At 38.7% G+C, this 70,350-nt stretch overlaps 5 protein-coding genes across 5 annotated transcripts in view; 3 read left to right on the top strand and 2 right to left on the bottom strand.

Moving 5' to 3' along the window:
• The first annotated feature begins 129 nt into the window (after positions 1-129).
• Positions 130-15,240, top strand: LOC111230956 (acid-sensing ion channel 1C-like). The gene is made up of 10 exons (XM_022757859.1): positions 130-771; positions 3,764-3,914; positions 4,541-4,668; positions 9,103-9,253; positions 9,360-9,416; positions 9,881-10,034; positions 10,263-10,354; positions 10,705-10,784; positions 11,078-11,149; positions 15,136-15,240. Exons 1-10 carry the CDS (start codon positions 130-132, stop codon positions 15,238-15,240), a joined length of 1,632 nt encoding a protein of 543 aa, XP_022613580.1.
• Positions 15,241-19,261: 4,021 nt separating this feature from the next.
• On the bottom strand, positions 19,262-26,807 carry cdk5 (cyclin dependent kinase 5). Its single transcript, XM_022757941.1, has 12 exons — positions 26,623-26,807; positions 26,207-26,295; positions 26,039-26,106; positions 25,848-25,908; positions 25,715-25,771; positions 25,440-25,535; positions 25,066-25,140; positions 23,177-23,273; positions 22,505-22,574; positions 22,241-22,301; positions 22,058-22,138; positions 19,262-21,900 (listed from the first exon to the last, which is right to left on the bottom strand). Exons 1-12 carry the CDS (start codon positions 26,657-26,659, stop codon positions 21,814-21,816), a joined length of 879 nt encoding a protein of 292 aa, XP_022613662.1. The 5' UTR covers positions 26,660-26,807; the 3' UTR covers positions 19,262-21,813.
• Positions 26,808-27,863: 1,056 nt separating this feature from the next.
• On the bottom strand, positions 27,864-34,357 carry LOC111231024 (ATP-binding cassette sub-family B member 8, mitochondrial-like). The gene is made up of 16 exons (XM_022757967.1): positions 34,165-34,357; positions 32,636-32,966; positions 32,358-32,513; positions 31,504-31,598; positions 31,254-31,359; positions 30,988-31,149; positions 30,358-30,443; positions 30,145-30,242; positions 29,928-30,033; positions 29,778-29,811; positions 29,498-29,634; positions 29,304-29,398; positions 29,077-29,210; positions 28,794-28,941; positions 28,461-28,711; positions 27,864-28,242 (listed from the first exon to the last, which is right to left on the bottom strand). Exons 1-16 carry the CDS (start codon positions 34,266-34,268, stop codon positions 28,159-28,161), a joined length of 2,127 nt encoding a protein of 708 aa, XP_022613688.1. The 5' UTR covers positions 34,269-34,357; the 3' UTR covers positions 27,864-28,158.
• A 680-nt stretch (positions 34,358-35,037) lies between these two features.
• LOC111230994 (autophagy-related protein 9A-like) lies at positions 35,038-45,553 on the top strand. Its single transcript, XM_022757922.1, has 14 exons — positions 35,038-35,721; positions 35,882-35,925; positions 36,268-36,332; positions 37,090-37,260; positions 39,064-39,205; positions 39,383-40,131; positions 40,590-40,743; positions 40,993-41,172; positions 41,320-41,565; positions 41,901-42,139; positions 42,271-42,364; positions 42,666-42,750; positions 43,080-43,255; positions 43,428-45,553. Exons 1-13 carry the CDS (start codon positions 35,613-35,615, stop codon positions 43,235-43,237), a joined length of 2,436 nt encoding a protein of 811 aa, XP_022613643.1. The 5' UTR covers positions 35,038-35,612; the 3' UTR covers positions 43,238-43,255; positions 43,428-45,553.
• Positions 45,554-52,751: 7,198 nt separating this feature from the next.
• obscn (obscurin, cytoskeletal calmodulin and titin-interacting RhoGEF) overlaps positions 52,752-70,350 on the top strand; it is a 63,939-nt gene continuing 46,340 nt past the window's right edge. The window contains exons 1-28 of the mRNA XM_022758258.1: positions 52,752-53,471; positions 53,556-53,832; positions 55,888-56,157; positions 56,369-56,629; positions 57,480-57,785; positions 57,898-58,164; positions 58,368-58,474; positions 58,914-59,082; positions 59,657-59,932; positions 60,023-60,310; positions 60,586-60,861; positions 60,965-61,240; positions 61,366-61,647; positions 62,517-62,798; positions 63,143-63,424; positions 63,661-63,936; positions 64,020-64,292; positions 64,390-64,656; positions 64,777-65,046; positions 65,133-65,399; positions 65,569-65,835; positions 66,008-66,120; positions 66,222-66,375; positions 66,484-66,645; positions 66,782-66,886; positions 68,096-68,362; positions 69,879-70,148; positions 70,254-70,350. The exon at positions 70,254-70,350 is cut by the window's right edge and continues 170 nt beyond it. Coding sequence (XP_022613979.1) covers positions 52,752-53,471; positions 53,556-53,832; positions 55,888-56,157; positions 56,369-56,629; positions 57,480-57,785; positions 57,898-58,164; positions 58,368-58,474; positions 58,914-59,082; positions 59,657-59,932; positions 60,023-60,310; positions 60,586-60,861; positions 60,965-61,240; positions 61,366-61,647; positions 62,517-62,798; positions 63,143-63,424; positions 63,661-63,936; positions 64,020-64,292; positions 64,390-64,656; positions 64,777-65,046; positions 65,133-65,399; positions 65,569-65,835; positions 66,008-66,120; positions 66,222-66,375; positions 66,484-66,645; positions 66,782-66,886; positions 68,096-68,362; positions 69,879-70,148; positions 70,254-70,350 — 7,127 coding nt within the window. The remainder of the gene's footprint in view (positions 53,472-53,555; positions 53,833-55,887; positions 56,158-56,368; positions 56,630-57,479; positions 57,786-57,897; positions 58,165-58,367; positions 58,475-58,913; positions 59,083-59,656; positions 59,933-60,022; positions 60,311-60,585; positions 60,862-60,964; positions 61,241-61,365; positions 61,648-62,516; positions 62,799-63,142; positions 63,425-63,660; positions 63,937-64,019; positions 64,293-64,389; positions 64,657-64,776; positions 65,047-65,132; positions 65,400-65,568; positions 65,836-66,007; positions 66,121-66,221; positions 66,376-66,483; positions 66,646-66,781; positions 66,887-68,095; positions 68,363-69,878; positions 70,149-70,253) is intronic.

Genomic DNA, 70,350 nt, shown 5'->3' with positions numbered 1-70,350 from the left:
TGGAATTTCTGGTAAATAAACCTGAAGATGGTTGTGGAGAAAGCCACTGTATGTGAATTGGGGAAGTCTAGGGTGGGCTACTAAGAAACTGCATTTGGTAACGAAGCGCCTGCCTTGACTCAAGCAATTATGGTTCAAGCACCTACGTCCGAATCAATTGCCCTGGGGCCACACAAACAAAATGATGCCCAGGAGACAACTCTCAAAAACACTGAGTCCAGCTCACTGAAACCAACATGGAAAGAGATCACGGTGGATTTCATAATGAGAACCAAGATCCACGGATTGAAGTTCGTCTTCTCTCTGGACAAGTCGAAACCACAGCGAGTCATCTGGATCATGGCCTTCTTTGTTTGTGTCGGTCTCCTCATCACCTGGTCCTGGAATCGAATCCTCTACCTGATGTCCTACCCTGCTATCACGAAGATCTACATGGTGTGGGCTCACAACATGTCCTTCCCAGCTGTTACTATCTGCAATAAAAATGTTTTCCGTGTATCCACTCTGACCAAGGATGACCTGTATCACAGCGGCTACTGGATGGACCTCATGTATCCTAATCACACAGTGATGGAGAGGAGCCTGTCCATCCTTAAGGACAGCCACAAACAGGGTCTCCTGAGCCTGCTGGATTTCAACAACTTCACCCCGCCCCCTGATTACCGCGTCAACACCACTGAAATGATGGGACGGCTCGGTCACCAGCTGGAGGACATGCTGCTGGAGTGCAGGTTTCGTGGGGAAACATGCACCTACAAAAACTTCAGCACTGTATGTACAGAAATAAAGATGGTGTTTGTCAGGTGTGGATATGAATGTTGTTTACAAGGTGTATTAATAATTCATGCAAGCATTTGACAATGCTCCTTCCAGCAGGCATTCTCTCAGGGTGTTTTAAGGTGTTGATGTTTTCAAAGCTGCAAACAAGACTGTCCTGTTTTTGCCTCTCAAACATGACAGCTATTGCCTTATTAAACTTGATGTTTTCAAAAAGTAACTCAAGGAAACAAACACAACGCTACCTTCACGGTGTGTTGGAAAATCAATGTCATGTCATCATCAATGACTTCACTGTCTACGTTACAGTTTCTGAGGTTTCTCATTCACCCCTGTTCACACCCTGGCGAGTTGTTGTGTTGTCAGGTGTTTGAATACCTTTTTCCTTTGTAACCGGTGACACCAGTATTAAGGAAGAAAAATTAGAGCATTAATAATTCAGACATCGTAAATCAGTCCAAATTAAATTTTAAGCTTTCTAATTAAACATCTGGAGGGCATGTAGAGTATATGGTCTTGCTTCAAAAATCCAGTCGAGTTTCCCGTTTGAAACACCAGACGGAAGTCTATTATACCCTCTGAGTAACTGCTGGATGCTGCATGAAGGAAGTGGATGACATTTGCAAACCATAGTCCTACTATTCCTGATGGCAATATTTATAATAAATACTTTTAACATAAACTGGCAGCTTTTAACACCATCAGCTAATTTCACAAGGCTAAATGGGGAAAACTTGTGCAGAGAGAAGCATGCAAATTTATTTCTACGGCATTGAAAATAATAAATCTGGGAACACGCTTGTAGATTTAAAACACAAACCCATGGCTGGCATTTCACCACTTGTCTTTGCAGATTCAAATCTGAACATCCAGTTCAGATTCATCTAGATTCCAGTCATAAAAATCAAACATGTAACTGTGACAGCTTCAACTGGACTGAGACCTTTGAAATGTAAAATCCTGCATATAACAGGATGTCAGCTGTCTACAGGGGCTGCTTTGCACAAACCAGTGCAGAGCCTCCACGCTCTTAAAAATCCGCTATCATGGCCACATTCGCCATGAATGGGTGATAATTGGGATTTAATCTGTGTTGTGTGCTTGCATCGTAAGCAGCGCACGGCGTGGCTGTGCTGTGTCTGAATAAAGCTCCTGTTTTTTATCCAACCCTAAATCTGAATGTTTAAAAATAGTCACTAGTTAGATGCTTTCTACTCACTTTGCAGACCTCATTATGTAGCCAGCTGGAGGAAGGGACCAAAGCTCTGTCTTATCTGTTTTAGCCGCATGTAAGTCTGAGTCTGGACATGGAACACTGACTCTGATCTCTTGAGATCAGCTTTGCCATCGCCACGCCGATTGAGTTTTTACCAGCAGCCCTCTTACTACGACTTCACCACACTGGATACTGATGAAAACTTACCATAAGATGGATTCCTTTTCTTTTGCAGGGTGAAATGTTGTTTTGAAATGTAGTGAAAACAGAAGTGGAGAGCCAATTTGTTGGACAAGCCAGCAAACACATCATCTCAGCAGCCACCTATTTTTGTCTGGGTGCTACAGTACATATATATACCCTGTTACTATTTGCCAAATACAGATATTTGGATGACCTGGATCATTAATGCAGCAAGTATGGCTCAATGGATCAAATTAATCTTTAACTTAAATGGTATGGAAGCAAAAAAACGCCATAAATTATATATAAATAAATTATGAATTCTGTGAGCAACTGAATACATAGTTCTAATAATTAATGTTTAAATTTAAATTAATATCTTTTCATCTATCTGAATTTTTATGAATTGTAGTGTCTGCATTTCACCAATTGAAATTAATTTTATTTTATTTGGACACTTGTTTGTGAATCTAAAATCAAAAATTTTAAATTGCCCAACGCGAAGTTACCCAGTGGATATATTTCATCAAATATTTCAATGCTTTGAATTAAGTGCTATTCATTTACAACATTAAATATTCAGTAGTGACTGCATTTCACAGTTATGTATTCAGTTGCCTGTAAGATTCTTTCTTTGCCTCCACAGTGTGAAAGCCGTATGTAGGTGTTGCCACAATTATAAATGGTATAAAAGTAATGTGCTTAATACTGCAGGTTTTTATATTGTGCTGAAATACATGAGGAATAGATATTCTAGTCGCTACAAGTGTTACATAACCAATCAATTCTACAGTCTGATAGTGTGTCTCACATTGATAGACTTATCTTGAATTTTCTCAGCCTCTCAAGCTGTATTCAGAATTTTAAGCTTTATTTTTCTTTATCCAAACTGTAGCCTGAGTTCAGTTTGAAATGTCAACACCGCTAATCATAATGCTGATATATTGTTTGGCAGAGGATGGAAAATTTTCCAATCACAGGGAAAATGCATAAAACTGAAAAAAATATGCCAGTCTGTGTTAACTGTGAGTGTTGAAGCAAAAGCTGAAAATAAATAACTCAAGCCAGTTTGATGAATTAAATCGGAGAGATATTTGGTGTGAGCAAACCCACCGTAGTGATTGCACATCAATCGTTAAGTGCCGCTGAGCTTTACTGGCACAGGTTTGGTCTCTTAAGAAGTTTGTAAGTCAAGACACACAAATGTCTTTAACAAACCCGATTTAGAGTTTGTTTGTGTGTCCAGAGAGTCCCACCTCAGATGATTCCTATTTAATGACGGCAAAATAGTACATTTACTCTAAATTACTCAGGGGAAATTTGGAGTGAAATTGGGTAAAGATTGATAGCTGCTGCTGCTGCTGCTGCTGCTGCTGCTGAAGAACCCTCATTAATTCCTCAAATCAGCAAGGTGCATGTTGAAGTCGGTTCAGCTCTCTCTGATAATCACAAAACCTCTGCAATGATTACCTGTCCTGCACAATTACAAGCTCACATGTAATACATCTTGTACTGGTACTCAGTTTACTACAGGTTTGACTTAACATTCATGCTCCTTCTGTGCTTTTTTTTTTTTTTTTTCCACAGATTTACACACGCTACGGAAAATGCTACACTTTCAACTCGGGATTAGACGGCAATCCTTTGTTGACCACGTTAAAAGGCGGCACAGGGAACGGCTTGGAGATCATGTTGGACATTCAGCAGGATGAATACCTGCCTGTTTGGGGAGAGACAGGTCAGTGCAGCTTTAACCACCATTCTGACATTTTCAGTAACACTTTATCTTGTATAACAGTTATGTGAAGGTTTCTCCATTTGCTTCGTCACACGGGAAAACCCAGCTACACTTCTAGTCTTTTGTCATCTCTATAACAGGCTGATGTGTCACTTCATATAGAAAACAAAACCCAAGATTTCTCAGGTCTTATCATTCACTTCCTGCTAAATCTTTGCATTCTTTTGCACTTCACAGAAGTGATGTACTACTGTGTTTAATAGCATATGATGTTGATATGTTTCTGCAGGTCTAAAACCTGACATTAGGCCTCATAAATTGCATTCACTGACATATTGTTTCCACTTTATGGTGAACAACCACACCACTGTACCATACATTCATAAACTAAACAGCATGTAATAAATCTGTTAAATATTGATGCAGCACACCAACATATCAGTATTTCTTTCATATTAGGCATGTGGTTTAGAAAATCTCTGTGTGTCCACATACAATTCAGCATCACTGCCAGTGGAAGGATAAAGAGCCACAAAGTGGGTTTCCATTGGGAGACCGTACCTTTTTTTTTTTTTTTTTTTTTTTTTTTTTTTTTTGTTACATTTTCTGGCGTGCTGTATCCACAGATGAGACCTCCTATGAAGCAGGCATCAAGGTTCAGATCCACAGCCAGGATGAGCCGCCCTTCATTGACCAACTGGGATTTGGTGTGGCCCCTGGTTTTCAAACTTTTGTGTCATGTCAGCAGCAACTGGTACCTAATGTTCAGCCTCCTCCCCTCCAACCTCAACCTTTTTTTTTTTCGCTCTGCTTTATTTTGTGTTCGTCCCCAAATCCTCGCCATCCATTACCTCTGTGTCACAGAGCCCGGAGCAAAATCAGATCTGTGATTAACCTTGTGTGGGAAATGTGCAGTTTAAGTGTTAAATAAACAGCCAGTGAATCTGGGTAAAATAAATGAAACTGAGGAGTCGTAGCAGCCAAGGAACATTGATAGAGCAGGGCCAAGTAATGATTGGATGCGAGCGTACAAGCATACTGTGCTTATCAGAGCCAAAAGAACCTCAGACTACACAGCATGCAAAATATCTGGCAGCTCAGAGTGTTTGTTTTATTTTTCATCTTGAGTCTTATTGAGGGAAAAGTGAATATATGAAAATATGAATACAGCTATTTGAATGCTGTGTCTCTGGTGGCACATTTAAAGAGAAGGCAGAGAGAAGCCGTGAGGAAGACGCAGACATTTCACACAGACATGTTCATCAGACTTTAATGATCAAAATATTAACTGTGATTAATAAGAAGTCGACCTCATTTGAAGGTTTTGAAGAGAGAATTAACAATCTCTTATAATTAATAGCCTTTAAAGAAAGTGTTAAAGTAATATTAAACATTATGAATGATTTCTCTCACTGACATTTTTGCTAAAATTATCTACTGGCAGCAGCATTCAGCCTGCTTTTAACTCTTACTATAAAAAACTGACCGCTGAAGACTCTCAAGACTTTCTGTATCTTGAGGGGAATATCTTGTTTTTCATGTTAAATTGAACTATCAAAAGAAGCCTGGTGCACCTGTCATCATGTTCGTTTTTTTTCCAATTTCATTAACACTTAAACTCTGAATCCATAGATAACAAAGATGACCCACAGCTATTTTGAAGACATATTTTAAAAATGTATTATGAACCAGGGACATAATAAAATGAGGGTTTTAGCACCCAATATCAAGGGAAGCAGAAAGAGCCTTTGGCAAATTAGCTCTTTGTCTGCAACTATCCCCTCACTGCTGCCAGTGAAGGATGAAAAGTAATAACGACAGTTGTGCCCAAATTGATCAGAAAGCCTATGTGCAAGGTCATAATACTGAGCTCTCATGGATTTCCTATCCAAATCTAATGAAACTGTACGGCAGTTATGTGATGTTGCCAAGGCAACAAATTCAAATTGTCTCTCTTTTTTGTCTTCGCCTGAATAGCACACAAACCAAACACCAGTCTTTGATTTCCAAAGGGAAACAGTAGCAGATTAGGAAAATATCCTCTGACAAACAGCAAAACCCTCATTGTAAGCCAAGAAAATGGCGGCTGTGCAACAAAGGATTTTAGGTTTTTACAGTGATTACCTTTGAGATCAAGTGTATTTTTGTATTGTGCTACGTGATTATTAATATTTATATCAACCCAATCAATCATCCTTCACAATCAACCCTTGTGAAGTATTGAAGTCATAGATACAGGACTAAATCTAATTCATTATTTTAACAATTAATCAGACCTAATTTAAATGATTTTGCTCCTAGAGTTAATGGTCTTGGTCAGTTCATGAGCATGAGATAATGAAATGATCAAATAAAATATTCACCCTTCTTTAAGCAGAATAACATGGGATGATTGAGGCAGAGTTCTGGTCTCCTGAAACAGACACTTGGACACCACAAAGATGACAAATTTTATTTTTGGGAAGCAGTTTTGAATATATGTCTCTCTCTCTCCCTCTCTCTCTCTCTCCCTCTCTCTCAAAATGTTGTAAAATGCTCGAAGTGTATCATCACTCAGCCATCTCCAAGAAGTGAATCTGGACTGTTAATCACTATCACAAAGTTTCTGCCAGAAAGCAAAAGTGCATGGATTGTCATTTATAATCATGACAGGAGCGCCCACACCAGTGACAGCTAAAAGACATGTTTACGACCTAAAAGATGTGCTGAATTAATTAGGCTGTCATTAAAGTCTGGGCAGCATTAATTTCACTCAGTCTCCTACGAGTACAGTGACACTGCTCTCAGTGTAATAATAGACAGCTGGATGAAGTACTTATGATTTCTTTTGACTATTATTTTTTGTAAAGCTTCTGTCAGAGGAATTAAATTTTTAATAGGAAGCTGTGACTTGTGAGCCATGAGACATGAAGACTACAACCACAAATTTTGGACTAGAATTATGAATTGTATTGTAACTGAACTGTGTATTCACTCAAGCTTGAGTACAGTTAAGAAGAGAATAGCTGAACGAACCAGTGCACCAATACTGCAGAGTCTTTACACACCACCGAGAACTGTAGCTGTTTTGTTGTCAGGCTGTCTGTGCAGAGGGGTTGACCAATTTCTGTCCCTTACCTTGCTGTTGCTCCTCTTTTATTTTGATAATGATGTGGGCTGTGTTCCCTCACCCCTCGCCCTAGATGAGACGTCCTATGAGGCCGGCATAAAGGTACAGCTTCACTCTCAGTCAGAGCCTCCTTTCCTCCATGAGCTGGGCTTCGGGGTCGCCCCCGGCTTCCAAACGTTCGTTTCCACCCAAGAGCAGAGGGTAGCGTATGACTGTCTGGGCTTGCTGCATGCCTAAACCCCCCACCCCCCCAAAAAAGATACTGTTTTGTTAAATAGCTATACACCCATCATCGAGTTCCACACTTCCATCTGCTGGCCCCCTTCCCCTGAGGAATGGATTCATCTGCTCTCCTTCATGTGGCTGGAAAAAAAAACATCTGCAGTCCTTCCTTGTCGTCATTGTCTTCTCTGTTTAACAGATATCAGTAAAGAGCAGCTAACGTGTTTCATTCCAGCTTTAAACTATTCATCCAAGTCTGTTGCTTGACTTTACCCTTTCACTGCCATGTACACTTCTGTTTTTTCTTTTTTCTTTTTTCTTTTATGTGTTGTCGGGGCGATCCACTGGGCCGCTCCTTAATGTCATCTGGAGGGACCAGGCTGCGAGATTCATTATATTGTATTACCCATGAGGACTCTGGCATCAGTTTGAAGTCCAGCATTTATTGTGCTAGGGTTTTATCTGCAGTGTAACTCCAGTTATGAGAGTCCGTGGGCTACAAATGGAGTTCAATAAAGGCTTAATCATGTTTGCCAGTTTAAGTCCACTTCCTCAATGAATTGTACTCTATCACTGTGACTCTCGACTGACTAAATGACTGTTAGATTGTCAGAGTTAGCCCGGTTAGAGCTGGTGGAGATGATTGGGCATAACAGTGATCCTTAATGTGACAACAGCAGCATCATTTCTCTGTGAAGTTTGTCAGGAGGAAGCCTTCGGCATTGATTGCTGGCTAGCTTCCACCGCAATTAGTAGCTATGTGCTCAAATGCCCAAGCAAGCATCGCTGCACTTCATAAATAATTGGTTCAATTTTGTCATGAAAATGAGTAGTAGGCATTCATTACCATAAACTGCTGTAAACAAGACTTTTAAAGGGGACTGGAAGTCTGGCTGGTTTCTAACTGTGTCACTGTGTTCAGTTCCTTTAAAATGTCAAAGGGAGCTCTAAACAGATCGTGCGCACACATCGCTGCAGTTATAAGATGAGCACCATGGGTCTAATTTTAAGTGTGAACCAAAACCTTAAAAGTCATTAAGTACTGCTAATTAGTGGATTCATTAAGAATTCCCTGAGTTACTCATAAAAGTAGTGACCTGCTCTTCACCTTTTAATGAGAGTTTTACCTCTAATGAGACTGCAGACTGAATATACACTACATCTTCTTTACAGTTCATTGTTAAATTCACAGGCCTGTGCTGTCAGAGTGGTTTGTAAGAAACTTACATGGGCGAAGACTAGAAAATCTAAATAGAAAATCAACAATGAAACCACATTAGTAAGCTTTTAGAGAAGAGTTTATCTATTTGGACTTATTGTCTTTAAATATACTAATTACTGTGCATTAGGATGTTATGTTCTGTATAATGTCTGTTAATTCATGTAATTGTTCATTTGAAAACTGCAAACTGTTTATTGTTCTGACTTTCATTCTCAGGGTTGTAAAATTTGTCCATTGATTGTGGTGTCCTGTCTGAAACTACATATTTTACAGATTTCTCTTAAGCCTGTCTCTATTCCCATGGTACTCTGCTTCCTACCGGGGACTAGACCTGCATTAGTAATGTTCTGCATGACGTCTGCTTGCCGCTATACATGAGCAATAATGTTGTTCTGACTGGACATTTTGTGCAAATATTGTCTCAGTGCACATTTTCATTTAAATGCTTCAGTATTGTTTTTTTTTTTTGTTTGTTTTTTTTTTTTTTTTTTTTACGTTTAAGACATTTGTGTTGGGTTTTGTCAGCTTGTTGTCCTCTTTTTGTACTTATGCTGTACTGGGCTTTCATTATGTTATTCGTTGTAATCCCCTGTGCTTATATACTGAGAGAAAACATGTGCTGTTTGCTCTTTCAGCTTCAGTACCTCCCTCCGCCTTGGGGAGATTGCAAATCTACTCCCATAGACTCTGAATACTTCTCCACGTACAGCATCACCGCCTGCCGCATTGACTGTGAAACCCGGTACCTGCTGGAGAATTGCAACTGCAGGATGGTTCACATGCCGGGTATGAATTCAGACTGACTCAATCGATGAAAAATGTTGCAAATACTTGTGTCTTCATGTAGCATTTTTCTATTTGATGTGGAAGTATTTTATGTTATTTTAAACAGGGACCTCAACAGTTTGCACACCTGAGCAGTACAAAGACTGTGCTGACCCAGCTTTAGGTGAGCCCACACGCTGTACTATATAAGTTTGAAATACCACTGTAATATCTTTGCATTAATGTCTGAATTCAACCAAGTGTTCAGTCGTAGTGCCATGAGACTATTGCAGCCTTTAGATAATACCTTTGTAACTTTAGCATGGAATTACTTTAATCTCAGACAGTACTGAAGCAAAATAATAAAGTAAAATTATTGTTTAAAAATTCCATTAGGAAGATTTGTGATGTGTCTATGCTTCGCTGATATCAAATAAATCCCACAGCGCTTTTTCTCCCCCTCCTTCCTCTGTGTTATAGCTTCAGTCATTATTTGCTTTCATGGAAAGTGAACGATGGCAGCAAATGCAGTTTCTTATGTCGTGTGAAGAGATATTTTTAGAAGAAAGTTGAGAGCCTCTGTGTGCAGGTTTTGTTTGATTCTTCGCAGTGATCACAATATTTTTGAATGACTTTGATCATCCACAGACTTTTTGGTAGAGAAAGACAACGATTACTGTGTCTGTCAGACCCCCTGCAACATGACTCGCTATGGCAAGGAGCTGTCCATGGTTAAGATCCCCAGTAAGGCATCTGCTAAATATCTGGCTAAGAAATTCAACAAAACTGAGCAATATATTGGGTAAGTATTATGCGGTAGCAATGAGTTATTCAGACGATGGTCTCTTTTCCTTTTTCTGTTGATGTATGGGTGTACTGTGGAATAGCATGACCTGAGTCTCCATCGTTCACCTTCAATGTAACAATAATGAAAGATAGTTACACAGGAAATGTGAGATATCATTTAGTATAGAGTAATGTCACTGGAAATAAAATCTTTTTGGTGTGCTCTTGTCTGTCCTCTCCCCAGTGAAAATATTTTGGTCTTGGACATCTTCTTTGAAGCTCTGAATTATGAGAAGATTGAGCAGAAGAAGGCCTATGAAATTGCAGGGCTTCTCGGTAAGATTCCCGCAGACTCGGGTTCATTGTTACAGAAAAACGCAGCTGACCTCGGTATCAGCACTCTCAGCAGGTCCCTGTTGCATATTTCACATCGTGTGTGTTCACGCCCGGTGCTTTGAGGTTTCCTCTTTGAACTTGTGAAACAGGCTGAACACATTTTCATAATCTGATGCTCTTACAAGGGTAACAGGTCTGAGGAGAAGTTCGTGTTTGATGGACACTTTTGACAATTCTGCTGAGATTATTCAGAGAGATACTAAATTAAAAGTGACAGCATGGGGAAAAGTTTCACAGACTATTGTTCAGTTACTTTACCTGCCCATATCTATTAATCTCTCTTCTTCTAGGTGACATTGGAGGTCAGATGGGGCTGTTCATTGGAGCCAGTGTCTTAACAATATTGGAAATATTTGACTACCTATATGAGGTAAAGCAATGGCTTTTAAGTAGTTGAAATTTATACCACCAAGCATCTCTTTATTTATGTCTATATATAAGGGCAATTCATTACAGGAATAGTTTGACACTTTTTGGGAATTATACATATTCTCTTTTCTGCTTAGAGTTAGACGAGTGGATTTGCACCGCTCATGTTTGTACAGTTAATATGTAGCTGGAGCCAGCAGCTATTATCTTAGCTTAGTTGTACTGCTAATGTTTAATTTTAATGTTGATGTATTTCATATGTTTGTAATGTGTATCTGATGTTTTTGCATTCAGGTGTTTAAGGATAAGGTTTTGGGTTACTTCATACGCAAGAAACGACCACAGCGTTGCCAGAGCGACAATCTGGTAATTTTAGTCTCTCAGAATGGATTTGACTGAATGAAATGAATGTGATGTGTATTAGATGAGCTCAGGAACAACAACGGCAACAACAAAATGTCTGCTCACACTTGAAATGCTTTTAATGAACAGCACCAGAGAGAAATCAAAGCCACGCAACATTATGTCATCATTAGTTTTAATTTCTCTTGCAGAAACAATGTATCGTTTCGGAAAACACAATCATTAGTCATACATAAACATTGTTATTATTGCACAGTATGAATGCATAATCAGTATGATATTGCACAAATACAGTACTCTTTATTTACATTGTGAATATTATAGAGAAGCAGCACAAATTATTGCCTTTGATGACAAAAAGCTGCAGTGGTTTTACTGATGGAATACAGATGAGTATTTTAAGACCAAACTCACTTTCTAAGCTTCTTTTCTTTTTCTGAGTTTTTTTTTTTTTTTTTTTGTGGTTTGTTTTGCCACTTGAGTGCCCTTAAACTTCAGTGCATGGACAAGTCGAAGTGAAGTGTCTGACCTGCTTTCAGTTAACTTTTATTCATGACTCACAAACTGCTCTTATGATCAGAGGTAAAGGCCTTAATCATAGTTAATCCCACACACCAATCCACTTCTCAGGAATTTACACAATTTACAGTAGCTTCTCTATGTCACCCTCGATCATGTAATTACAGTTCACTTAGAGCAGGAAAAGCTGTTATTGTACTTGGGTTTTCTCGCTTTATGTCTGGCAGCGTGATTATTGCAAACTCAGAATAGATTAATGCGATAGTAGATGAATGAGCAGAAAGCAGAACAAGATTAAGAGGTCTGGGGATTTTATTAACATTTGATGATCAACTCATTTTCAAAGCTCCTCGAGGCAATAAAACCCATTTTAACATCAAAATGAAAACTAGAGTAATGCGAGGCATTTCTGTCTAACCCTAAATCACAGCATTTAGTTGAGCCCAGTGGTTTAAGACACTGCATCTAGAGGCACCTTTATTTCCCTTGCAGACCATTACATAAGGTTTATACAGGGCAATTAAGAGATTATTCATAACCACAACTCACCCTCTTAATATCAGCAATCATCAAATATTCTGCACATACTGCTGAATCAAACCTTGACAGTGGGTTTTACATCTCCAATTGTACACTTATTTGTATTAATGTAATTCTTGTGCTGTTAAAGATAGGAGCAAGTTGTTTTAAGTAAATTTTTTAATTATTGTAATAAAAATGTGACTGATTCACAGATCCATTACAGGAATTTAGTTGGGTTTGCACTCCAAGACTTAACAGGATAATTTGATGTTATTGATCGTTTTATTCTTAATGCCAGGCTTAAATGTCCTGGTTTGTCATCAGATCTTGGGTTCAGGTTTATTGCTCTGACAAAACACAGTGAGTTCCACCACTGATAACACGTTTCTTATGTCTACTTTTATTTTCTGAGTTATGGATATGGGCAACTTAAATCTGATCTGTGTTTCACCAGCACTGGTAGAACTAATAAACTGCTACTTTTATAAATAAATAAGTATTGACCATAGCTCAGGCTAAATGTGTAGTTTTTAGTTGTAGAAATGTTTTGGCTTAAGCCATTCATCTTAAGGTAATAAATGAGGTAAACTTGAAATATATGAACTATTGTCTATATCCTTTCAATGCAGATAGAACTTCATTTCAAAATCTAATCTGTAATAACCACTGGTCATGTCTCAAGTCCAAATAAAAGCTAAAAGCCCCCAATCCATCTCTGTCGAGGCAAAAACAGAAACAAAAGCTAAAACCTTTCCTCTTTTCTGGTGCTGATTTAATCCAAAGCATTTCAGCAGATTGTAGTTAAATGCAGACATTTCCTTTTGTCCCTGATTATACTGTTTGCACCCAGCCTTCTTGGCAAATCTCCGAAATGCAAGCTCTGTTTCTCTGTTATGTGTCACACAAGTCCAAGGCTTTTTCATCACATGTAAAAAATACAGCATGCAGAATGGGTTGTTCCACAATTTTATCTTCAAATTGGTGAAAAAGTTATGGGTTTGTGTCTGCATGAGGATTGTGTTTATGCATGCTTGGTTGCCTCAGGTTCAGAAGTTGGTTTGATAGCTGATGTGTGAAAAAAGATTGAAAAAAAGTTGTTTATTCTCCTCTGTAGAACTGGATTTATGTAAACTTAAGCCAACATAGTTAACAAGGAGGTTGTTTTAGTTTGGTTTCTGGACAATCAGTAATTCTACATTAAAATGTGGCAGTAGTCGAAGCGTTTATTTAGTGGGTTGATATTTACAGTATGTCATGCTTTTCCTAGAGTCTGACATAGTGTGATATTTACTGTATTCTGCTCCATTCATGTCATATGTTCACCTGCTTACTATAAGCCACCCTCTTTACTTCCTTTATCTCATATTCAATAACCGTTTTTCAACGAGTCCATTGTCACATCTCCACTCAAACAGCCTGACAATGAAGTAATGCATTTAGTTGTTTATTAGACTCTATTTTAAGTTTGAACTTCTTTCTCTTCAATGGTCATCAACACGTCTGGATGAGAGTAACTGCCCTGTCCTTTCCCTGCTTATTCAGAAAAAAACCCCTCAAACTTTATTTTGACCCGTCAGTACTTTATTGATGTCACTGAGGGGAAAACACTCTCTTGCAGTATCCCCTCACAAGTTTGACTTATAGCATTTGCATTGTGTTTTATTTTCATTTCAGTCACCCTCACCCATCTTTCTTTTCATCATGTCTATTCCAGGAGTTTCCAGAGAACCCAACCAGCCCTGGTGTCACGCCTAATCATGCCCCCAGGTAGCACACCCCATTGATAATAGATGCTCCCTCCCATGCTGTCCCTCTCTTTCATACATACTTGAGACCATCTCATACATCATTTCCTCAGTGGCTACAAATGATTTGGTTGGCTGTAGTAGGCATACAAGTGAAAAAGGGGGTGATTATCCAACTGCAGAGAGCATTTTGATATCTGCTGCCGTGTCAGGACAGGTTAGTTTTGGTGTGTGTTTGTATTTATTGGCTCAACAGAAGGCACGAGTTGGTTGGATTCTCCAAGTACAGAAAGATTTGCCTTTCTGCACTATGCAAAACTTGCTCCTTCCACTGAATAATGATGCTTTCTTTCCCAAGGGATAAAGCGCACTTCTCCTGTGAAAACAGATTACATATTTATTGAATCATTGTACAAAAAGCTGAACCATACAGGATCTATTTGTTTCCCTGCAGCACAGAGGTCCATTTCAAGGCAATGCATTTCAGGCTCATGCCAGATAACATCACTAGATGCATTACTTTGTGATGTTATCACAGGTCTGCATGCAGTGAGTTTGCACAAAATATAAATGGTCCTTTGTCTGCCGGAATAGCCATTTTTGTCAGTGGGACTACCAGTGTTGTTACCCACATATCAGCGGTTATCTACTCCGCGAGCACACATACAGGGAAATGCAGACATTTGTGGATGTTTCAACTTCCGTAACTTAAAGAATTTATTCTGCTAGTGTAAAATCAGGACTAAAAATATGCTGTTTTCTTTCTCCTCTCCCTCCTTTCACTCATCTTTCCCCACGTTCCCCCAATTTTCTTTAAACTCTCTTCTCACTACCTGTGAAACATATGCGATGTGGCTGATCTTGGAACCTCCAAATCTGTTGTATTCATTACCCTCATCATTGTCCACATATGTTTCTGTCATTCATCGTCCTCCATTATACATCCTATCCTTGTGTCTCATGCCTTAATAATGATTAACTTCATTTTTATTATTCGTTTTTGCTCCATTTCTCCTCACCACGTATGGTTTGTTTTTTTTTTAATTTTTATTCTCCGCGTCCTACCATGATCGTCCCGGTTGCTCTCATTTTACCTGTGGCTCATTTCTTTCCTCCGTTATCATCATCATCACTCCCTTCATCACCCCTCCCTTAACCCGGTTGAACTCGTCTTCCCTCCTTCCCTCCCCTCTGTTTTTCCAGAGCACCTGTGACACCCTCCGGAGTCACTCGGACAGTCTCGGATTCACGCCGAACATGTTACCTCGTCACCCGACTCTAGGCAACTTTGAGGAGTTTGCTTGTTGACAACATAAAGTAGGGGTTGGGGGTGGGGTGGCACATCCGGGGGACTTGACAGCAAACTGTGAAATAATTTATGTACTTAACAGAAAAATAGAAAAAGGGTTGAGTGTGTAACTCAAACAACGTATAGTAGAGTTTATCAATGCCTGAATAGAAATAGAATACTATCATCAGAAAAAAAAGAGACCACTTCCAAAACAGAACTCAGGTTTAACTGCCATGTCAAGGCATCAGTGTTAATTTATTCATGTTTCATTTTGTGGATTTGTTTTTCTTATCCAATCGCTTTAGAGTAAACAATCATTGAAAATAAATGTGTCCAAAAAAGGGATTCTGACCTGTGTTGAGATGAGTTACGTAATACTGTTGTGCCAGTTTAGCTGTACATCAATCAAATCAAAAGAAAAAAAAGGAAAAAAAAAATAGATTACATGTGCATTGGTGTGTAGCATTGCAGTTTCTTATCAGTGTTACATCTCCAGCATCTAACCAATGCTGTATTGAGTGACCTTATAACCTGTCACAAACTAGAACAGGAGAGCCTTTTTAGAAATCAGCTCAACTTTGAAGAGCTGATCGTTGGTTAAAAGAGCTGCTCATACCTGAATCAAAACACTGAAGGAGTGTTTAACGTTGCCTTTTGCTACTATGAGGCTTTGAATTGCCTCATTAATTAGACAACTGTGCTTATTCCATTTAAAAACAGAAGAGGAACTTGATTATTTGTATATATATATATGTATATATATATATATATATGCAAGTGTTTAGTTGTGTTCCACATAGACCCTGGGACGACAGAAGCTACTGAATTGGATGTTTTTGTTAACTTAACTCACTTTTTACATACATTAAGGATAAAAAAAAGAGGCCAGAAAAAGGCTGTTGATTGTATCTTTATATCTTTATATAGCTGACATTTTAGTTTTCATTAATGTTTCCCATTTTTTTGGGATAGTGTTGCTACGCTGACAGTCACAAAATAATGCTAGCATTCAGCTTGCTGTAAAGGTTGGCCCTTGTTACCATGGAAATTCATCAGAACAAAAAACAATCAGGCTTTCTTCCACCTTTTTTAATAATTCTGCCCCCCACCTCCCCCCTCCCCTTATCGTGTCTTAAAGGTGTTCATCAGCACAATCCCGCTCCCCCCTTGTGATAGTAATCTATTCTCTATTGAACATGAGTAGAGTTCATAAGGCTTGTTGGTGACATTCCTAAACTTGACAGAAATTTGTAAATAAACACAATCAAATGCCATGAAGAAATTCTATACTGCTCATGTTAGACATTTGTTATATATATATATACACACATAAAGTTTATGGTGATTAGAACATGACTGACAGCTGGATAGACTTTATTAGATATAAGAGAATTGCCTCAAAACATCAAAACCACCAAGCACCTCAGCCCCAATCAGTTCAGTTGATTTAAACAGAAATGCATTGTACAATTTTACCATTGTATCCTATCATTATTATTATTATTATTATTATTATAATTATTATTATTCCAGAACATGTAATGAGTCACAAATAACAGTTTGTGATGTATAAATGATTAAGTATAATAAACTCTATATTTACCCATCTTACTCATGTACACAACTTTTCTTCTTATCTTCGTGTCAGTCTACTTCCTCTCTTGTTAATGTTCACTCTGTCTTTATTTAAATCCTTGACACCACAGTTATGGACTTGTAGGTACACTTACACATCCGTCACTATAAATACTTTATTGAAAATTTCTTTTATTTTTTTTTTAAATGTGAAACTTTTCAAGTATAATGCCGATCCAGTGAGTGGTGTTCATAACACTGTAGCTTTATTACTCTGTTGTCTGTGTATTAGATGACTGTTGATGTGAAGCACAAACCCTTGGAGATCAGCCATCACTCGAAAGCCAATGACTGGACGTCTATGGTTGTTGACTACCTTTTGTGGCTCAAGTTTTAACTTCTCACACTGTTACACATGGTGTGTTCACTGCTCCAGCATTATCAGGAATAAGAGGGTACTCCAAGAGGAGCCAGAGACCACCTTGTTCAGAGACTTTATCCAAATGGAAATTTTAACTTTCAGGAAACAGAGGAAAAAAAAAAAAAAAGACAAGGTGAATCAGTGGGGCTATGTCCTGAGCAATAAATGCACTGAATCAGATACCACTGTTATCAAATTGACATTAAAGCAAATTCTTTTATTTGGGATTCCCATTTTGAATTCATGACGTATTCAATAGCTGGAATGGATGTAGACTAAACAGCTGCCAACTGCAACACAGATGTATGATATGATAATTGTATAATAACCATCATCAGCCAAATAAAGAGACACAAATGCCAGTTCATGTTACACGATGATGCTATTCTGAAGATGCTGCATTGCCATGATGATTTTTAAGTGTGTATGTGTGTGTCATGTTGTCGGGTTGAAAAGCATAAAAACAACCCAGCACCTACCGCAAACTGTGGGGGACACGTAGGATTTGTGAAAATGTCCTGGGTCTTTACCTCTCTCCCTGCCCCCTGCCTTACTATCAGTCAAGGAACAGCAGAGTGTATCTGAACTGGTAGAAACTATTACCTAATTGTCTGTGCTCATTAAGTAGTCCTGAATTGACATTTACTGCATAGTTATGGCCAAGTAGAAGATAATATTCTATACTGTTGCTATACTGTACAACAAACACAGAGATTTGAACTATTTTATTCTTACAGTTAATAATTTATGGCACCACCCATTTTCTTCCTTGCATGACCATTGTGTATTCCTATTATCTCTGGCCTCTTAATGTAATATTAGCCATGCTATTCACTTTGTATTGTTCAAAGTGTATTTTTGGAGCCAGATGAATCAAAAATAGTGCTCTCCATATCCTGTGGTACGTCTTGGATCTAACAAAATCCTCTTCAAACCAGGGTTGGGATTGTGCAATACTAAAGAAAACAAAGATATTATGCAGATGTGGAAAACTGCAATATCACACCATTTTTATGGACTCAAAAAACAATGTGGCTCGCAGTGAATCAAAAAATGTGCCTTTAAGACTGGTTCTTACAGGTAACATCAAGATTTTCTTGCGCACACAACTGAGGAACTGGACTTGCTTCATCTGGCTCTACATGCTCTGTGTGCATTTTATTGTAGATATGTGATTTTAACTCTTGAACTGTACATTAAATAGTTAATACACACTTAAATGCGCGTAACGTACTCAGTCTTAAATTGGCATAAGCGTTTCAAACCACCTCACTGACAAACTTAACTGCGTGCCAGCTGAAAGGCAGTGAAAACATATCGTCTCAGTCGCCTGCCGAGTTTGAGCAATAGGATCCTAGACGGACACAAAATAATCTTCTACGGTTAAAACAGTTTCGGTGTTTGTTTTTTCTCTCGAGCTCTGCTCATTGGTTAGATGTAGACGGGGCTCAGCTGGGAAAAGGTGGATGTAATTAAGCAATATTTAAATCTAAATGTGATGACAGTTGTGTGGTTGTTTGTCAGCTACAACTGATCAAACCTTGATGAAGCAGATTAGCTGATATACAAACCGTACCCAGTGAACCTAATCCTTAACTTTGATTGTTGCTTATTTTGTCTTGAATTTTATTATGTTACTGAGAAACATTTAAGATTCCAAACCAAGTTTTCAGGGGCTTAAAACAAAAATGACACATCTTATTCAAAGCTGATGTACACTGAAGAAGACAGAATTTAAAGTCAACCTTTTTTTTGTCACTGTTGAAAACATAAGCGCCGCTTAACAGCAGATCTGACAAAGACTTGTTCCTAAAATGTTGTGAAAATCATTTGCAAAGAAAAGCAACCATTGACTAAACAATCTCACAAGGTTAATTTAGTAGCTGTTCCGGAGCTTTTTGATCTTATCTCACCATCTTTGTCAGCGGATGTAATTTGCCCACTTAATCATGGATTTGATTGAAAGCTCCAGAGCAGCTACTAAACGAACCTTTTGTGAGATTACTTTGTCCTGTTTTCCAAGGTCAAGAATGAACTTCCAATCTCAAAAGCAAACATGTATTTATGTCGACTTTACTCCGTCTTATTGGCTGAAATATACACAAAAAGAATAACTGACAATATTCATCCCAAGTTCTACCAACAAAAGCAAAGATACTAGCAAAGTGCAAAATCCACTCTTCATTTAAAATTTAAATTTAGGCTGTATAAAGTAAATCTACAGCAGTTTGAAATGTCCTGTCATCACGAGATGATGAAATACTGAGAGCAAATTCATTTTTTTTTTTTTCATTATAACTTAATCCACACACAACCTTCAACATTTTAAATCCTAAAAAGAGCCTGCTAACAACTACAGATCTGAGTACTGTTTAAATCATTCAGGAGTTTCTGTACCAAATGAAGTTGGTGCTACATTTAAACAGATGCAAAAAAAAAGAAAAAAAGAGCAGACATTCCATCATTAATAAATACATGCATCCATTATCTCGTCTTACATCAGCAAAATGAAAATAAGTCCTTTCCCTATTAAGACAGCTACTTCAAACAACTCATTATGTAGGCTTTTATGGGATAAGTAGCACTGCAATAATCTGAAGTAAAACAACACTGCAAGCTGTTAACCATGTTAATATAATAAGTAACCAAAAATGGAAACAGCTAATGGTGCAAAACAATCATATGAAAATGCAGTTCATCTGCATTTTTTTCATCTCTAACATATCTATTACAAAAGCATTTCAGAAGGACATAATGATGATAAAGATGATGTCAAAAAATATCAATGTGTCACAAATGGTCCACTAGTCATTAACATACATATATATATATTGGCCCATTTATTGATAACCGGCTATAATCCTGGCTGTCAGTGTTCAATATATTTAATTATATTGATAACTAAACGATTTTAAATAAAACTGTCAGTTAACAAAGTGCACAAAAGACAAATACAAAAAAGGGAAATAAAAAGCCTGAGAAAAAAGAAAATTATAAATTAGCTTCCCATGCTATTATACAATCTTGTAATAGTTAGTGGGACAAAGTACAGTTCGTATGTGAAACATCAGAAATAGAAGTGTGTAGTTTGTTCTGGTCTAAAAAACAAAACAAAACAAAAAAAAAAGTTTAAATAACAGTAACACATTTGTAATTTCCTTGGATGTTTCCAGGAGAGAGGTACATAATTTGGTCCTAATTATACGTAATAATTATAGGGAAAATATGTTCAGTAAGTACATTTCCAGTCAATCAGTGATTAACATCTTGTAAAGAGCAAAAATGAGAATTCTGTTTGCAGATAAAAACACAATTTAGAAAAAAAGTTTCCGGTAATAAATTAATAATGGATGAATATTTGGTTTAATTCGAGCAGCTATTTCAAGGAAATTCCCACAGTATTTTCCCAGTTATCAGTACCAAAAGACATAGTTCTAACCAGGAAACCTCAAAGGAAATAGCATGGAAATGACACAAAACTGTAAAATACAGCGTTAAACAAGTAACACACAAGCCTAAAAAAGGGGGTAACATTGACTTAAGCCTTTACAATAAAAAGAAAAAAAAACTCACTTGTGATTCTAAAACTGGCAGATCTATTTAATGTAACTTATTTTTAAATAGTGACTTTTCAGCATTAGCTGCCCCAGGAATCTGTGGTCTCCACTAGAGCCATTATATCAATGGATATTAACTTATCACAGATGTATCAGTACCAGCATACATCACTGCCAATAAGTAACTACAAACTTCAGTCCTGAAATGCAAAGATATGTTTTAGATCATTTAGAAAGTGTCTCAATTACATAATCTGTCCCACTGTGTGAACTTGAAAGATTATTTTCCAACTGTAAAATATCCCACTCAGTACACATGTATCTTGATCAAAATTCTTTAATAACCAAATTTCAACAATTCTCATCAAAAATGTTTATTATTTGTGTCATTTAAAAAATAATATCGGCTGATATATTGTTATCAGATTTTGTTTCTCTTAAAATATCAATATTGGTATTAGCCTTGAAAACTCATTATTCATCAGGCTACAGTTTCCACCAATGTTGTGTCTTCTATTAATGCAGGCACATTGGCAAAACTGCTTTACAAAACACAATACAATAAGAACAGAAGCTATCATTTTAGAAGGGCTGTTTGGGTAACTGTGCTAACACTTTAAATTTTATCTTCAGATCACCACAGATTCAAAGGGCCTTTGTTTAGTCAGGGTCAGCTATTTAAAAGTTAGAAATAACCAGCACATGCTAATTTAATTCCCTTGGATAAGATTTTTGTTAAGAACCACCTCTGCAGGTATAAAAATTTATTCAATACAACACAATGTTCACCCTCCAACATCCGTGCTAATTAACTGGGAGGTGTATATGTACCAAATTAAACTGGCTTGCAACTTAGAAGAACCTAAAACCTTGTAGAGCCACTAGGACTTTGTTCCACACAGAGGCACAACAGAAGAAATTGCAAGGGAGTGTTTGAAAACCGGTGAGGGATTTGCCTTGTTGGGACCTAATGAAACCAACAGAGTGAAGGGTGATTGATTCTGGTGGCTGAGGTTCACTGAGAGGCAATTTAGCGTTTAGGGTGGGCAGAAATCAGCAAAGTAAGGGTGCTGCAAGGCCTCCTCTGCAGAGATCCTCTGGACAGGATTACATTTCAACAGGTTCTAGGTGAGATCAAAGGAAATGTTTTTTTTAATGAATGAGCAACGATATCAAATTTCTTGCAAGCAAAACTGCATATTGGCAGCAACTGGTATGACATTCTAGCTGCTACTTGAACATTCATTAGTACCTGAAAACATCAAAATTTTTTGAAAGTACCTGGAGTAGATCCCGTCCTGTGCTACTTAGTTTGGGGACCACGTTCACCAGTGAGGTGGTGGCTGGATACATGGGATATGGCTACAAGTAGAGAAAGAGGCAGTGAAAAAATGTTTTGTTTAAAGAATTCAGTAAAACATTATTTAAGCTGAGCTAATGAAATGAGTAACATCAATAATTTACCTTGTAATCAGGAAGTTTGGTCATCGTCTGCCACTGTTCTTCAGTTGGCGTACCCAACAATGTATTAAGTGGTTAAAGAAACACTTTTTCCAACAGAGAGGTGTGTCCAACCTGTTAAGACTTAAGTGTTCATAAATCACTGATCACATAGTAAATCAATAGTTCTTTAGTTGCCTGAGCAAACCTCTTAGGTCCAATATACCAAACAGTACAAGCAGGAGCCTCACTCTGTCAAAACCTACAAATCAAGTCAAAAAAAGATATCTGAAGATTCTTTTCAATTGGTCGTCCACATCGTTCCCGGGGAATAAAGGCCTTCCAGCATTGGCCAGCTCTGAATGGAACAAAATAAAATATGGTTTAAATTATGAAATGCTTTTGTTCATAAAATAACCAACTCATAACACACTTTTCTACATATTCACCGAACAAAAAAAAACCTTAACACATAGAAACACAAAACAAATGCATAAAATTGAATCATGACACGAAAAAAAAAAAAAAAAATTCCATAGTGGTCCTGGCCTGTCTCATTATACAAATTGCAAATTTTTTACTGAGAATAAATACATTCACTCATCTCTCTTCTTTAAATTTCACCTTTTCAACTGTTTTAAGAACTGTAACAGATTCCAAAGATTTCATAACATCTTTTCAGCTGTTCCAAATTTTAGCTCCCAAACATTGAAAGAATTGGCCGCAGAAGTATGAGACCTTTGGATGTTGAACACCTGCGAAAAGTCTGGTGGCTTGTCAATTTGGCATTTACACACATAACTCGAAAGACACTGAAACCTCTTTGCGATGTTTAACCACTGTCCTTTATGAATAATGAATTGGTATTATTAGTTTCAGCTGAATGCTAGCTCCATAGGCAAGAGAACAAAACTAGAAAGACCAGAACAGATTAACATTTCTCCACAAACCCAAACAAACCTGCAAATATGCATCCAGCCGACCACATGTCAATTGAGGTAGAATAAAGTTTAGCACCAAACAGCACATCTGGAGGCCGGTACCACAAGGTCACCACCTATATACAAATCACAAAGTGCAGTGTAATAATTAGACCAATTTCACAAATTATCTCAGCCAAATTACTGTTAATACAAGCGTTCAGGGTAATGACTGTTCTCTGAGGTGGGTACTATTTTATACTGACGCTGATTTCACAAAAAAAAAAAAAAGGATATGACAGCGCTGTCCCTAATACTAAATGGTGAACTTATATCTGCGTCTGCGTTCCATTACAAGTTCTTGACATTTTAGCAAACTGCTGTTTTGTCAGGTGTCAAGTATTTTACAATTTTATTTCCTAGGTTTTATGAAAATGTGTCTGGTGAAGTGCACTGACAGAGCAGAGAAAAAAAGAATAAAATAAAATATATAAAAAAAGGTATATTTCCCTAAGAGAGTGTGTGGGAAGTTGGGAGTGCTTATGTTTCAGATTGGAGGGTTCATTCCAGTCCACATGTTAATTATGTGACCACCTGCTGAACCACTACTAACTTTTCATAAGTCATTATTTTTAGAGAGAAAAATGAAGTTACATTGGTGGAATAGCATAGACGTACCGCAAGCTTCTAAGTAACTTGAAAACACCACATTGTTATATACACAAACACAGCAGACAAAAAAATCTGTAAGTGCTTTTTTTAAAAAAGAATCTAGCTCCTAAAAGTCTCCTCCAAACTGACTATGTTATATTGCCTTTGTGTAATACACATGCCAGAGTACGTGGAAGACAAAAATTGTCACCTGAGAAACAGTGATGAACTCCACTCTGAAGCACTTTGTTAGATTTTTAAGGATTTAGCACAGATATGATGAGCAGTAATGCCGATAAAGTAAACAAAATACTTACACTGTCATTATTAAAACTTCAATCACTGCATTTAATTGACGCTGCTTGTACTACATTCAGAATCCAGTATATCCATGTAGTATAGAGTCATTCATTTCCTGTCACTGAAACAGAGTCTCAGGGTAATAGATTCTCTGAAATAAAATGACCTTCCCTCAAATTCTCAATGCTTCAAACTCTGTTCCCCTCTAGGTTCTCTGTTTATTACATTTTCAGATCAGTAGTGTCACCCTGGGTCAACTGCTCCCCCATGAGATCGGCTCGCCGGGCCCTTAGGTCAGCCGACTGAAAACCACTGAACCTATCTGAAACTTGCCTGTCATTTCTCTGATAGCATCAACACCACCAAAAAAAAAAAAAAAAAAAATCAATCACCACTTAAACTACATGCTGCTATGTGTTTCACTCTATTCCATCATTAAGTTAATTGCTCAACCTCAGGACCTCAAGAGAATTAAATTGAGGCTTCAACTGTGCAGACAAATAAGACAAGTGCATTTTAATAGCCTAAAAAAAAACATTTGGGATTGTTAAAGAGAACCCACATTTTTATTAATGCTGTTGCAGTTTGCTATTTAGATGCTACAGCTGTGCCATATTTTCATATCACTATTTATACTAAGATTTTCTACTGAGAAAGATTTTTAAGTCATGTCGTTCAGCCCTAAGAAACAGCCTGAAAGTTTCATTTCATTGAAATACTGTTGGTTTTCAAAAACCAACAGTATTTCAATAAAACTTTTTAACACCAGATTTGGGACTGTTTATCTCAGCTACAAGCGCTTACAACAACTTCTTAAATGCCTCAATTAGAGAGCACAAATCTCTTCATATTCTTAGTTAGCACCAAATTAAAAATCCCTCTGTAACAGTCAAAATGTGCAGAAAACAGTCTCTGATTTGGTTCATCTTTAAAGCAGTCAGTAATTAGCACCTGCTGTGTTAATGATGTACAACCTACCTCTGCTGAGTAACACCTCACAGGAATGCCAAAGGCTCGAGCCAAACCAAAGTCAGCCAGCTTCAGCTCCCCATTCTGCGGACAGATACACAAGTTACTAAATCTTTCCAGATGATATCAACACACACTACTAAAATACAGCCTATGTAGTGTATTAAATCATACTCTGCAATACATTTCACAAAAAACATTCGCAGTGATCCAAGTTTCTCACTTGCTTGCTATGACACAGAGAAAGCCATCCAAACAGAAGTCACTTTGCTTTTCTTCACCATTATGGAAATAGTACTCTGACTGAGCCAAATGATTTGCTCACAAGCTAACAAATTTTAACTAACCTTCACGTCAAAGTCCAAATGCACCTAAACACTCACTCTGTTGATGAGGAGATTCTGTGGCTTCAGATCTCTATGAAGAACGTTTCGACTGTGACAGAAAGCAAGGCCTTTCAACAGCTGGTACATGAATGACTGCAGAGGAAAACCAAGGATAGAAACAAAACAATATTTGAGTTATTAATTCCAAGTTTCATAAAATGTAACTAACTACTATACAATACTGATGACAATCAGAGGTCACAGATGATACTAGACAGGCATACTGCCTTTGGTTCGCGCCTCTTCGTGAATTATCCTGGATGATCTCTCACCTTCACAGTTTCAGGGTCTAGATCCCCATTGCAGCTGTCAAAATACTTCTTCAAATCCTGCAATTGATTAGAGACACGCATTAGTCTCAGAAGAGACTACTGACACTGTAAGTTTCAGATGACTCCATCTCACCTGATCACAATATTCAAAAACCAAGGTTAACTTCTTGTCACTGTGCAAAACATCATGTAGCCTGAAGGAGACAGAACAGCTTTAAGTTCATGTTCATTGACATCTGGGTTAAAAGCAAACAGTGAAACATTGCCCATATGAAGGCACATAACATAAAAACAAGATAAATACAATTTGAGTGGAACACGGACCTGACAATGTTTTTATGCTTTAGTTCCTTCAGAAGACAGATTTCTCTCAGAGCAGAGCTGGGCACCCCCTGAAACAATTCAGAACCACTCTGTTTAGCACTAGCCTACTAACAATCTGCTAGCATGGATATATACTCAAATTGAGATTATCTTAGTATGAAAACACACCTCGTCGTCGTCGTCCAGTCTCACCCTTTTCAAAGCCACAATTTCGTGCGTTTCTCTGTTTTTAGCCTTGAAAACTGTCCCGTACGTGCCTACAGAGTAGAAAAAGTTGAGTTAAATCACAGTCAACGTATTGATGAATGGCAAAGCAAGAAGTCCTAACATTAGCTAGCTAAACTACCTAGCTAGCGATAATATCGTAAAAGCTTGCAGGCAGAAATCTTCAGGTAGATATTGTCACAAACATACCGGTGTAAGTAAAAACTACCGCAGTGTATATGGTTAACTAGGGAATTAATTGACGCAGGCATAAAGCTTTCAATCTAGCTAACGTTAGCTAGCCCTGCAACTACATGGATGCTATGTTAGCAAACCTGGCTAGCTAAAGTTAACTTTACAAAATAGCGTATGACACTCACCCTCTCCGATTTTTTCAAGCTTTTCATATTTCTGCATGTTTAACCAGTGAAGCCAGCCTTGATCCAGCTACCAAACCAACGACTGTCTATAGCCCCAGGCTGGGGTTAATGCTGTTGCGATAGCTAGCGTTAGCTTAAAGCTATCTGCACTTGCTATTCCTGCTCGGTCTGCAGCTGCAGCCAGACTTGTTGTTGTTGGTCATCTAGAGGCCAAAAGATGAACTGCAACACCGTTGAAACCCCAAAACGATGACTGCTTAACATTGCTGGATGCACATCATACATCATATCAAGAGAGGCAATTTGCTGTTCTGTGGAGACATGTTATGAGCGACTGTGGTCACAAAAGGATAGCAAAATGATTGTTTACAGAAGATAAACTAGGCCCAGTTCTCAGACTCTGCGGGTTGACCCACAGACTGCAGTCAAAGATAACAGCTGTAAGGGATGTGGATACTTACTGAAATAGTACCCTCTTAAATGTGTTTGTGTTGTTTCCATTACTCAAATTGATCATTTGTAATCTAATCTCAAACTGCAAATGGATTCTACTGCTGTCAGGCAATGTCTTGATATTTTAAGTATATTTGCCTGATCAGCGATGAATACACTTTTATAGGGATGTAAGTCTTAACTATTTACTTACTCCATTTGTCAAATGAGCTCATAATACTATGGAGGAAAAGTGATGGCTAATATTCACCTTTGTGCAATACTTAAGTCAGGCACACATACTGTACAGATATCCAAAGGATGAATAAAATAATAATACCGCATAAAAAAGGAGCATTAAAGTCATACTAAATCCTGTGGGCAAGCATTCAGCCTTTGGAGGGTAGAATAATGGCTGTAAAAAGTTTGTAGTTTCCAGTAACTCTGCCACAATGGATTTGAGTTACTCAAGAGATGTAACATATAGATGGTAAGATCATATATACACTCAGGTTTCTGCCATCTGTAAAGACAGTTTAATAGTTATCATCTGTATAAGGAACTTAATATTGGTGCCAAAACAGTAGTTCCTCAACAGGTAACAGATCTAAACAGAATGGATGATGGTGGGGAGCAACTGAAGCTGACACTGTTTACAAAGCATATACTTCTCATTATATTGGTTCAGTGATTTGTCTTTTCAACCCTACACTTGTGAAAAAAAACATGCAAACTGTGCATTGTGATCCCCAAAAAGGAAAACATACATACACTCTCATCAAAACAAATTTTAATTCTTTATTCTATCACATTATAATTTTTCATTCTATACAGTATAAGAGAAAACAGAAATGAAATTCTCATTTGAGGTAAAGACTGTACAATCGTGTAGTTTGTTAAACATCACAGGGTGATCCAGTTGGTCCACTTATACAGTACATTTACATACAGAACTTTGAGAGTTTGTCATAAAAGTAGACATGGAGCTGGTAAATTTGCAATACATTATCTATCATTCATCATGTACATGCAAGCCTCCCCTATTAATTTAAAAATAAACCCTATTATTTATTATAGATTTAGAGTAAACGCATTTTGCAGTGTTCATTTCTGTCCCTCAGTTCTTTGCCTGCGGATCAGATCAGAATAAAGTCCTCCTTTGCTCAGCAGTTCCAAATGAGTCCCAGCCTTAAAAGAAAAGAGAGGAAGCTATTAGATATAATTAAAACCTACATTACACAGTACATTAAGAAGCATCCAATATATCCACATGAACTGCTGACAATTGAATGAAGGCAATTCTCCTCAGTGCTTCTTTGAATGTACAAAGATGTCTAATAAATTAGCCAAGACATTTAAAAGGAGGTACCAACACCTCTATTTCTCTGAGTACTCTGGTACCTCACCTCCACAATACGGCCATTACTCATGACACAGATGAGGTCAGCCCCTTGAATGGTGCTCAGCCGGTGGGCAATGATGAGCACAGTGCGACCCCTTGTGGCCCTGTCCAGAGCCTCCTGCACCACTCGTTCTGATTCTGCGTCCAGGGCGCTGGTGGCTTCATCCAGCACCAGGATGCTGGGGTTCTTGATCAGGGCACGGGCGATGGCAATGCGCTGTTTCTGCCCACCTGATAATGTCACACCTCGCTCACCTGGTTTTAAAAATGTAGAGCTTAGTATTGACACGTCCCAAAATTTCTTAACAGTACGAAAAGCTTAAATGAGAGCACTTACCAACCACAGTGTTATAGCCGTCTGGGAAACCTGTAATGAAGCGGTGAGCATTGGCTTGCTTGGCTGCATTAATGACCTCAGCATCTGTGGCCTCAGGCTTCCCAAAGCGGATGTTCTCCATGACAGATGATCCGAATAAAACCGGCTCCTGCACAGAGTATTGAGAGATACGGTGAGAAGTGGACAGCTAAAAATATGACAAATTAATTTTTCTATAAAACTGACTTATTATTCACATCCCTGTTTTAAAAATTGGCACGCACTAATGATAAGCAAACTTTACCTGATTAATAAATCCAATAACTTGTCCCCTGAGCCAGGATGGGTCAAGTGTACGGATGTCAAGTCCGTCCAGCATGATTACACCACTGGTCGGGTCATAGAAACGCTCTAGCAAGGACGCCACTGTGGACTTTCCTAAAATTATTTGGATTAATCATTTGTAGGCTCATTATCATATATGTTTACATGTCACACAATTACAATTAGAATTAAAATCTAAGAAATTACCTCCTCCAGATTCTCCAACAATGGCAACAGTTTTAGACGGAGGCAGCGTCAAGCTGAACTTGTTTAAAATCTGATGGCCAGGTCTTGTCGGATAACTAAAAATTCACAAAAAGAAATGAATAGATGGTATCAGTGGATGTTTATGTTCAGTTCCTGCAATCTACTTTTGTTTTGAATTAAGATAAGATTCCAACCTGAATGAAATGTTCATAAAGTCCACTCTTCCTGTCAGAGAATGGTACGGGATGCGTCCTCCCCCAGAGAGTGGGATGGTTGGCTCCAAAGCAAGGTATTCAAATACCCGGGCCCCAGAGCTTATTCCTCTCACCACCTGTAGAAAAATGTTAGAGTTGGTCAATGTTGGTCACTAGATATTTCAGATTTCGACAAATGCACACATGATATAATTCTACATTTTAAATGTGTGTCACTTAGATAACACAAGCTCTAGATATGTGTAGAATTTTTACTCACCTGTCCAAAAAGGATAGAGATACTGGCCAAGGACCTGAGCATAAAGACAATACACAAGTTATAAACTAACATCAGCCATGTTTGAACTAATACATTTAATAGTAAATAGTAATATAGAGCAATCATTGTGGAGCAAGTTGTGTCTTTTACCTCTGAACAGTCTGGGAAGCAACCAGGAAAGACATGAGGTCTCCAGGGGACAATTCGTTGCTAGAAATTAAAGTCCCTCCAGCAAAAATAGTTCCCAGAACAATGCCTGTATCAATGGTACACATTCCAAAAATATTACCATTACAGAAGCTCTGAGATACAATACCAATCTGCTTAATATTGTGTTAATCTGTTGACATTAGTAACACACACTCACAATTCAGGGCAATGTTTGACAGTCCTTGGAAAACGGCTATTCCAGCACCAAGATTTTCATTCATTTCACACGATTTGTCAACTTCATGTGAATATAACCTGGGGGAAAAGATTATGTAAATTAAAACATATTACCCCACAAATCTGAGACACAGTATACTGTGGCTCTAAAAGTACTATGGCTGTGACTATATCAGAATATACGCTCACTTACTGGAGCTCCCGCTCCTCCATGGCAAAAGCTTTCACTGTTCGCACATTGCCAAGCGCCTCATCTGCCACTCCTGTTGCTTTTGCCACCTTAAATTTAACACAATGTAAAGACACAGTCAGACATAAAGGCTTCACAATATGCAGATGGATATGTTTAAGATACATGTGTATGTTGTAAATACAGATAGTGAAATAGAATAGATAAAGGTTTTTTTGTTTAATAGCATAGTAGTGATTACTTATTTTGAGTGTCAGCGACATATCTCGCAGTGCAGGTGTTGCCACAGACATATCTTTCTGTTTGCATGTCAGCTCACAGAATGATGAAAATCAGAGAAGGAGTCAAGAGGATGTGAAGAAACTTTTCATCTGAACATTTGTGGGCAGTAGCGAGAACAGATCTATACTGTGTTAAGAGAGGAGAAGGTACAGTGCATCTGCCACATTCATGACAAGGTCTGTTCTGCTTGCCCATATCTACGACTTTTTTTTTTTTTTTTTTTTTTTTTTTTTTTTTTTTTTTTAAATTGTGGCTATTCTGACATTGCAACACCTCGTCACAACGTGGTAATGAAAGTCAATCTGTGTACAAGACACTGCAGTCCTAATGTAATACTATATTTGACCTTACCTGTTCTTGAGCCAGACGAGATAGTTTACGGAGGAATGAGCCGATGAGAGCACCAGCTCCCACTAGACAGGGAAGGACAACTACTGTCAAACCTGTGAGTTTAGGGGAGATGATGTAGAGAGAGACAAAACATCCAATTGTCTGTGTAAGACTACGCAGGCCCTGCAAATATGCAAAAAGAGCAAAAAATTGGAATTTGAAGGTTAAAACTTGCACATAGTTTACATATTACTGATTATTTTAGAACACAAATTTACACTTTATACCTGAGAGATAACCAACTTAAAGGATGACTTAAACTCCTGAATGTCTGTAGTCAAACGATTCACCAGCTGCCCAGTTTTATTGGCATCAAAGAACGCCACATCTTGCCTGAGACAAAAAAAAATAACAATGGCAGTGTTAACAATGGTTATCCTTTCTGTACTGCAGATATGGTCCATCTATAAAGTCAACAGTAGATAACCCGTGCAACCGTGACCGCATGTGTCTAATCACTGCTTTTGTGATGTGTACCTCAGTAAGGATGCAAAAAGGGTCTTTCTCATGTCTGCTGCCACTCTCTCTCCCACCTTTGAAAGCAGGATAATGTAGCCAGATGTCAGCAGGCCCTGAACAAAAGAAGTGATTAATGACCAATGGAACAGGCCATTTTCCAGAAAACAGCTGTGACATTTATAATTTTTTGTGCTTTTTTTTTTTTTTAATTTTTTTTTTTATATGAAAGCAAACTGAACAGAGCATGCAGATGTGTAAAGCAAACAAGCACCTTAACTAACTAGAGGAAAAAATTGAACTTTCTGAAACAATCAGATCTGTGAGCCGCATGTGAATGGACAGATTTATTGAAACAAAAGGAACACTTTATAATATACTGTAATACAACAACACACAAACTACACTATAGTATAACAAGCTTCATAGAGGGGGTACTTATTCAGAGCTGTTGTATTGGCACGCATTATATTGTCCTGGTGTTGCTTTTATTGCATCCACCCCCTACATTTCTTCTCAGTTAATTTACAGAGAAATAAATGTCCAGTTTATTTCATCCCCTACAATATATTGCAATTACATATTGTAAACGCTACATTTACCTCAGGTCTCCTTGTTGAAGTACAACACCTCACCAGGAAATCATAGTTATATATAGAGGTATATCTCCACTTGACAGCAAAAAAAAAAAAAACTATGGTAGAAATGTATAATAATACTACACATGCTCACACATGCTCAGAGCTACTTCATTTCTTATTGATAAAGACCCTGCTTAGCTCATCATAGACTGATTCTACTCAACTCTTGTTGAAGTACTGCCTCACTAAGTTGTGCAACTGCTTTGAAAAATGACACCTTTCTTGTGTACTTACTTGGATACCATACAGTCCGAGCAGTTTCATGGCAGGACCTCTTATCTCATGGGCATAATTCCCAGTGTGTTCTCTCAGATAACGTGCCACAATATTCACCAGATCCCCAAGTATCAGGGGGATTTGAATATTCAAGATAGCTGCACCAAAAGCAAGCTGAAAAAAAAAATTATTATGTTTATTTGATTAGCATAAATTACATGTCACTACCTTAAGCATGTGTCACATCATATTTTATAACGCTGGCATTACATTCTAGTGAACTGATTCAGACTTACCACAACAGCCCCGATGAGAGCAAAGAACTGAGGTTTGACAAATTCCCACAGGATGTGCCATTTGAACTCAGGCACAGGGCTTTTAGCTACAACTTCCACTGGGGTGTTATTATTCACATCTGCCTCGCAGTAAGCTACATGGCAAAACAGTCGTGCAGACACAGTGAGTACTGCTGGTCCCAGGATGAACTTAAGAGCCACTCCTGGGGGTTTGGATGTTTGGGTGGCAGACTGGCGGACAGCTCTCTGAGTAAGGCTCCAAATACGACTGACAGCATTTCCAGGCTGTTGTGAGGAGCTGTATCCATTAGATCCTGGAGATATATACCACCTGGATATGATGAAGAATATTAACACAATTAGACATTCAATCTAAATCATTAAAGTTTTGCAAAGCCAATTTAACAAAAGCAATATCTCTAAGAACTCTACATGCATTATAGTCTGTCAGTTTTTTGGCTTAAAATGTTTAGTCTGATCTGAGTCTGAGCAATTATCATTATCAGTTAACCTGCCAATTATCTTCTGAATTAATTTATATTAATTGTTATCTAATGTTGGAGTTGCTCTAGGAAGTGTGGCCCAATCGAAAACCACATTTTTGAGGCTGATATGAATGTCTAAATTTTAGAGTTGACAAAATCTGATAATTATATTTCAGCCTAAAGAATTTTCTTTTTAAATAAGCACATAACATAAACTAGAGGGGCACTCATAGAGTGCAGACCTCTGCCAAGGCCAATGTCAAACAACATACACCAGACTTCAGAGAAAGAAAACAGTAAATGATCCATATCTGCACCATAATTTAATGGGATCTTCCCTTGTCCATGCCTCCACCAAGTTTGATGAAAATCAGTGCATTTTGCATACTCCTGCTGACAAATAAACCCACACAGATGAAAACATAACCTCCTTGGCAGAGGAGACAAACCATCTTGACACACATCAAAATGCATTCTGTGCTGGACGTTTTTAGAATTGAAAACTTAGCTAGTTAGTACACTCTTTACCCACTTACATATAGGCTGATCCAGATATATCTATAATAAGCCCATACATCGACCTGGCCGATTTATTGATCACCAGGCGGAACGATAGCAGCCACCAATAAGTCTTTCACTATACATGTGAATACTGTGAGTATAAACCTCAATCTGCTTCCAAAACCTAAAGCTATTAAATTTACAGTAATGTAACTGTAGAAAGCAGCACATGAAAGCTGGAGCATCCAAGTGTTGAAACTGCTGATTTCTGTAACAGGACTTTAGCGTGAAAATGGTTACTAATTACGTTTCGATGGACTCGTCGATTGATTTTCTTACTGTTTTAGCTCTAGTGGAACTCAAACACACAAGTACATGCCATTGCACCTACCTATTTATATCTGAATACAAAACAACTATGTCGAGATGTACTGTATAGAAACTAAAAGTAGGCCAGGCTTGTCAGTATTGATTAATTAACTTATATATCGGATACAGATCAGCTGTCATTAGCTAAAATAGCAACAGGTTAGATTACCCTACCGTGACAGTTTCCATATGTCTGCTGTTTTATTACATCGCGTGTACAACGACAATGACCGTACTGGAGCAGCGACGCTTGCTTTACCACAGAGTATCTGAAACATGATGTATGCTTATTTCAGTGACCCCAAGCTCATTAGGTCAATATAATCGTTAAGCGTTACAGTAATCCAGAGGCAACCCGTAGGCTGCCATGTTGGTACTGGCCCAGAATGCATTTCTGTACCTATACAGGACCTAATATTTACTGTGGGTATTTGTTTGAGACAACAGAGTGCAACTTTTTTTCACAACAGGCATTATGCTGAAGAATTTTAAGCGATTTATACACCACTGTTAAACAGAGACGCGACAAAATCGGACTTTCTTCGGGAAAACTCAAGAAAACTACAACCCTTTACCGGAAATGACGACAGGTATGCCGCATTTAGTCAGATAGTGTAAATCGTAATTATGAGGATCCTAGTGGGAAAACTGTCCACGACAATCTCCAAATTGTGAATCTGAGTCGGATATATTGAGAATGTCTTGCACTTACTATATCTCACACTTAGTAAAAGGACCTTTGAACACTTTAAGAAACTTCTCAAAACGGCAGAAGACAGAATCAAATTCACCGTTAACTCAATCGATTCAGCTGACTGCATAGACCAACACAAATACGTACCACAACAAAAGTAGCACATTTTGGCTATTTATCTGATGTGATTACAAGGTTAACATTGCCACCTTGTGTCAACACATCCAATATATCCATGTTCCAACTGGTGTTTTTCTTGTTCTTCCTAATCTACTGACACCTCGTGAATGCAGCATTAAACCCAAAGTGACGTCAATGACGTTTTGTTGACATTTGTTTGTGAAAGACAAAAACAGTGGACACACACAGGATAGTGTATTTTTGGAAACCGACTAACGGACCTCGCGGCAGGCTGAAGACCACCGTATCATGATTAAACATAGCCGTGTGTATTAAACGAGCTCTGGCCAAGATTGGACTCAAAGCAAAGACGAAAGAAGATCAAGAGCAGCAGATGGACGGACCAAGTCGGGAACAAAACAAACCGTTGTCACCCTGACTACACGAGTGGCTGAATCATTCACAGGCTAGCCAACCATCACACTGTTGGCTTAGGTAGTTAGCTTACATGTAGGTATTTTAAATTCATTAGTTATCTAACGAATACTTGTCTACTAAATTTTAAACTGCTTTCTTGTATTTAACATGTTATCGTGGTAGTGTAAGGTTACACAAGCGCCGTCCGTCAGACTAGCAAGTTAGCAAGCTAATGTTAGCTGTAGCTAACGTTACCCTTTCTTGAACTGCTTGAGCTGCCTAGTAGCTAGTTACAGTTATGTAGCTTAGGTTGCGAGACTGCATTCGTTTCGGACAGTGTTTACTACAAGTAGCTCGTCAGTTGGGAGTGACCCTAAGAATGTGAAGCACAATGGCCAATCTTGAAGCTTACCAGGAGTATCAGAGAATTGAGGACTTTGAGGAGGACTCGCCACCCGGGGAGGAGGATTTACTGGTGCATGTGCCTGAAGGCCTGAAAGGTAATCATGTCACTAAGACAAAAGTACAAATGGTCTTTATCTATTATTGGCTGACTGCATTGTGAGAGTTTCATACCTGATAAATACGTTGGTTGTCTGAAAAAGATGTTGCAACTGGGTCATGTTTGATCAGAGTTTAATGCTTTAATTTCTGTTACAGATTCATGGCACCACATCAAGAACCTGGATAATTTCTTCACAAGGATATCCTTTAAATTACAGTGTAGTTTAATAGCTGGTCTAGCAAAGTGTATTGTCATTGCATATGTCACTGGCATCATGTCATGCTGACTCACAAACGTATTAAGATGCTTGTGAGTAGTCATATTTAGAAACTGCTGAATTTCACAATGTTTACTTCTTGACTGCCATATACTTGGACTATAGGGATCAATGTGAAAGTGAATTTTCTACAGAAACTTGAGTTTGATTTGTGATATCTTGTGTTTTTCCCATGATTACCCTTTCTTGACCAATGTGACTGTATAAGACTGTCATGTTTAATGTTTTCAGTGTATTTCAGATTTTCCTTAACCAGCTGTCTACATCTATCATTTTCATCAAAAGAATGGCTTTGCTTGTATGATGTTGTCAGAGTTCTTTGAACTTGTGTAAGTATTAGAAACTACAGAGTTAATTATGTTGAGATTGATTGAGCTCAAACATTAGATGAGTTGAGTTTTCAGTTCCAACAGGATGCTTTCATTTCAGTAAGATATAGGCCTTATGTATATCACTGGTACTTTTTCATGTTGTTGTGACAGTCAAGTGTGCCTCAGGCATCAGCATGAACAAGCTCAACTGCATGATTTCAACAGCACCTGTACATAAACCCATGTGAAAAATTTTTTTCCTTTAGTATCTTAGCATTTCTCATGTTATACTCTATTCTGCTAGCCTTAATCAGTTCATTTTGGGCCAGTACGTCAGTGCATAATATTGTTTATTTTATTGGCCTGCTGCTTGATACCATGCCAGTAGGCCATCACTGTTATTCTCCCGGTCCTGGTCTGATGTATGTCTGAATCTGCCCACAGTGGGCTAATTAATATACGGCCCATTAAACCATTAGCTGTTGAAAATCTGTCCTCATACCGACAGCTAAAAACAAACCTCAGCCTGTCAACATATTTAATAAGGGAACTGCAATTGATCTGTCTTAAACGCACTATTATGAATTAATTGCTTGTCAATATATGCAGAGTGTACTGTCTGTTTCTTGATAGTTCAAAATTAAATATTGTCACTTATCTCAATTTACTATATACCAGTTTTAATCAATAGTCATTGTTATTTTTTTGGGTTATCTAGTGTTTTTACTGTCATGAAGTATGAAGCCTAATCTCTGGTTCTCTTGTCTCGTCACAGTCAGCTTTTGTTTGTTGTCACATTCACAACGTTCCTTGTCAACTGCGTGGAGTATGATGTCCTTTTTGCCAATCGAGCAGTCAACCACACCGGGCCAGGCCAGAACCCCTTGGACAGGAACAAAGTCACTCTCCCAGATGCCATCCTGCCTAGCCAGCAGTGCACTCAGAGGTAATGATGTCTTATGTTGAGCTTTAGTGTGTGAGAGGGTTTTTTTTTCCTGTTGCGGAAAATGAGTGGAAAAGCCAAGGTGAATTAATTGAAAAAGCTATACAGTCACATAAAATTATGTCTGATGTGCTTGTCCTCACATTTCAGCCAGTTTGATTAGATACTTTGTTCTGAAGCACACAAAGTCTTGGATATTATAAGAACCCTTTTGGAAGCAGGCCTTTAGAGGGATTTAAGTTGTCTGGCTTAATACAGTTGTAATTAGACTTTCAGACTTAATTTCTTATTGGATTGTGTGAGATGTGGCTTCAGACAGCAAGACACAGTCACATTCACAGAGTTGGAACAGTAGCCTGTTTAGTTGTACCCTGTGGGTTTCTTGGTTTACCCTAGAAAATGATGAGCACTCTCTTGTATTTGTAATGCTAAACAATGACTCTTTTAACTCTTATTAACTGTCAGCACTGTTAGCTGTGATTTAAAAAGACATGCTCTTATAATCAACTTGTATGAGATGAACACTCAACCATCTATGTGCTGACCTGAGTATCCATTTTATTCTTTAGACATAAAAGAAGCAGCCTTTAACACATAAAACATTTGACAATGTGACCAACGTGTTGTATTTTTAATTGTGCAGTATTTCTTTTTAAACATCTGTCAAATTAAACTTATTCATCTTGGAAATAGTTTTAATACCAGTGGTAATAACAGAATACCAGGACAGCTAGCATTAAAGTTTGCCACTGATTTAAAACAGTTCAAAATGAAACAAGGTTTGAATTTCTGTTTTTTTCTGTTTTTATTGGATTGAAATGTTGTTTTTAAGTCTATTTCATTTCAAGAACAGGTGATGTCAGTTTCTATGAAATTTCTTTCTTTCTCAGTTTTGTTGTTTATTTCAACCTGAGATTGGTAGCTTCGAATTGCAACATGTGTTCACACTGGCTTTAGGGAACAGGGCAGTGTAATTGATAGCTTCACTCCAGCCGAGCTACTGACAACTTGGCTGTGCCAGCAAGCTGCCAACCACATGACCTCCCCCTCCAGCCCTGTGTTGTCATATTTTTTTCCCTAAGAAGTACCCTTGCCTCTGCTTGTTTTCTCGAACTAGCTCATAGGCCTCTCATCATCAATTTCTTCCTCATTCTGACTGTGTCTCAGAAGTCAAATATCAAAGTCAATGACGTACAACAGCTTGGAATTCTAATTTGGGAACAGCTTGTCCAACAGTTTGGAGTCTCTCTGTCCTCATACCCCATCTCTAGTTTCCCTTTTAAAACCAGATACTTGATACTTGAGAACATTTTAATGTTTTTTTAATATGTCTGAAAATGAATCCTATATGAAATGATATAGAAATTACTTAATAGAGCATCAATCAGGTGAGGGCTGATGTGTGTTTGTAAGAACAAATTACTGATGCTCAGCATGTTCTGTGTTTTGATATGGGATACTTGGAACCTTCCTTAATTATAGAGTGAAGTAAGCAGGCCACCTCACCCAAAACCTGTAAACAGGAGCTCAGTGCCAGTTTAATAGATTACAACATACACTGAGAGCAACAGTTTTCTCATCTGTTTATCATATTTTAAATTGCATACTAAATAAAGTTCAGTCATAACAGGAGTGGGCATGTCATATTTTTGCTGTTGCATATCTACTTCAAACATTTTTCAGTAATTCTGATACCCAGATTTCAAATAGGCCTCATGAAAAAACAAGTGGTCAAGACTTGTTTTTTTCTAATAAACTTTGTAAGCTTTTTTTGCGATGCTTCTACTCTCTCTGTTTTCCATTCAGGATTCAAGAGAACAGCTGGATTATATTTCTTCTCATCATGGCAGCCATCTTCTGGATCTATCGACTTGTTAAAGTCTTTTGCAATGTTCTGAGCTACTGGGAGATCAGGCAGTTCTACATCAAAGCACTGAAGATCAGAATGGTAAGTGCTACACCTGGAGACCTGTACCAAAAGTGCTGCAGAAAATGGTTATCCAAATCCATCTCGTTGCAGGTTTCTTGCACTTATTGTAAGAAGAGATATGATGATGCCACTGATTTGAGTTGTGGTGTCATGCATTGACAGTTTACTTTTTTGCTCTGTGTCTCTTTATACCAGGATGAACTATGCAACTTCACATGGCAGGAAGTTCAGGACCGGCTCATCAGCCTGCAGCGAGAACAGCAAATGTGCATACACAAGAAAGAGCTGACAGAACTTGACATCTATCACCGTATCCTGCGATTCAAGAACTACATGGTGGCCATGATAAACAAATCACTGCTGCCAGTGCAGCTGCAGCTCCCCCTGCTGGGCAATGTGGTGTTCCTCACCCAGGGCCTCAAGTACAACTTTGAGCTCATCCTCTTCTGGGGTCCTGGCTCTCTGTTTCAGAATAAGTGGAACCTGCACCCCAAGTACAAGCGGAATGGGAACCGCCTAGAGCTTGCCCAGCAGCTTAGCAGAGTCATCCTGCTAATGGGTTTGGCCAATTTGCTGCTGTGCCCCTTCATCCTGGTGTGGCAGGTGCTGTACGCTTTCTTCAGCTATACAGAAGTGATCCGCAGAGAACCTGGAAGCCTGGGTGCACGGCGCTGGTCCCTGTATGGTCGTCTATACCTGCGTCACTTCAATGAGCTGGACCATGAGCTGCATGGACGTCTAGGTCGTGGCTACAAGCCCACTTCCAAATACATGAATTCCTTTACATCACCACTGCTGACTGTGCTTGCAAAGAACTTTGCCTTCTTCTCAGGCTCAGTATTGGCTGTTCTCATTGCACTGACAGTCTATGATGAAGACGTTCTGACAGTGCAGCACATTCTGACTGCTATCACTGTGCTGGGGGTGGTTATTACTATTGCCAGGTGAGTTTTCAGAGCCATTTTTTTTCCTGAGACCATTTCTGAATCACTCCCTGTAGGTGTAAAACTTAAGGAGGTTGTCAGTACTACGTTTCCTTTGCTATTTATACTAAGATATACAAACATTTACATCTGTATATTGTGATGTAATTTCATTTGCAGCTTTTTCTCCTGTTTATTGAAATTGAGTGATTCATTTATTTCATTTATATTTTATGGGTTGCAGAACCTTTCCTACTTGTGGGGGCAATTATCTGATGAGGAAACTACTTTTATTTACAACTGTAGTCATCTTGCATATCACTTATTTATTAACATGTTTCCCAATCAGTCACAGATTTTCAATCAAAATGAAACGTAATAAACCCTTAAGTTTTCTTAATTCACTTATCTCACATGTACAGATACTGTACAGTGGTACTGTTGAAAAATGTTCACATTTTGTACATGTCCAATGCCAGGTCCTTCATCCCAGATGAGCATATGGTGTGGTGTCCAGAACAGCTGCTGCAGTGCATGCTGGCACACATTCACTACATGCCAGACCACTGGAGGGGCAGTGCTAACAAGAGTGAGACCCGTGACGAGGTGGCACAGCTGTTCCAGTACAAAGCGGTGAGGATGGGAGAAACACATTTATCACACTCAAACTGAAATTATGGATGTATTTTGGTTGTGATTGATGAAGTTGTTCAAGTAGCATCTGGTCATTATTAAGTCTTAGTCAGGCAGGGTACAGTCAGATTGTAAGATCACTTGATTTATTGACACATTCTTGGGAACATTGATCAACTTGTGACTTTATCTGGAATATGAATATTTGAACAATTAGAGAACTTATGATGTTGTCTGTGTCCAAATCAGGTGTTTATCTTGGAGGAGTTGCTCAGTCCCATCGTCACACCCTTCATTCTCATCTTTCTTTTGAGGAACAAGTCTCTAGAGATCATTGACTTCTTCAGAAACTTTACTGTGGAGGTAGTTGGAGTTGGAGACATCTGTTCCTTTGCACAGATGGATATCAGACGCCATGGAAACCCAACAGTAAGGCTTTTTCCTGCTGTCATACAGCCAGCCTATTCAATACATTTGTGGAATTGAAGAAAGGCTAATCCATAATAAGCTTATGTCTCAGTGAATACTGTGATAATGTTGTTTCTTGACTTTATGTATCTTTGGATGTCTCTGCAGTGGATGTCGGAGGGCCAAACAGAGGCCTCTATATACCAACAGGCTGAGAATGGCAAGACAGAATTGTCCCTGATGCATTTCACCATTAAGAATCCACGCTGGCAGCCGCCACAGGAGAGCTCAGTGTTTATCAGCCATCTAAAGGAGAAGGTGCATCATGATGCGCAGGGTGGCCCCTCCACCCAGCTGCTGCTTTCTGAGGCTCCTCTCTGCACCTCACTGCAATCCAATGAGTCTGCCACTGGGGTAAGAAACCCTGACCATGGAGATAACACATGTACCACACATGAGCTGAATATATAAGTCATGTTAAGTGAATTGTATTGTCTGTAAATATTGGAAGCTGTATGGAGACTGTCATCTTATGTGATAAACAGTAATACATTAACAACAGCATACATGTTAATGAAAAATGTTCATTATTCATATTTAAATACTTCTAGAATATTTTTTTCTACATAAGCCATTTAACCATAAACAACTTGATATTTTACCCCCCAAAAAATTACCCTGTAATTCTCCTGTAATTTTTTTTCTATGATTTTATTTACTTGCACTGTATTGTATGGTGTTGCTTCCAGCCTGATAATCTGTTGGCCAGTGTCCTGGCCCACCCCATTCTAACTGCATCCGGACTACAAGGACGAGACCATCACTTCATCCCACCAAGCACCGCTGCATCTGCTGCTGCCAGTGTCCTGGCCTCTTTGTCCACCTCCCAGCTTGCACATACCAGCCGCGGCCGCTCACAGGGTCTCCTGCCCTCCTCCGTCCACCCCGAGAGCACCATGTACCGCAGTGATCGCACCATCATTGACAGGTTTTTAATCAGCCACTGTATTTACTTCTGCATTATTTACATAATGAAGCTACATTAGCGTATGTTGAAACCACTAAATAAATGCAAAGACTTGAGCATCATCAGCTTTGATTAACACGTTTCTTTTTCAGTATGTCCAACAGTGACTCACGCATCCGGAGCAATCCGCTGCACTCAGAATTCGCCTCCGCAGAGATGAGCCTCCATGCCATCTACATGCATGAGGTGATTTACTTTACCATAAACTATAGCTTTTGGACATTATTATTATTATACCTAGCCTCCTTTTCCTGTTGTGTGCCTGGAGTTTTAAAGTTATACTCCACAAAAAGTCAAATAATAATAAATAATAAATAATTTTTCAGTGGAAAAAAATGTATCAAAACATCTACTTTTAAGTCTGCATGGATGAATGTTTGATGCGCAAAAGATCAAGTTTGGGTGAAACACCGCTTTGAGTATTCCTTGTGCACCACTAGTCAAAGGCGCCGTTATCTTGTACACTGACAATTGCTTGTTTCTTCAGCTCCACCAGCAGAGCTCCCACCCACAGAGAAGTTCAGGGCAGTGGCAGAGCACAGTGCCAATGAGAGATCTGCACACAAACACTGGTAAATGAAAATATTGATTCTTAACTTTGGCATATCAAAAAGTTCTGTTTAGGGGAATTGAACATTTAAAACTACAGTAAGAAATATTTTTGATATTTGGTTTGAGTAAGTTACTTACAAGGACAATGACTTTAGAATAGATTGGAACAGAGTTTAGGTTTAATTCCCAAATCTTTGGAAGTAGTAACATTTGTTTAAGCGTATTGAAACTGTTAATCTATATAAAAAAAAAAACATCTAAAAATACTGAACATTAAATCTGTAGTGTTAACTAAACGAAAATGGAAAATTTTGAAATTTAAACCAGACTATCCTAAAACTCTTATCAGGCTTCCAGGCACATAGTGGTCTTGGTTCCAGCATGTCCATGCCCACCGTTGTCCACCTTGGCGGCTGGCAGGAGGAGGAAGAGGAAGATGAGGATGAAGATGATCAGGAGATTAACAGTGGATCTACTCCAAAGCAGGGCACCAGGAGTAGTTGTTGAAGTGCCTTATGTCATAAGGTATATACTTAATTTTTAAACTCTAAGATGATACTTGTCCACGATCTATGCTTTGTGATTTTGTATTCTGTGACATACTAGTTTGTTGCACCTAACAACAATGGCCTTTTATCCGACAAAGGATAATTTGCCATGATAATTTCTCTTCTCTTTTTTTTTATTTTTTTTATAGTGTTTACATTTTACTTTCTTCGATGAACATTGTGGCCTTAGATGATCTTCATGGAGAATTTAGCATGGACCTTTAAAACAACATTCATTCATTAGTGGGAGGGGCTCACTGAATAACCACTGTCCCTGCACCTCCACGCCTCATCCTGTCACATCAGGCAGACTATGGCATCAGGGAAACCATATGTCTTCCGTCCGTTTCATCAAGATCTTGTAATAAACATGTACAGACAACTGCAAAGTATATGTGACAGAGACAATATAGTGTATCCATAGGATAAATGTGGGATAATGGATGTGGGCACTTTTATTGTGGAATGCAAAAGGCAAAGGTTCATCACAACTTCTCCAAAGCCTCTGTGTGCATGATTCATCTATTTTGTGCATCACAAGGTTTTACAGTGTGAATCTAATTGAACATTTCACAGAGTGGCATCTTGGTCTGTGCTACAGAGACTGCAAGCTGTATGTTAGCTGCCTGAACAATTTTGATCATCTGGAGAAAAAAAAAAAAAATACAGTATTTCAAGTTGTGCTGTTTAACCCTGGTGATTTGTAAATACACTTTTTTCGTCTTACTCATTCTTTAAAAGTCCACATTTTTACTACCAGATCTAATCCTTTAAAAAGATACCAAGTATTGATATGATAAAGAGCTGACTGTACAGTGGCTGTACAACTTCAGCACCGTGTGTACCTAGCAAAAGCCCATTGGGTTTGATAAAAACACATCTTTAAACTAGGCATACACATGCTTTGATGCTGCTCTCTGTGTTTAGCGATCCTAAGTGCAGATTTTGTCCAGTATTAAATTTTTCGACAGCTGATCTATCAAGGCATTGCTTTTCCTTAAAAACAGGAGTGAAATTTGGCCTCCAAGTACAGTTGGCATCAAAATCTCAATGCAGATAGAAGATGTCTTTTTAATTCTCTTAAGGCTGGACATAAAGTCAGCTTTATGCCTTAACACCCATATAAACATATGTATTTAAATCCAAGTTTTCCATATTACCTCAGTGGTGGTGAAGAAAAACTAATACTCCAATCAGTACCTCTGCAGTGTATTTACTCATGTGTAAATATATACTCATATGTTTTTTTTGCAGTGTACAGATGCATCTTTTAACTGCATTTTGATTTTTAATGGCAGGTGTAAATGGAACCCATTTCGATTTCTGTTCCTATTTCTTGTCCAGAAGAAGTTTTAAGTCAGATATCCCAGCAATGGGGAGGAATCTTTTTCTTTTTTTTTTTTTTAAACAACAAAACAGGGTGGTATTGCTTTTACAAATCTTTGTTGTGCACATCAGCATTTTGTTTGTGTCCATTTCCCAAAAAGCTCACATATAAATGGAAGTTTATCATAAGGGCCGATGTCAGAGCGTGTGCTGTAGCTTCTGCAGCTTTAGGTTTTAAGATTTTAGGACAGGACAGTTGCTCTCAGGCTTTATATTTTTTCAGGCTTTACACTTTCAAAGTAAGAGCATGAGGAGAAAAAAGCCTTTCCACAGTCAGCATCATTTGTTCGCTTTAAGAGTATTTATTACCTGTTTTCCCCCAGATATTTAATTGATATATATGTATTATTTATTTCAACAAAAATAGTTAGATTGTTTTGTCAAATAATTTACTTTCATAAAAGCTTATAATCTTATTCATGAAAGAAATGGCATGTACCCCCCCTCACTAACAGTAGTTTCAGAAAACAAATTTTACTTTTAAAGTTGTGATATAAAGGTTTTATTAATGCAAAAATAACATGCCCAGCTGCCTGATGTTGAATGTGATTTAAACTTAAAATAAACTGGGACTACATCTAGTTGTTGCTGTAGTGCGTAAAATATCACTCTTATCTATTTTTGTTGCATTCTACAAAGATCACAGTAACATAGATCTCATCCTCCACTACTGCAAGACTTTAGAGGGTACAGATATGTCTGTGCCGTCTCACGTGTTAAGAAACTATTCCACTTTCTTTGTGAGTGTTTGTGTGTCTGTAGAAGGAATGCATTTTGACACCTGCTTAGTTATGCTAACACAAACTCAGAATTTTGCACTGAAAAAACAAACCATTTTTTAAAATGTTTTGCTGTGTGTGTGCGTGTGTGTGTGTGTGTGTGTGTGTGTGTCTCTGTCTCTCTCTCTCTCTCTCTATATATATATATATATATATACACATATATATACATATATATACATATACATATATGTATGTGTTTATATATACACACACACACACACATATATATATATATACATATAATATGATATAAATATACAGTACTTGCATCAGTTACACTTTAGAAAGGGCAGGTCTCAAAAGGGACACCAAGTCAATCTCCATCCTAAACGACCTCTTCTCATTTTTTGTATATAAGCATAGCATCAGCACATATTGTAATGTCATTGTCCACAGCAGACCATCTGGAAACACTGTGGCCAATCACATAAGGTCATTCTTACCTCTGGTTAGTAAAAAGTTTGCCCTGTAGGGGATGATGTGTGTTTCTGACACACACTTAAATACATGGGTATTGTGGTCACTGTTTATTTATGGTTCATCTTACAAATGCAGTGAGTTGATGTTGCAGAGACACTGGAGCTCAGCTTTGTGCACAGAGTCTCCACATGTACACCTCACTGTTGTGTTTGTCATTTTATTTTCAGCAGTGCCTTAGTGTTAAGGATTAGTGTTCATTCTTATTAGAAGCCATTTCATGTAAACCATCAGATTTGCTTTCACAGATTTAGCAGCACATACTATGTACAGTATTTTTGTTTGGCAAGTCATTGTGTAAAGCATCATGTATGTAGTGAAATTGTGGATGTGGCTTGTAAGATGAGTTGCAAACTGACCTTGAGATCTTGTGTCAGTCTGTTGCATCTGACAGTGCACTTCTTCTCAATATGGTGTCTAAACTTGCACTGTCTCGAAAATCCTAAAGAAGCAGGAGTATGCCTTGTAATTGGCAGTGTCATCATGGCCAACCTTCTCATCATACTATGGTCTCTTATACACTATACACCAGTCTAAAAATCACAGTGACTGGAACAAGGTGCTAAGTTTTCATCCTGAAATGTTTAATATGTTTTAAGACATATTTTGGTTTTTCTGGTACATTGGTTTGTCTGTTTGTTTTGTTCTGTAAATGAAGAAACACTAGCTGAAAAATGAAACATGCCAAAAGAACTTGTTTTCAGCACAGCTTTACAAGACGTGTTGTTTCCTGTGAGTGAGTAGAGAGGCAAATAAATCTTATTTTGAGTGTATTTAATCATTTCATGTGTGGATCATTATGTGACGTTTATTTGAAATAAATATATATTTTAATTTTCTCTATGTTCTGCATTGTTGTTGCTGGTTTGCAGTGTCAGCAAGTGAAAGAATACAATGTCTGTCCCAGACTGATTCTATTGGTGATGATGTTGGCCTTCAAGAGGTAACCTTTTGTATCACAACATTAATTTATATTAAGTTTTTTTTTTTTAGCATGGTTCCATGTCATGGCTCAATGCGGCTTCAGTCTGTCTGCCCTACTGCATGGATTGCCATGAGATTTGCTACAGACATTCATGGTCCCTATAGGAATGAATTGTGATGAGTTTGGTGAACTTTTGACAGTGTATCTAGAACCACCATCAGCACTACATCACTTAGCAGCATGTTAAATAACTTATGTTTACATGTATTCACAGTTAATACAAAATATGACTGAGGCTGATGAAGAAGGGCTCTGTACGTTATGTCTGTGATGTTCCAAACTGGTCGCTGTACAGAGAATAAACTACCAAACTGACTTGGTCAACTCCCAGGGCGAGTTTCATAAAAGACACTGTGGTAAACAGAAATGCAAGTTGCATGAAAAGCAAAACCTGGACCAGTTGTTCCACACCTTTTGGCTGATGTCAGTCTGATGGTTGTGACCAACTAAAGAGTGATTTTTACCAAAGGAAGTAAAAGTAGCCTGTTCTTTACAAAAATTAAAAACAAATCTTTGTATATGTTTTTTTTTTCTTCTGTATTCCTGTCCTCTTAATCATCTTGTAACCTCTTCTATTCATCTAAACCCTCAGGTTGCAATTCACAAACGAGGACAACACAGCATCATATGTAATCTCAAATGTTTCGACTGCTTTTAATATAAGCTGATTCCTGGCGCAAGTATACCATCGGTACACTTTGTTATATGCATTTGGTTTGATGATAGGTTCCCTCATTCTAACATTTTGAAAAAGTAATTTTTGTAGATTGGTCTTTGTCCTCATTTTAGAACAGTTTGGGTGACTTGTTTCCTGTCTTCTGTGGCAGCGGCTCATTGTCCCTTGTTAACCCCGTTGTCTTATTTCTGACACTACTGTAAATGGTATCTGCATTGTAAATAAACACCACATGTTCCTATTTTGCTACACACTATTTAGTCTCATCTATTTTTTCCTCCGGTTGGTTAATATCATTGTTCAAGTCCTCCTGAGCCTTTTAAGGCACACATATGCCATCTGCTGTTCACTCTTGGCTATCTGTCCTTGGTACTACTGACATTTGTCTCACTTGTCATCCGCTGTGTAAATGTTCTTTTGAGGTAACCTCCATGTGTTTCAACTGTGAACATGATACAACCATGACCTTATCCTTGACATGGCTGAGAGGTCAGCTGGAAGGCCATGATGTCAGATATTGGAGAGTATACATTGCATCCATTTTGTGAAAATTGGCTCATCGCTAAGAAATGTTTTACTTGCCAACTCTATAGTTGCTAAAAGCATAGCCAGGTACTGTGTGCCTGTCTACTGCCCTCTGCTGTTTTTTGTTCCAGGTGCTATGAGAGGGTGACCACTGGCTGAGAGTGAGTTTTGGACGATTACCAAAGGTTGTGGAAATACCATCCATGATCTGTGATCTGATGCTATCAACTGACTGTGCACCAAGAGCTTTAGAGTACAGAGAGAGCAGAGGAGGTAGAGAAAAGCAGTTAGTGGTAAGTTCAAATTTAAGTTGATTTAAAACTTTGTTTTATTTTTCCCAAATATTACACAGAGATAGACAAAATAGTTATCTATGCATTTCTTGTAATTGTTCTTTTTCTCAGTATAGTTCAGGAGTATGGAAACCAAACACAGTAGCCAGAACGGGATGAAGTGGGGGCAAGCAGCAACAGTGGATTACCGTCTGATAGAGTTTCGGGGAGTTTAATTCAGGGTCCAAGCGACCTGCTGCTGTCACTCATTGGCACTGGGGAAAAGCCCATGCTGGAAGACTAAGAAAATACCATGGAAGCCAAAGAATAGGGAAGGAACAACTTGCTACCCCAGTTTTTCTAGATGGTGTAAACATTATATTCCAGAAATATAATCACATCTCAACCTGTGATAAAGTAGAAAATAATAGAAAGTGGCACACCCTGCGGTCTAAGGACTGCTATGTCATTCTGAATGATTGCTAAGTGTTTTCGTCATTGTAACGACGCCATGGGAGATACATTTAACGCATTACTGTATTTTAGCTTAGTATGAAGTCATAACTTAATTATAGGCAGCTGTAAAGCAGCTGTCACAGTGGTGGTTGTGGAGAACAATGTGCCACAAGCTCTGTGGCAAGTTCAGCTAATCTCTCAGCTTATCCCAATCACATTTACATTCAGTCAATATTAGGATCAACACATACTGCATACATACACATGGATGACAGGGATTTTCTAGTTTCTAGTCCATGAGAAAGGGATAGAGTGACAATGAAGAAACATAAAGAGAAGTTTAAAAAAAGAATACCATACCATAGACTTGAAAATAATGCATTGTTATTATTTAGAAAATTAGTGGAATTATGATAGATTGACTACAACTGCCTACTGGTTGGACCACCTGAAACAAGGTCAAAAAATGAAGTTATAAAAGTATTTTGGGAAAAAAAGCTTATTTCCCACAAGAGTGATTAGTGGATTTATATTATTTTCATATCTGTCAGTCAGCATTCAGATCAGAGTGGGAAAAAGGGCACAGATCTAGTGAAGGATAGAGAAACTATTAAGCCTTTGTCACAACTGGAAAATATGTCAAAACTATTCAACAACTCCAATAATCACCTGGGTTTTGTCACAACAACAGAAGTAGGCCTATAACTGTGCCAAACTGGAAACTTTCACAGTCATTGTGCCCAGCTGTTGTTGGTCAAGAACTCCAGTGCAGAAGCTAGCTTCACATTCAACCACTTCATTTTTGATTTGGCGCATCCTCAAATTCACTTCCCTCTACAGCCTGTGGTAACTTGTGCCAAAGGATCACTACATACAGCTTGTAGTGGTAAGAGGTCGTGTTGCAGGTCACAAAGTTGCATGTACAAGAAAGACTCAAAAGTACTTTTGTGGTTTTGTTATGCTGGGTCTGAAAATCATCAATAGTCTTGTACTAGGCAAATGTTCAGCATTTCTGGCTGCTTGTGGATCTATAGTGTAACTACACAATGACTCCAGTCTAAGTCACAGGATTCAAGTCAACACAAAATCAATAACCTTAAGCGGCCTTAACTACAGTGTTCATAAATTAATGTCTGAAATACCTACCACTGTTGGTATTTAGTATCTAAAAGTCTTAGGCTACGTTCTCATGAAGTCATCTCAGATGTTTGGAGCCTACTCCATGTATTTTGGCTTAAAACAAAATAAAAAATAAATTCTCTCTACCTCCTTGGACAATGCTAGAACTACTATCACAGCTTCCAAAAGCATTTTTATAGGCTGATGAGAATAAATGAATGTAATGAATCTAAAAAGGCAGGGCCTTAGCTAACAGTGAGGATGCTGAGGTCATGTCCAAAAAGTTTGTTTTTTGGGAAATTTGGGAGTTTTTAGGAACCTGGGAGGCAATTATATATAGTAGGCCTATAAATTGCATATATATAAAGACAAAAATCAGTATACACTGCAGATCTAATGTGATCATTTTATTGTCTTATTGTATGGAGACCTTCATGTATTTAGGTCTTCATGTTGAGAGATAAATGAACAGAAACGAACTAAGTAAATGAAATTTGAGTGTTAATAAATAAATCATTAAATACAATCATTTAATTGATAATAAAATTATTATTATCATTCAATTAATAATACCAATACTACTGCTACTAATAATAATAATGATAATAATAATAATAATTATTGTTATTGTTATTGTTATTGTTATTGACAGACTAGGTTTTTGGTTTCTGGTAAAGTTTGCCGAAGGAAAAAGGGGGTTGTGTTAGGGAATTTGGACTCATGACCTCAATCCATATAGATAAGAGCAGGGGAAAAAAGGATGGAGTTAAGAAAATATAGCATTTTGTATGCCATCTGTCTTATTTATGACCTGTTGCTACTGAAAGCTTCCACTCTGCAGATGTAAAACATTTTGGTAGTAATATTCATCATTATGAGTTGTTTACGACTTAACTGTCCGAGTGGTGGTGTGCAGCCCAACAGAAGTCAGGCCAGTCTGTTCTCCTTCCCCGCCTCACCAACAGGCTATCTCCTATCTCCACGGTAAATGACAAGTCTATTTTGGACAGGAGGTTGCGCTAAAAGAGGAACGTCAGCTATTTGGCATCATGAGGTACCGGAGAAGAAAGAAAAAATAAGTCTAGTCAACCGCCCACTGCCGGAGACTGGGGGGGATGTTAACACCATCCTGGATTTACAACCATTGCAAGGATTTTTGAGCACAAAGAAGACATTTCTGGTGGGATTTCTAGCAGTCATACAGGAGAAGGCTATCATCCGGAAAACTTGACGGCCAACTGAAGTTTAAGCCCACATGATTCAACGCCAGTTTTACCTGAGTGGCTGAAGACTCGAGGTGAAAAAGTAATGTTAGGCTTAAAAAAATATAATGAAATTAATACTTAATTTAACATTAATACTTATATCGATAAGTGACTGAACTTAGAGCAGCTTTTCAGTTCATTTTCACTAAAATTAGCTTGGTTTTAACACACCTGTAACGGTTAAGCGTCACAACTGCTGTTTTGAGTTAACGCTAGTTAGCTACAACTGCCAGTTTTGATTAAGCTAATTTTATGTTATTTGACCAATTACGCGCTCATGTTCTCCAACTTTAGAAGTTATTTAAACCGCAGATTACTAACTGAATACCAACATAATATTCAGTCGTTTTCGTTGCCTTATAGAAACACAACGGGAAATATTTCTGAAGTGGGAGCTTTATTAAACAGCTGATGTCCCTTTCGCTTCTACAAATGGCAATGGACAGAGACGGGGTCTAACAGCTGAGGTTATTTTTGGGACAGGCAGTTCAAGCGACAGAGGTGACAAAGCTGGCAAATGTCACTCTTTGAAAGGAACATATCTGCTCTATTTGACCTTGTTACAGGGGAATTCATTTGTTGTTGTGTTATTAAGCTACCGACCTGTTGAATTGGCTGTATGAAGTTATGTCTTTGTACAAATGAACGTCTGCAGGGCCAGGACAGGGTATGACTGTCACTGTAACTGCCAGCTATAAATATGCCATTCTGAACAGTGGGTTTATGTCTATTTTCACAGCATAGCATATTTATAGAGTACATGTAGCAAACTTTCACATCTCACAATGGTTTGGGTGTATTTACCAGTTAACTTTGTGATTTAATATGTGGCCTGGAAGTAATATAAAATGGCTCAGACAACCTTTGTTATGAGCATTCAAACAAGTCTTATTTGTTACAGTTAATTAAATTAGGATAATTAAATGAAATTATAAAACTTAAATTCCACAAATTAGTATCAGAAACACCATCACATTCTTGTGTGAAATGTTTTTGAATTAGCCAATAATAAACTGTGTCAAACTACAGCTATGACAATATTTATAAGAACTTTGATGAATGAAAAATACGGTTTAATTTTCCATAGTATTTCATTTTTGCTTCCCTGGTAGGGGTGAACTATTAATTGAAATATTATCGAAATCGCAATATGGCCAAGTGCAATAGCCTAATTGCAGGAGCTGGAGCTTTTTGCTAAAGGTAAAAAGTGTCACATTATACCATAAATGAAGCATTGTTGTGCTACAGAGATGCCCCAGCCTACAAATTATATTCTCCAGATGTAAAGGACCATGCATGTTTGATACAGACCCCAACAAAAATCATGTTATCATCATTTTTATATTTTTTTTCCGTAAAAATTAAATGCAAAAATGACCATTCTAACTAAAATCGTGACTCATATCGCAATCACACTATTTGCCAAAATAATCGCATTATGATTTTCTTTTTTGCATAGTGTTCAGTGCTACTCTCTGGTATTGTATTATATTGTAATTTTGGCCTTTTCTTTAATTATAGGAACAAACGATGGATCCAAACTTGTTTGGAGGAGCCCCCAGGTTTCTCACTCGTCCAAAGGCGTTTGCGGTGTGTGTGGGCAAAGATGCCACACTCAGCTGCACTATTGTGGGCACTCCAACCCCGCTGATCACTTGGGAGAAGGAAAAGCTGAAGCTGACATCTGGGGGCCGCTTCAAGACCGTGGAGGATGGAGATGTGTACCGCTTGACCATCTATGACTTAACACTGGAGGATAGTGGACAGTACATGTGCCGGGCCAAGAACAGTGTTGGGGAAGCTTATGCTGCTGTAACCCTAAAAGTGGCGCTGCCAACAGAGATGGCTCAGAGGGCCCCCGTTTTCTTGGTGAAGCCTACATCTGCACGTGTAGGTTTGGGAGGCGATGTTGTTTTCCACTGCCGGGTTGTAGCTTACCCTGAGGCCAACTTTGACTGGGAAAAGGATGGGCGCTACCTGGGGGAGACAAACCGCATCAAGATTGTTTCTGACAGCGACAGCAGCACCTTAAAGATCCAAAGTGTGCGTAACCTGGACAGCGGTACCTACACCTGCAGGGCTCAGAACACTGTTGGCCGAGCACACACTGCAGCAGCTCTTGTCGTAGATGCGCAGGACTCCCGCCACCTGACTGCAGATAAGAACACCTCCCTCCTCTCTCACTTACAAAAGCGCAAAGAGGAAATGAAGAAGGACATTTCCATCTATCGCACTGAAGAAAGCTCCTCAGTTTCTTCTTCCAAAACCACCATCACAGATGGTTTCAGTTCTCTGAGTCTGGAACATGAGCTGCGGGCATCTGCACTGGCAAAGCTGCCCAAAGGTGTGTTCACCCGTACCTGCACTGTGACTGAGGGCAAACACGCCAAACTCAGCTGCCTTGTGACGGGTCACCCTAAACCCCACATTATTTGGAGAAGGGATGGATCGAACATCAGTGAGGGCCGTAGGCATATCATTTATGAGGACCAGGCTGAGAACTTCATCCTCAAGATCCTGTTCTGCAAGCAGAGTGATAATGGTCTCTACACCTGCAATGCAACCAATATGGCCGGGCAGACCTACAGTGCTGTATTGGTAACAGTCAAAGGTAAGCCTTAAGAAAAAAATACATACAGTGATAGAAAACCACTTTTTCTAACTGTTTTAATAAACCACAGCTTTCATTAGAGACATGTTCATGAATTCATTGCATCATCTATCAACACATATAACATCTTAGAGGCCGGCACTCTAGACCATGTCATATCCTATATTAACAGTATATTCCTAACATGTACAGAGGTTTATGTATAAGGCTGGGTTGATTCTTGTCAGCAATTCCCATGAAAAGCCTAAAACCAGTACACTGTCTTTCTGTGGTTCTTAGCCCCAAGGCCTAAAGCCATTCATCCCCTCTCAGGAACTAACTCTTTATGCACTGCCCAGAAATGTATAGTTTTATTTTTAAAAAGGGTGAATTATTTCCTATAACAGCTGGGCAGTTTGGTTTTTAGCAAACATTACTGAAACAGAAGTAAATAGTCGCTTGTTGGGGGCTATTTTGAGCTGCAGATAAATATCAGTGGTCCAGTGAGTAGTTATATCACCAGGATGGTGTATATGTAATTCACTCAAAATAAAGTGCAGTGCCTATGTTCATCCTAATGAAGGGACATGTCACCCTGTTTAGTGGTGTGGCTCATTCATGTGTTTTTAATAGCAATACAATTGGAGGCACAGTGGAACAAGCTAAATGTAAGTGGCATAAACTCATTGTTGGCAACTGCAGAACCATAAGTGTGGTCCAAATCACTGTATTGAAGCCTCATTTAAACCTCTCAAAATGTGTTTGGCTTTTCACAACAAGGTTGAATTCTGGCTCATCCTCTGTGGGAAGGGTGTTGTGTTGCATCTATTTTCTGCTGGTGATGAGTAGTTCACAGTTGCTAAGATGGTCACTCACTTACTGGCGAACACTGATACCACTGCTCGTGTGACTCCCCTTTGGAAGAAATAGGCCCAAGTGATGAAACTGTAGCGTTGTGGATTTATGTTGGTTGTTAATCCATTCAGTGGGTTGTGACACTGATGTACCTGTATTGCACTGGTAGGTGCAGTGACATAGATATTAATGATGTTTGCCTTGTAGTTTGTTTGCTGGAAAGAAAGTTTGCAATTGAAAGGCATAAACATTTTGAACTATTGGTGGTTGTGTGACCATTTATCATTCTTTAATAAATACGCTAAATAAAAACAGCCCTGGATAAAAACAAAAATATAGAAGAAGAAGAAATAGATAAGAAATGGGGACAACAAATACACAGTGCCATTTACAGACACTGAATTGTCTATTACTTACACCAGAACAACAAGGGACATATGTGGTTAATCAGGGTTAATCATTTTCACCAAAATACACACAAAGCATTGTACTTTGTGTATCCTTCAACAACTTGACATTATATTACACATAGTTTAGAAGTGAAATGAGGGTCTTCATTCCCGGGAAAACCTATCAGACACCTTTTTATTTTTTGTTAATTTGTTGATGAACAGAATAAATAAGGGTTGTTAAGGTGTGGTTCATAATGTTTGGCTCTGGTTCATGGCAGATATAGGACAGCAGATATTTAGCAAATATACTGTATTTAACTTTGTGACCATTACTTTTGTGCAAACTGATATTCTCTTAAGTAAAAATATTTGAACACTCAGCTGAAAACAGCTCACTTGTCCTTTAGAAGGTGCACTATTGGAGACATTGTAAATATCTTAATGAAAATATCAAATTTTATGTGGATACTGAACCCAGAGGACATCTCCCGTAATTCAAATATGGATACAGTTTGAAACTTTAACCCTCATTTGTGGCGCAGAGCGTAGTAAGAAACCTGAGAAGTCTCAAATCTTTGGTGCTGAAGTTTCGTTAAACACACCACATAAAAATTGCACATCTTAAATGCCAAGTATGATGGATTATTTCCAAGCTAGTTTCTAGTTTCTCTGACTACAGCCAAGATCACAGGGAAATAAAAGTAGAAAGTGGAAAATGGTTGACAGTATCATAAAGTATATTCTGTAGTTCATAGTTCATAGACTGACAGATGCAAAACTATCAATATGGTTGTGTAACCTGAAGATTCTGTAACATTCCTTGTGTCAGAGCCGAACGTGCCGTTCAGGAGGAAGCTGCAGGATGTGGAGGTCCAAGAGAAAACGGCGGCCACATTGATGTGTGAGGTGCCTCTCAGTGCCACCCATGCCAACTGGTTCATGGAGGAAACAAGGCTGGAGCAAAGCACCAAATATCGCATGGAGGAGGAGGGCACCCTGCGACGTCTCACCATTCACAATGTCACCACAAACGATGATGGTGTTTACATCTGTGAGATGAAAGAGGGCAGTCGCACTGTGGCTGAGCTCACTGTCCTGGGTATAACTGAGATTTTTTTTCTCTCTCTTTAGTTCTTGTTTATTATTTAAATATTTTGTGTGGATATCATAAATCTGTTATCAAGTTAAATTAATGTGACATTACTGCTTAAACTAAGGAAAACGTTCCTTGGACATTTTCTCATTTGTGAGTCTACTACGCCACTAAGCCCTGTTTTCTTTATTTAAATCTACTTATTCTGCTGTCCCAGGCAACATTACCAAGAAGCTTCCACGGAGGACAGTAGTTCCTGTCAGTGACACTGTCATCTTCTGTGTGGAGCTGGAGCATCCCTGCCCAGATGTCTATTGGACCCGCAATGGGGAGAAGCTGAAGGAAGATTCCCGTATTTCCATTGCCTGCGTGCTAAGACAGTACACACTCACCATTAGAGATTGCCAGGCAGATGACTCAGGAGAAGTGGCCTTTGTGGCTGGAGACTGCAAGACCTCCACTCGATTCTCTGTCACTGGTGAGAATGTCACAATGGGTCAAATGCTGTTTTAAAACAATTGTATTTTTTGGACCTGCATGCAAAACCCTATACTTGAGGTCTAGGGTCAGCATTTAAGGTAAATTACAGATAATTGAACTAAACATACTTAAAATTTTTGGTGATTATCTTTTTTAATTTTCAGTTCATTTGATTCTTGTCTTACTTGAACACTACCTACCTTTAACACCTTTACAGATTAAAGCAAACATTATTGGGTTACACAGAACTGTGTATACACTTCATGATAAAGACTTTTAATTTTTTATTTGCTATTGCAAACACTACTACAAAGACTGATGTTTTATGTTGCTTGCCAAATAGCAATGAAAAATGAAACAGTACTTTGATTTATGAGTTGGACAAGGTGTGATCATGTTTGTTTTCACCTTCAAATAAGTGGTGAGGGAGTGTCAAAAAATGTAGGATCTATTCAGTACAGCAAGCTCCTGTTTTGAAATAGATTAGTCTCCATTCAGGTCCATCACAAGCTTTTTAACTTATACTATATAACTTTGCGGTGCCTTGAATTTCTTTACCTTAGATAGTAAAAAAAAACAAAAAACAGGTCTAAAACCTGATCAGGGCACATATTCACAAAGCATCTTAAGAATACAAGCAGAGTCCCTATGACGTCATAGAGTATCACAGTTATTAAGCTGGTTAAAAAGTAGGATACCTGACAAGAGTGCAACAAGAATGCCTGGAAACTCTAAAAGTAAAGCCCAGGTTATAAAAAAAAATGTAATCTGTAATCGTTCTTTTGATACGCTGCAATCACTGAATACTCATCAGATAAAAAGCACAACCATCACTCTTTTTGCTCTAGCTGCAAGGAAGCATCCTCCTGATCCCCCAGTCGATGCTGTGGTGCAGAACAAGACTGACTCATCCATCACCATTCAGTGGTCTCCTCCTGACAGCGATCGCCCTGTGCCCATCAAGGGTTACCATGTGGAGAGGAGGAAGGTTGGCAGTCAGACATGGCAGAGGTGCAATGCTGGAGAAACCATTGTTTCAACAGAGATTACCATCAGAAACTTCACTGAAGAAGCCAGCTACCAGTTCCGTATCTCTGCTACGAATGACTTTGGCCAGAGTCCCTACCTGGAGGTGCCTGGAAGCTTCTACCTTGGTAAGGCTGATGTCTTGTTGATATTTGTGACATTTATCATTCATGGATATCTGCTGTTGTTGTATACATTCAAGTGTTCTTTCCTCATGTCTGGTTTGCCTGTTGCCTCCAGAGCCCACTGCAGAAATCAGGAAAGGCCTGATGAACAGCAGTGCAATATCTGGCGAGGAGTTCTCTCTCTCTCTGGAGCTTTCTGCTGTTTGTTCTGGCTTCTGGTCTCTGAGTGGACGCCTCCTCCGCAGTGGAGCTGACTACCTCATCACCAGGTCCAAGAACACACACACACTGCTCATCCGTGTCGTGACCATGGAAATGAACGGAGCTGAAGTCAAGTTTGTGGGCGGAGGCTCACAAAGCAGTTGCATCCTATCTGTGAAGGGTATGCACTTCACGTCATAGTCAGTTAAACTATGGATAGGGAGAATGCTCATATAAATATATTGTTGTATATTTTCTTTTCTGTATTAAAATTTAAATTTGTAGACATAGATTCTTTCTTCACCTTGTTTTCTATCGAAGACAACTGGTATTTTTTGTGAGACGCAAATAAATAATGCAATAACCTGACAACTGTATTTTTAGTCCCCGCTGTTAGGTTCACTAACAAGTCAGGTCAGATGGAGATGATGACCTGCAGTGCCCAAGCCAGTGCTCAGCTGACTGCTGAGGTGTCGGATTACGATGCACAGGTTTGTAATGGAAATGCACATCAGTTCTAGCTTTTACTTTTTGTTTTCATGTGCTATATTAATGTATTTTTCATTTTACCAGTATGCAAGGTATGGAAGACGTATAAGTGCTATCATTTCTGTAATTGAGAAGCAGTCCCTTACTTCCTACATTTAACCGATTTTAATGGCAAATAAAAATGGCAAAAGGATATCAGAAGGCTATTCCGTTAAAGAGATTTGTGCATTGTGTTTGAACTTGGAGGGGTAACTTCATATGGAAATGAATTCCATCATTTACCCATTCCCATCGACTACATGTTACTGTTGCTTGGTGTTGTCTGCAAAAGAGACAATTTTTTATTGAGTATTTGAATATAGAATATTGAAGTACCTTTTTAACCCTATAATTTACTTCATTTTGCCTGTTGTGGCAATCTGTTCTGTCTTTGCTCTTCAGGTGGTTTGGATGAAGAATGGGCGGGAGGTGAAAATGGGCAAGAAGTATGAATATGTCAACACTGACCGCAAGAGGATCCTGATGGTACACAATGTTACAGAGGAAGATGTGGGCATCTACGAGTGTGTTTTAGCTGATGACAAGATGTCCCTGCAACTCACTCTTAAAGGTACTCTTATCAAAATCAGTGGCAAAAGTACGGTTCTCTATCACAGAGAAACAATCCTGTCTTGTTTGGAAATGTGCTGCAGTTGTTTGTTCTGTGGAACAAAGGTTTTGCCAAATGTTAAGTGCTAAATATGTCCTGCGTGGTGCAGAGATGATTTCATTAAAAGAACTGGGCTCAGTGTGTGGAACAAAGTGCTGCGTCTAGCCGACATGCAGACAGTTTGTCTCAGACCATGTGATATACTGGAATGTGTCCTGCTCTGATGGCTACGAGCATATGCTTATCAGCCATCAAACAGGAAAGCAATCTGTCATCATGTAGCCAATTCCACTGTGGCCCATCAGCTCACGCTCTTCCTACACATGAACTCATCTGATAACAAACATAAAAGTATATATTTAAGTATATATATATATATATATATATATGTATAAGAGATTTCATTAAATGTCACAAAGACTTTACTTGTACTAGTCTCTAATTAGGCAACACCAATATTAATTTGTATGAAAAAGATTAATTGACAAATATTTATTAGAAATGTATTACTTAATTTCTGTCTCTGTCCTCTAAGATGAACCTGCCAAGTTTCTGAACAAGGCCAGAGGTCCCATGGGACTATCATCGTCCCTTAAAGGAGATCTTGAGCTCAGCTGTGAGGTATCCCTAGCTAGCGCGGCTGTTGTGTGGAGAAAAGATCAGGTTGAGATCACTGAGGACCAAAGAACTAACATCATCTCCAAAGGGACTCAAAGGAAACTAGTCATCAAGAATGCCAAGAAAAGTGATGAAGGACATTACTCCTGTGAGACGGCAGCAGACAAAGTCACATTCCATGTCAAGATAAAAGGTGAGACTATGCTTTTGTACTATCAGTCAACATTTGACTGCATTTTTTTTTTTTTTTTACTTTATTTTCATTTTCCTTTTAATTTTTCAGAAAGTCAAACTCAAGCCCAAGCTGCCTTCTCTAACAAGGAGTCAGTCCAGAAGGAGGTGAAAGCCTCTCTGTCCCAGAAAGCAACTCTTAGTTGTAATGTGTCTGATAGCAAGACAGAGGTGAAATGGTATAAAGATGGCAAGCTGTTGGTATCCAGTAGGACCATATACTCAGAAGCAAAAGGCAGTTCTCGCCAGCTGGTGATTGAAAAGGTGGAGAAGAGTGATGCTGGAGAATATACTTGTGAAGCTGGAGGGGATAAGCTGGTCTTCAAGATATCTGTGTCAGGTAGGAATACTTGATATTTTAATTGTTATATAGAATTTAAAAAATATTTTCAGTTTGTGGTGTCAATTTCGTGATTTTAAATGTCACAAACAGAAGCTGATGAGGTTTGCCTGTGAGAGTAAACATTTAGTATTTAGAATCATCATATCTTCACATACTTAAGAAGATGACGTGATGGATGTGTCATTCATATGTATCTAATATGTTTCAGTCTTTGGCAGTCTTGCCCGCAGTGCTCATAACAACACTGTATTTCTCATTGATGTTACCCTCAGAGGCCCTGTCAGCTTTCTTCAACAAGGAGTCAGTCCAGAAGGAGGTGAAAGCCACTCTCTCCCAGAAAGCCATTTTAAGCTGTGAGGTAGCTGATACCAAGACAGAGGTGAAATGGTACAAGGATGGCAAACTGTTGACTTCCAGTAAGACAATCCATGCAGAGTCAAAGGCCAAGAGTCGGCAGCTGGTGATAGACAGCGTGGAGAAGAGGGATGCTGGAGAGTACATCTGTGAGGCTGGGACTGAGAAGTTGGCCTTTAAGATACAGGTGGCAGGTAAGGGAGGGGGATTTTCAAAATAATAGTGCTACTTATGGGATGCTTATTTGTAAGCTCTGGATGAATAGAATCTGATATTTTCATTATGTGATCCCATCAGAGCCCCAGTCAGCTTTCTTCAACAAGGAGTCAGTTCAAAGGGAGGTGAAAGCTACTCTCTCCCAGAAAGCCACTCTGAGCTGTGAGGTTTCTGATTCTAAGACTGAGGTGAAATGGTACAAGGATGGCAAGCTGCTGACTTCAAGCAAGACAATCCATGCAGAGTCGAAGGGCAAAAGTCGCCAGCTGGTGATTGACATTCTGGAGAAGGAGGATGCCGGAGAGTACATCTGTGAGGCTGGGTCTGAGAAGTTGGTCTTTAAACTCCATGTGGCAGGTAGGGGCAAGGACAGGCTTATAGTTTTGCTCTTGATTGATGTGCTAAACAGGTATTGCAGATGTTAACATATCGGTGGACATGGAAAAAGTTTTCGTCATTCACATTCATGGTCTCCTCCACAGACACACATGTCCAGTCTGCATTCTCTAATAAGGAGTCAGTCCAGAAGGATGTGAAAGCCACTCTCTCCCAGAAAGCCACTCTGAGCTGTGAGGTAGCTGATACCAAGACAGAGGTGAAATGGTTCAAGGATGGCAAGCTGCTGACTTCCAGCAAGACAATCCATGCAGAGTCAAAGGCCAAGAGTCGCCAGCTGGTGATCGACAGCGTTGAGAAGAAGGATGCTGGAGAGTACATCTGTGAGGCTGGGACTGAGAAGTTGACCTTTAAAGTACATGTGGAAGGTAAGGAGAATACATATTATTTAATTACTACCAAATCAAGATTATTAAATTAGAACTTGTCATTGGTAGACTTATTGATAGACACTTCATAACTCAAATATACATTTTAGTTTTGTTGATTCTCTAATTCAATAATAATACATACACGATATGAAAATTAAAACTCACCGGTATGACTAGAAATATAGAAATGTTAAAGTTTGTCACTCATAATGATCGAACAATACGATATGGCACAATAAAGCTTTTCAAGAATGGAAAAACATTTTATTTTCAAAAGGTGACCAAGTCTTATGCTATCTTGTTTTTTTTATAGAGATAAGAAAAACATTTACTGTGAAACTGGTGGATTTGTGTTTTCTATTTGTGTTGTCTTCTCCTTTTTTTTTGGCTGCATTGTTGGTTGCTTCAGTTCGAGGTATTTGTTATGCCTTGCTCAAATGTTGAAAGTCCAACATTGGCTTAGATTCTTACATTAGTAGGTGATAATAATATCTTTTGTCGTTGTTGTTGTTGTTGTCTTGTATGATTTGTTTGGTGAGGCTGCTTTGATATCTTGTGTCTCTGCTGTTTGTCAGGTCCTGTGTTGTAATTTGGTCTTTCAGTCAGAAAGAATCGTTGTTGATGTCTCAATTGTGCCTCTCTGTGGCTGCCTTCACATAAATAATCTGCTTTCACTTTGTGACTGCAAACTTCTGTGTAGTTGTGTCCCTCAGCTTTATAGGCTTAAATAGACTTCGTGGCTCTGTGTTCTGCATCTGTAAAGTTCACTTACATGTGTTCAGTTCATCCAGAGCAGTGTTCGTGTTGTGGTTTTAAAGTAGTCCGTTTTTGTATCGGTAATTCTATTCCCACACTCACGTCTACAGAAATCCGGGCTAAATCTGCTTTCCTCAACAAGGAGTCAGTCCAGAAGGAAGTGAAAGCCACTCTCTCCCAGAAAGCCACTCTGAGCTGTGAGGTAGTTGATACCAAGACAGAGGTGAAATGGTACAAAGATGGCAAGCTGCTGAGTCCCAGCAGAACAGTTCACTCGGAATCAAAGGGCAAAACTCGTCAACTGGTGATGGACAGCATAGAGAAGAAAGATGCAGGGGAGTACATCTGTGAAGTCGGAACAGAAAAACTGGCATTTAAAGTACTAGTGACAGGTATGAGAACATTAAAGGGAATGATATTTGTCAGAGGAGTATGACTTTTGCAAAACTGTTATGTCTGTCTGAAGATTTCAGGTGAATCAGAACAAAGTTGAAAAACAGCTGCAGTGGAGGATTTGAATCTTTAGTTTGGCTTAAATGTTGTTTTGGGTTGAGTTGTTATGTTACTGTTATCGCACATATTTGTGCATATTGTTCATATATATTCGTTTTTATGTAGCTGCACAGTACTATTTGCTGGTCTCAGCTATAATGCACATTTGTCCACTTTAATCTCAGTTGATGTTTTCCCGGTTATGTTTGTTGTTAAATAACATTTTCCATTATTACCTTTTTAGAGATTCAGCTGAAGTCGGCCTTCTCTAACAAGGAGTCTATCCAAAAGGAGGTGAAAGCCACTCTCTCCCAGAAAGCCATTTTAAGCTGTGAGGTAGCTGATACCAAGACAGAGGTGAAATGGTACAAGGATGGCAAACTGTTGACTTCCAGTAAGACAATCCATGCAGAGTCAAAGGCCAAGAGTCGGCAGCTGGTGATAGACAGCGTGGAGAAGAGGGATGCTGGAGAGTACATCTGTGAGGCTGGGACTGAGAAGTTGACCTTCAAGATACAGGTGGCAGGTAGGAGGAATAAGATATTGCTAGTATTTCTTATGTAGTAGAGTATGCAAATGTGAATTAAATATGTGTGATTTGTTATGTAGCAGTGTGTTGATTTGTTCTGTTTTGTTCCCCAGTTTGCATTTCATCATTAAGCCTGCTCATTGCAATTGAAAGGTTTTGGCTGTATCCACGTATTTGGGGTCGACTAATATGTTGTCATTTGTTGACATCACATTTTGTTATTTACTCTGCAGAAACCCTAGCTGGCTTCTCGAATAAGGAGTCAGTCCAGAAGGAGGTGAAAGCCACACTCTCCCAGAAAGCCACTTTGAGCTGTGAGGTTTCTGATTCCAAGACAGAGGTGAAATGGTACAAGGATGGCAAGCTGCTGACTTCCAGCAAAGCAGTTCACATGGAGTCAAAGGGCAAGAGTCGTGAGTTGGTGATTGAAAAAATGGAGAAAAAAGATGCTGGAGAATACACCTGTGAGGCTGGAACAGAGAAGCTGGTATTTAAGCTGCAAATGACAGGTACAAATATATTTTAAACATAATTCATTTTGTCACACGATTAATAAGAAAGCTACTGAAAATTAGTTCTATTCTCTCTGCAGAAGCAGCTGTCAAGTTCCAGAAGAAGTCCATCAAGGACACATATACTGTTCAAGCAAGTGAAAACATTGTTTTGACCATTTTGCTGACCACAGAGAGTGGTAGTGTGAAGTGGTTTAGAGATGGTGTGGAGGTCAAGGAGAGCAGCAAGTATGAAATGAAAAAAGATGGCCGTTCTCGTACCCTGATAGTAAAATCCACCGAAGCCAAAGACAGTGGAACATACTCCTGTCAAACTGCTAATGACAAACTGGAGTTCAAAGTTCAGGTTAAAGGTAGGACATAGAAAAGTTTATAACCTGATAATTGCTGCATAGACCTTTGCAGATGCCAGATTGTGTTTTAATATCTAATTTCTCTGTTTCGTTTCAGAATTAGCTTTGAAGTTTGTTGTACCCTTGAAATCTGTTGATGTGGAGTTGGGAGGTACAATTAGCCTGATGTGTGAACTAAATCAAGCCTCAGGGGATGTTGTCTGGCACCATGATGGTCGTGAGATTAAACCTGGAGGCAGGTTTTGTGTCAGGACAGATGGTGCTAAGCGGGTTCTCACTGTGACTGGCATGTCTAAGGAAGATGAAGGAGAATACAGCTGTGAATGTCGAAATGATAAGACCTCTGCTAAAGTTTCCTCCAAAGGTAATTCATCACTTAATTAAAATTGGAATCCAATGGAAAAATCAAAAATTCAGTTTCACAGCTGAAACTTTTTTTTTTCATAATAATTCGGCTTGATTTGTTGTCACTCATTCCTTTCAGCACCCAGACTAGTGAGGCTGACCACCAAACTCAACAATGTGGTTGCAATGGAGGGAAAAGACGCAATTTTCAAGTGCGCTGCCACCCCAGCAGACGTCAGCATTAAGTGGTTCCACAAGAATATACCCATCACTGCTGGGCCTAAGTATAAGATTGAGCATGGTGGCAACACTCACTCACTCACCATCAGCGCTGTCACCCAAAAAGATGCTGGAGAGATTAGTGTTGATGCAGAAGGCAAAAGCTGCAAAGCTACCTTACAAGTGCAACGTAAGAAGTGCATTTATTGTTAAAATATCTATTTTAAGTAGCATAATTTCCTCATTAACGTAAACATTTCTGTGCGCCCCAATCAGATGAGCCAGTGACATTCAAGAAAAAGCTAGAAAACCTGACAGTGGAGGAGCAGAGTGAAGTGAAGCTGGAGGTGGAGCTCAGTCAGGCATCCGATGAAGTCAGGTGGATGAAGAACAGCGTAGTGCTGCAGCCTGCGGGAAACCTGGAGATTCGGGTAGATGGAGTCAAGCAGACTCTGGTCTTCAGGAGTGTGACCTCTGCTGACCGTGGGATCTACTCCTGTGAAACTCTGGATGACAAGACCCAGGCCAAACTCAGTGTTGAGAGTAAGATTTATCCACAGTCACATTTGTTTTAAGAAACAGTATACAGTATACGAGGATATACCTTAACCTTAAAAAAAGAATGTCATTCTCCAGTGATGTGTGTTTGGATATAAATTTTGAACACTTGCCTGCATGCTTACACTCCAACATTTCCTCCTCCTCCCTTCAGTGAAGAAGATCCAGGTAATTAAGGGCCTAACAGAAACCAAGGCACATGAGACAGAGACAGTAACACTTGAGGTAGAACTCAGCCAGGCTGATGTCGAAGGCTCCTGGACCAGGGATGGAGCCAAGTTAAAGTCAGGGGCGACCTGTCGTATCACAGCTCTGGCAAAGAAGCACGCCCTTACATTGTCCAATCTCAAGAGGGAGGATGCAGGAACTATTGCATTCCAGGCAGATGGTGTCCATACTTCTGGCAAACTGATTGTCACAGGTAAAGGCTATTTCCTTTTAGTCTGTCTAGTCCTCTGTTGGTAGGGTCTTGGCAGACCAGTCTTAATTTGCTATATATTCGTAGTACTAATTCCACCTCAAGAATCACTTCATGCTAGAGTCCACATAGTCTACATAGTCACTTTTTACTCAATTGTTTTGATTTTTTTTAGAACCGCCTGCTATGATCTCCAAGCCCATTATGGATATCAGTGTTCCTGAGAAGGAGAAGGTTACTTTTGAATGTGAAGTGTCCAGAACAAATGCAGATGTTAAATGGTTCAAGGTGAGAAATTACTATTTGAATTGCTGTCTGCAGAGTAAAATAATAAGACTGAAAAAGTGCAGGCCAAGTGTAACCTTTTGAAAAAAATGATTAATCTTCAGAATGATGTGGAACTGAAACCAGGGAAAAACTTTAGCATCCATTCCTTGGGCCGAAAGCGCACTTTGGTCATCAGCAAGTGCACCCCTGACGATACAGGCACTTACATCTGCCGCACTACTGATGATAACACCTCTGCCAAGCTCGCTGTTCATGGTAAATATTACTCCTGTCATGAAGCTCACAAACCACTCAGGTACTATTATTTAGAGTATAGTATAACAATTTCCAGTATATAAAACCTCTTAAATCGTTTCCCTGCAGCCAGAGATATCAAGATCATTAAGAAACTGGAAGATGTGGAGGTGATGGAGAAGGAAAGTGCTACATTTGTCTGTGAAATTTCACATGATGAAGTGGACTGTCAGTGGTACAAAGGAAGTACTAAACTCAAAGTCGTTGGCAATATCAAGATGAGACAAGAGGGTAAGGTCGCAAGCAATTAGAAAATAAATAATAATCTACCTGTGCATCCGCACAATATTGTAGAATTTACCTGAATAATTATTATGACTAATACGGATTTTTTTTTTACTGTGAGCTGTCATGTGTCTTTTTCCAGGCCGAACATATGTACTGCTGTTTAAGTCCGTTTCCCCAGAGGATATGGGCGAGATTAAATTCACAGCTGAGAAGGCCTCTTCAACTGCAAAACTTAAAGTGAAAGGTAAACAAATAAATGTGTTATGCACTAAAATCACATAACAGCAAATATTGTGTAGTATATATGGTATACTGTATTGTTGCATGGATTAGTTTTTTTTTGTGTTTTATTTATTTATTTAACAGAGACAGTGCCATTTAACATAGTTCCAAAACAAAGCATGAAACTGATGTGTTGCACAGAGTTTATAGCTACTGCTAATTTTCAACTCTTGTCCCTTGTTGGGCTGTTACCTGTGCAGTTAAACATTATGTTGCAATGTTCAGATGTGGTTGCAAATGGATTCTTTATTCATATTGACAAAAGCTGTCAGAAAGTTGCAAACAATTAAATATCCTGCACATTCTAATCTTTACTTTCTTTTAAATTAAATCAATTAAACTGCTGTAAATTGATCACCATGCTATGCAGAAGTGCTTGCATGCACTTTTCTGGGTGATTTTATAAACTGATCTCAACATTTCAACTAGTTTACTGAACCAAATGTAAAAGGTCACACTAGAGTTTAATGAAATGTTCTCTTGCTAAAAGAGTTGATGCGTTGCATCATTCTGATAGTATTTAGTCTGGTGAGATAGAAAATCCAGTTGCAACTTGCATTTACATTGTTATGCTTCATTGAGGGCTGATGGCAAAAGGAACACAACTCTTTTGGTGTCTTACCAGCTGAGGTTTAGGTTTATTTCTCAGAGGCTTTGTCATAGCTGTCTTTCTTGACTGAATTTAGGTAAGCATCTGTGTGATGGTTTTTACAGATTACATCATTAGTCAAGTGATGTTGGACATTTTGGGATTATTTAATGATTGGATATCTTGATATGTATAAGAGAAAACTACCTGTCTCTACATAAATCAATTGTAGATAGCTTTGCTATCAGTTGACCATGACCTGTTCAGTTTTTCTGGATGCAATCAAACAGCAACCGATATATAAACAAAAAATGACTGGCACACAGTGATTCCTATTTAATGTAGTGTGTCACTATCTGCTTTGGAAAAAATATTGGAACTGATGATGCATCAAAAGCATTAATGTGCTATTACATTTCAGCCCCATTTGCTCTGGCTGTAGCATAATTCATTTATGAATATTGCCTATCCTATAGTGCGCTTAGGCAAGGGCTTTTGCAAGGCTTTGGTATTCGTAGCCTTTAATGTTCCTTTGTGGCATACATGATAGTTTTCATTGATTCAGTGTTATTGTTACTGTAGAGCTGCCTGTCAAGTTTGTGAAGCGACTCAGGGATAAGATAGCGATGTATAAGCATCGTGGTCATCTTGAATGCCAAGTGTCACGTGCCAGTGCGATGGTGAAGTGGTACAAGAACAAGATGGAGATCAAACCCAGCAAGAAGTACGAGATCAAAAGTGAGGATGTGTACCGAAAACTCACCATCAATGAGGTCGAGTCCGGGGACGAAGACACATATACCTGTGACGCCTCTGATGACAAGACATCCTGTAAACTGCTTGTAGAAGGTAACACGATGGAAGATGACAAAGGTTAATTGTAAACTTAGTGTCAGCTTTAGCAATTGTAGGGTATTGATGCGTATGAGTGTGTAAATACATATACAAGTATTTACACAGAACAAGCCATCAGACTCACAGTCAATGAGGTATCCATATGTCTGTCTATCTATCTGAAATGATTAATTATTGTACTAATGAGGAATATGGGAACATTTTGTCGATTCATTTCTTGGCTATTTTGCAACAAGCGTGACCTACTAAATGAATTAACAGAAATTGGTATGTCAGATTATTTGTGTAAGAAATTAACCAAACTGTATTACCACTGCTGGTGAAGTAATCCATGCAGGTGTTTTCAATTACTCTGACTGATTAGACATGTGTGAGGTCATTTCAGTTCAGTCCATGGACAAAGAATAGGCCTTTTTCACAGAAGACATTTTGACATGTCACAGTAGGGCAAGTACAGGTGTAAAAAAATAAATTTAATGATGGCCAAATTCCACTTAGTTGCTTGGTTTTGGCGTGCAGGTATTGTGCATGCTGGCTCACTGTCACACTGTCATGACTCACTAGGACACTTGAATAGTAACAAGCCATCGTTAATGTTATTAGTAACACCTGTGCTATTCCTACTATGACAAGTCAAATTATGTGCAGTATTCAAGAGCAACAAAACACACAGGAGAGTGAGATGTCGCACCAGCCAAAATACCTGAAAACACTCGTAACACAAGTGTTTAAAGGCATTAAAATAGGACAAAATTTGTTCCTAGCAGAGGATTTACATTGGCCATCAAGTTTATGATGCATTATCATGCCTCCGTGTCAACGACAGCCAGGGCCAGAGGCATTATGTTTTCAGGTTGTTCGTCTGTCCTATTCCTTGCAATTCTTCCCCCCAGCGTCTTTAGGGAACTTCTTCAAATTCTTCTTCAAACATTCATTTGGACTCAAGGATGAACTGATTATATTTTGGTGGTCAAAGGTCAAAGTTCAAGGTCACAGTGATGTCACCTTCTTGTGAATGCAATATATCGGGAATGCCCAGAGGGAATTTCATTGCATATGGCACAAACATTGTATTGGACTCAACTTCAATGGGACATCATAATGTTCTGCGAGAACACTTTATTTCAGTGCTGCAGGGTGGTAATTCTAGTTTCATTAGGAAATGATACGTCGCTGGAAATGACCAATGAACTGTTGGGCCAATCACAAAACATTATTCAAAGAATACTATAATTTGTCAAATTTGTATCCTACCTCTTTGAATGACAAAAAATAAAGTTAGGTTTAAGTTTTTGCAAATTGACTTCTATGGCAGGTAAAATATTGGATGCCATTTTTCTCACCCCTAGTGTTTGACAATAACGTAAAGTATATGGGATTTGCAATTCGATATGGGTCTTTAAAAAAGGATAAACCAACAGTATGGTCCTATAAATCAAAATTACTTTTATTTTATGAAATAATTTAATTGATTTCGAACTAAACCATTCTCTTTTCATGATCCCTCCAGAGCAGTCCATCAGCATTGTGCGGGAGCTTAGTTCAGTAGAAGTGACAGAACCCTTTGCAGCTGTTTTTGAAGTTGAAATCAGTATGGAACTGGTGAAACCTCCTGTATGGACTCTGAATGGAGTTGCTGTGCAGGAGAGTGCTGATGCTGAAATGGAGAAAGAGGGCACTATGCACCGTCTCACTTTCAAAAAGACCAAAGAATCGATGACAGGACCTGTGCAGTTTACAGCTGGGAAGAGCAAATCTCTTGCCCAGCTCACAGTCAAAGGTAAATATGTTCAACCACGTGTTAGTACAGTAGGTGCTTATAATCATTTATATACTGAAAAACTACTATAGGCAAATCTAATCAGATATTGTTCCTCACATTTAGAGCGTCCGCTTGAGATTGCAGAGCCCATGAAAGATGTGAAGGCGAAGGAGAAAAGCTCAGCCATACTCTCGTGCAAGTTCTCCGCATCACCCAAAGA

Source organism: Seriola dumerili, unplaced genomic scaffold, assembly GCF_002260705.1.
Source record: "Seriola dumerili isolate Sdu_G_001 unplaced genomic scaffold, Sdu_1.0 BDQW01000291.1, whole genome shotgun sequence".
Lineage (NCBI taxonomy): Eukaryota > Metazoa > Chordata > Actinopteri > Carangiformes > Carangidae > Seriola > Seriola dumerili.
Note: the sequence above shows the minus strand (reverse complement) of the source record. Positions and strands in the feature narration are given on the sequence as shown.

Bases quoted from the DNA above. Each gene is read 5' to 3' on its own strand.
- LOC111231024 (XM_022757967.1), bottom strand. From the start codon at position 34,268: ATGTTTCAGATACTCTGTGGTAAAGCAAGCGTCGCTGCTCCAGTACGG. The intron at 32,514-32,635 runs GTAAGTCTGAAT...TTTTTTTTTCAG, and splicing joins CTCTCATCGGGGCTGTTGTG to CTTGCTTTTGGTGCAGCTAT. The intron at 29,635-29,777 runs GTGAGTAAAAAT...ATTTTTCTACAG, and splicing joins TCTCTATCCTTTTTGGACAG to GTGGTGAGAGGAATAAGCTC.
- LOC111230994 (XM_022757922.1), top strand. From the start codon at position 35,613: ATGGCCAATCTTGAAGCTTACCAGGAGTATCAGAGAATTGAGGACTTT. The intron at 41,566-41,900 runs GTAAGAAACCCT...TGTTGCTTCCAG, and splicing joins CCAATGAGTCTGCCACTGGG to CCTGATAATCTGTTGGCCAG. The intron at 42,751-43,079 runs GTAAATGAAAAT...AACTCTTATCAG, and splicing joins AGATCTGCACACAAACACTG to GCTTCCAGGCACATAGTGGT.
- cdk5 (XM_022757941.1), bottom strand. From the start codon at position 26,659: ATGCAGAAATATGAAAAGCTTGAAAAAATCGGAGAGG. The intron at 25,909-26,038 runs GTCCGTGTTCCA...TGTCTCCTTCAG, and splicing joins AAGCATAAAAACATTGTCAG to GCTACATGATGTTTTGCACA. The intron at 23,274-25,065 runs GTAGGTTGTACA...ATTTGTATATAG, and splicing joins TGAGGTGTTACTCAGCAGAG to GTGGTGACCTTGTGGTACCG.
- LOC111230956 (XM_022757859.1), top strand. From the start codon at position 130: ATGGTTCAAGCACCTACGTCCGAATCAATTGCCCTGGGGCCACACAAA. The intron at 3,915-4,540 runs GTCAGTGCAGCT...CTGTATCCACAG, and splicing joins GCCTGTTTGGGGAGAGACAG to ATGAGACCTCCTATGAAGCA. The intron at 10,355-10,704 runs GTAAGATTCCCG...CTCTTCTTCTAG, and splicing joins TGAAATTGCAGGGCTTCTCG to GTGACATTGGAGGTCAGATG.